This window comes from Crotalus tigris, unplaced genomic scaffold, assembly GCF_016545835.1.
Source record: "Crotalus tigris isolate CLP2741 ecotype Arizona unplaced genomic scaffold, ASM1654583v1 scf7180000024297.1652928, whole genome shotgun sequence".
Classification (NCBI taxonomy): domain Eukaryota; kingdom Metazoa; phylum Chordata; class Lepidosauria; order Squamata; family Viperidae; genus Crotalus; species Crotalus tigris.
In genome coordinates this window covers 784419-856507 of record NW_024100470.1, presented here as the reverse complement: position 1 = coordinate 856507, position 72089 = coordinate 784419, and the positions used below count along the sequence as shown (strand labels likewise).

The following is a 72089-nucleotide window of genomic DNA, read 5'->3' as shown; positions in this document are numbered from 1 at the left end:
GATATGATAAACATGTTTCATTCTGATATTTTTCAAACTACTGCTGCAAAGAATGGTACTGATTACTGATTACTAACTAAGGATAGTTATTGTCCCTTCTTCGTCAAATCTTAAGGGAATTCCAGCAGACACTGTAAAAACTATGACCATGGATTAAAACATTAATATCTGCTTCGAAAATCAGAAGTGCATGTAGGGAGAAAAAGAAGGACTTGTATTCCATCTGTGACTCTTTCTTTTCTTAGCTTTAGACAAAATTCATTATCTTAATCTTAGATAATATTAAGGAATTGTCAGCTTTTCAATTGAATGGTAACATAGGGTCTACTGTTTGATGTCTACAATGATTACATATTATAGTGAATTAGTTATACTCAAAACATTGGTTTTACTTTTTTTTCCAACTGTGATGTGCATTTCTCCTCGCTACACCTGCAATCTTAGTAGTCCTCTTCCAATTGTCCATAAATATTATCAATCTGGAGATTTAATCATTGCTGCTATTATTTATCAGATTATCTTTATTTTAAATGAGTTCAGTTTTCAAAGCCTTCCTTCTTTTGATGCCCTTGATCAGTACCAGTAAGTATGCTACTACTTCTCCTCATCCTCACACCACACCTCCTCTTTCCCCTCATTGCTACTAAAAAGCTGTATTTTCTTTCACTTTTATGCTTAAATATATTGTTTGCTCGTCAATTAGTTTGATCAGATCCATTGACCATATTTAGTCATTTGTAATTCTAAACTGCATAAATGCTTAATCTTTTCTAATACTGATTTTGAAACTGAGATGAATACTATTATCTTTAACCATAATGTATATGACTTTCATTCTCCTCAAGAAATGTCTTTCCTTCAACAAAGTCCCTTGTTGAAAGTAACAAGTTGGACTAATCTGAGGCGTCCTTGGTGCTCTCTGAGCTTGATTGTTTTCTTTCAGAGGATTCATTAGGCTAACTAGGTAACATCATTAGTGCTGATAATGCTAATTAGTTAGGGCAATGAAACATCTGAAAAAAGCTAGCAAACTCAGAGAGCACCAAGGATCCCTCATTTCAACCCAGATTTACAAATGTTCTCCTTCTTTCTAATAATCTTAATATTGCAGAAGCTCTCTGGTTAATCTTGAGGAGGTTTTTTAATTATTATTTCATCCATATATCAAAAAGGAAATCTTTAGTGTATAATTTAGGTTATTACACATCTACATTGTAAAAAGGAGCTGCCTTCCTTCTATTAGAAAATTCAGATAAGATATAGATAATATTGAAATCAGATAGAAACATAGAAAACTAATAGCAGATTTTTTTTTCTGATGATGAACATGTTTTTATCCCCTCCAAGTATAACCTAAGTTACTGGTGATTGATACGCAGTCTCCTTTGAAAGTTGGTTATGAGGTACTACCATTCTTTCTGTAAAGTTAATATTTTGTAACAATAGCTTTGAACTTCTCTTTTGTCAATATCAGATTAGGCCCCCAATGTTTTATGTTTTAATTAATATTGAGAATACTGCCTTCTATAACCTTATTCACATTTGAAATATACTTAAAGAATTCAGTCATGTACTTCATTTCCCTCTGTCTTCTAGGCTGAATATATTCAGTTCCTCTAATATTTCCTGATGTTTTTTGTCTCTCAAAGTTTGCACCATTTTTTTTACCCTTTTCTGGAGTTGCTCAATCTTATCAATATATATTTTTTTAAGTTAGGTCACCAAAACTGTACACAGTATTTCAAATAATTTATATTTTTATGAATACATATGTATAAATTAAAATAGCTGTCCAATTCTGAAACAGAAATTTATTGACATGCCTTATAACTTTCCCTGAAGGTTCGTCACTCATAATTACCAGCACACTTTGGCTCTGGCATTTGCTGTAAAGGAGATCAATGAAAATGGGCTGTTACCTAATGTTAGCCTTGGTTTTCACATTGCTACTGACAGCCATGAGGAAATTACAACTTATCATTTGGCAATGGAATTTCTATCTACCAAAGATAAATTTATACCCAACTACAAATGCAATGACCTGACCAATACAATAGCAGTCATTGGAGGAGCCCGTATTAACATTTGCATAAACATGGCAATCATTCTGTGCAACTACAAATTTCCCCAGGTGAGAGATACAAATTTGGATCAATATGAGATGTTCACCAGCTATTTATTCTATTCAAAAATTTGCTCATTGAAAAGAAATATTTGAGCAAAACTATGAGTAAGTCATAAGGCTGCCCCTTTTTATCTGATGAGCAAAACTACAGATGTCACGTAAAACTAATTTTAAGCATCCTATTTTTGTATCCTGTTCAAACCCAGAGATTGGATTAAATCAATAGATATGATTTGTTTGTTTTTTATTTTTATTTTCTTTATTTTGGAAGATACCCTTTATTCCTTTGTTCTTCTCACTTTCTCCATTTAGATCACTTATGGATCAGCTCCACTGATGAATACTGAAAGAGCAATATTTGTCAAATCGATGTTCCCAGATGAGTATCACCAATTTAAAGGAATACTGCACTTATTGTTGCATTTTGGATGGACCTGGGTTGGATTAGTTTCTCTGTATGATGAAGATATAGACAGGTTCATTCAAAAGAGATTTTCCATGTTTTCAGAGAGAGGAATCTGCTTTGACTTTATAGAACGTCTTCCTCAAATTGTGTATGGTAGTGAAGGTGCTGAGTGGATAGAAAATGCAGGTAAAATATTCAAAGTAATAATGGAGAGTACAGTCATTTCAGTCATCTTAAGTGCTGAAATTACAGGAGTAGTGCCTTTGAGAGTAATGATCTATTTTTTCAGTTATGATGATATTCCAAAGGAGAGAAAAGCCAAAGTTTGGATCATAACAGCCCAGATGGATTTCACTTCCATTCGGATGCAGAGACAGTTGCCTGTTGATTTTCTCCATGGTGCTCTTTCATTTGCAATTCACTCTAAGGAGCTGACTGGGTTCCAACAATTTATGCAGACAAGAAACCCAAACTTAGAAAAAGATGATGGGTTTATTAGGGATTTCTGGAAAGATGCATTTGAATGCTCATTCTCCAGTGATATTACAGATGGGAATGCTGAAAGGATCTGCACTGGAGAAGAGAAGCTGGAGACTCTTCCTAATTCTGTCTTTGAGACCACCATGATTGTACATAGTTATAGCATGTACAATGCAGTCTACGCTGTGGCACATGCTCTGAAGGCCTTGCGATCTTCCAAACATAAAAGGGGTCAAAAAATGGATGAGAGGAGATGGAGGCTCTTCCTCCAATCACCCTGGCAGGTAATGTTGGCTAATAGAAAATTTGGGGAAATCATTAGGTACCAGCATAGGAGACCAGTTTTATGTTTTGCTTTGTTGTTAACTGTTAGAATGCTTTAAAGATAGATTTGAAAGCTATATGGAAATACTTGATATTTTCATATCAAAGAAAATAAAATTAATATATGAAAATATAAGGCTTAGATCTAGACACAGTTAGATACACGTGACATAAAACTTTTATTAGACATTTTATGTCTAAAATGGTATGTTATTCAATCCATTATATTTGACAATTTTAAATGTAAAAACTCAAAAATTTCCTTGAATAGCATAATTATTCCTAATCAGATGGATTTTGGAGTTATTAAAATTCAAAGATTCCCCAAAGTGCTTTTTCAAAATGCAATTGGACTTTCTTTGTTTCTCCTTGAAAGTGTATTGCTTCAGTTCAGAACTGAGTGTCATGGTTCTAATAGATGAGACCATTTAAAAGAACTTCAAGGCAAGCATTTCTTCCTTAAAGAATAATTTTATTTGGCTACAACATAACAGCACATATAAGGGTGAACCCAAGACTAAATTCCCACCCCATTGGTTACAAAGTTGCAAGTTTCATTTCCCATCTCAAATTGTTATCATAAATCACATTCACCAATTGTCTGAAAACCAGACAGAAATGGCAGAACACTGAATTCACAATTTCTGAAACGGTTAATCAAAGCAAAGTGATCCCTCAGATCTCTCCCTTTGTTGATTTTGTGTTAGGATTCTCATCTGACAGTTTTTTACCAGAGAGTAGAAAATGCATTTGATATAAATATCTTTCTTTACCAGTTTGAAATTGGTGTAGAATGCAGCAGATCTGAACTTTACTTTTCATTAAGCCAAGACCAAAATTGAAAGAAAAAAATAGAGATTTTCCCATCTGCTTCAAAGATTGGCAATAACTTTCTGTGTTTTTGTTTTTCTTTAGCTGCACCATTTTTTGCAACAAGTCTCCTTTAACAACAGTGCTGGACAACAGATTTCCTTTGGCCCCAATGGAGAACTAGAAACTGGATTTGATATTTTCAATTGGGTCACATTTCCAAATAAGTCCTTTCTGAAAGTCCAACTTGGAGAGATCGACCCCACAGCTCCCCCAGACAAGCTGCTCACCATATCTAAAAAAGAAGCCATTTGGCCTCTAATATTTAACCAGGTTTGTCTCATTTTTCCCAGTTCTTGAAATTATTAGCCACTGATCTATTGAAGTAAATATTTAATAGACTACCTCTATTATTATTTATTTATTAAATCAATATAATGCTCATCTTTAGATGGCTTGTAATCATAAAAAAAGATGAAACCTTAGAACAATAAATATTTTTATTGAAAAGTTTAACAAAAATTACAAAATTTTCTCTCAAATTTTGAGTTGAGTAAATTTTACATTTCTAACCCAAATTGTCTCCCATGTATCCAATAGAATCGGCTCATGAATATTTTGTGCCCATTTTACCATACAATCTTTAACTAATTCCGTTTCAGAATCCAATTCTATTAAGACATTATAAATTGTCTTTGTATGAACTATAGTTTGCTCTTTAATCTGTTTTATCAAATTCACATCCTCTAAAGTAATGCCAACCTTTTGATCTAAACTCGACCTAACTAACAATTGATTATATTGAAACCAAGAGTGTACAATATTTTCTTGCTTCAACTCAGCTAAAGATTTTAATTGCCAATCCTTCCCTACCAAATCAAGTAATTCCTTATAAGAAATCCTATCCAAATTCACTCCTCTAGTTACCCCCTCTATCACATGTTCGGGAATCTCCCAAATTGGAATTTTATAATTTAACCTATAATAATACTTCTTCCAGACACGTAATAAAGCATTTCTTAAAATGTGAGATTTAAAGGCCTGATCTACTTTTTTATTATAAATTAGATATGCGTGTCATCCATATAATAAATCCCATCCTTCAAGAGAAAGAATATTTTTGTTTGTTAAGTTGAGCCAATCACTAATCAATGTTAAAGCCGCCGCATCATAATACAATTTTAGATTAGGTGCCTTGATTCCTCCTCTTTCCTGTACATGATGTATAATCTTCAGGCCCTTTGGATTGCCCAAAGGAGTGAGTGGGTATTTTTTTTTTCAAAATGCAATTGGACTTCCTTTCTTTCTTTCTTTGTTTCTCCTTGAAGAAATTTTGGTCTCAGTTGTGCCTATAAGTCAAGGATTACTTCTATTTATTTATGAAACCTGTATACTGCCCATCTTTAGATGGCTTATAATCATAAAAACAAGATGAAGCATTAAAACAATAAATATTGAGAATAAAATTGATTTCAGATTGAAAGGATGAGAAGCAAATGAGCAAGATTCACATGGGGAGGAGGTGGGATCTTATCTTAGTGCAGAATGATACATCCGCTTTGAAGCTCAGTTCTCAGAATGAGGTCTTCAGGCCCTTTGGGTTGCCCAAAGGAGTGAGTGGGTATTTTTTTTTTATTTTGACACGAATACAAGCTACTAAAGTCAAAGAGGTCAGAGAGCACCAAAGACCCCTCATTTTAACCCAGAGCTATGAATATTCTCCTTTACTGGGATCAGAGAAATGGCTTAAGATTATATATCCAAAATATTTCTTTTCTTCCAATGCTAAGCTACTTTAGTACACAGGATGTACTTCTAAAATATTTTAGAGATATACTTACTTTAAGATAAATAGAATGATTTCTTTAGAAAAGGGAATATACAAATTTCATGATTTTGAGACTTCAGAATAAATCATTTAATGACCTCCTCTGGTTGGTGAAGAAGTTGGAACTTCAAGAGATAATATATTAAATTAAATACATTCATTACAGAAAATACAAGATCTACAGTTATAGCTGACTGGAAACCTCTGATATGTTTTTTTTATGAAAGAAGAAAAATGCAATTATAGTCTGTAGTTTCAATGATTGGAAAAAAATGGATAATCCTTGAGTGAGAGATAATTTTGTAATAATTCTTGTATTGCTGAAAAAATAAATTGGAAGCTTCTTTCCATTTTTATCAAATTTTTGCACTTTTATTTTTTTCTTCATTCCTTTTTCCTTTATTCTTTATATTCTGCATTAGTTTGTTAGTTTCTATATTACATTTCAAACTTTGAACAAAATGCCCCCCCCCAAAAAAAGATAAAATAGGAAAATTTTGCTGGAGACTTTATTGTTAATCTTGCTATCTAGCTACTTATGATAATCCAGGTAGAATAATATCATTGCATGCAATCAAGAATTTAAATGGCTTTCTTCAACTCATTAAAATAGTCTGGAGAAACTCTTTTTTTGAAATATATTTCAAATATTTATTTATTTATCTTCATTTTATTTTACTTATTACATTTGTTTGCCACACATGTCACCACAATCTTTGGGTGGTTTAGATCATTAAAATGAAATCATACATATATCTATAAATATACAAAATCATATCAAATATATAGAATATATATGAAAATATATTCAAATATATGATTCAAAAGCATTTTTTCCCTGGGGATTATATCTATTTATCACCTATCCATCTATCTATCTATCTATCTATCTATCTATCTATCTATCTATCTATCTATCTATCTATCTAATCATCTAACGATTCAAGCATAATGCAGCAGCATTCCAAATGAGATTGCACACTACCTATAAAAGTCATTAAAAGGGAGGAGGATGCATATTTTTTTCCTAAAAATAAATTATAAATTAAACAGTGAGAGATGGAGTATGACAGAAAAATTATTTCTTATCTGTTTCTACATTTGTAAGGCAGAATTTTACATGTTATGCATATTATTTTTATGGGAATTTAATAACACATTTGCATTTGCTCTATAATTTTGCTGTGTTAAAGTATTTATCCTTTTTATACAACTCTTTTTATTTTACTAGCAAAAGTCCATAATAAGAGTATTTGATTTGATTTGACATAAACCCAAAAATGGGACCTTAAGCAGACCATACTCTGAGGGATCCAGAATTAAAGATTTTCCCACATCACCTTCTGGAACCTTGCCCCAAACTGATTTTAGAATACAGGGAAAGATCCATTGATGAATGTAACATGCATGAAATGAGAAGCAGTTGAAGATACAATGGGGAGTTCACATCAGGAAGAAAACTGGAAAATTCAGTACCAATTTTTGAATTAGATATGAAGAGTTTGAATGTATATAATTGATGAAAAGAACAACCCCCCGAAAAATAAATGATCTGTGTGGGTATTCTGATTTTATTTCTGAATAGACATTACCTCTTTCCATCTGTAACAAGAAATGTCCTCTTGGCCAGAGCAAGATAAAAGTGGAAGGAAAATTATCCTGCTGCTATGACTGTAAGCCATGCCCAGAAGGAAAGATAGCTGACCAACTGGGTAAGCAAGGGAATATATTAAATGTATCCATGATATAATAAATATAAACAGGGGCTGAATTTTAAATAAATATTATTTTAATTGAAAATTTTGAGCTTCACATAATATTGAAAGATTATAAACAGGTTTTTTTTCATAAATCTTTCTTCTTATGTTCGGAAGTCAAGGGGATTTTGCATGGGTGACTTTTTCCATGGTTTTTAAGTTTTTTCACTGCTATTCTACCCAAGTTATTGATTTATTGATTTTTTATATTTTATTTTGTTTCATCATGAGAGGTAAAATACAAAACAGAAAAAAAGCAGGACAAAATGTAAAGAGACATTGAGCACTAAGAACAAAAATGAAAAAAATGGTGACCTAAAAAAAGAGAAAAAGGTGGTCCAAATATCAAGTAAATTTAATATTTAACATATACATTCCACTCTGGCTTGGTCACTGAAAAGAAATACAGAAAAGTGATTGATTGATGGATTGATTGAATGATTCTAAAATTTATAAGATTGCCTATCTCATATAATAAGCCTAAGGGCCTTCCCACAATCTTTAAAAAGAGAAATAATAATTTAAGAATTCAACCTTGTTACCAGCTGTCAGACAAATCAATCTCCTGAGTCAATCTCCATCCTACTCCAGCACTTTTGGGGAAGAACAAGATTTTCCCAGCCTGCTACAACAATAAAATTTAGGGATACCTCATAATTCAGGTGGAAGTGTATAAGAAAAGGATGAATACTACAGACCAGATACAATTCTGAACTCCCAGATGAAAACATTTAACAACAACAAAAAAATCTAGAACATGCCTACCTATGAGACTTATTGGGAAAAATAGATAACATTGAAGAGTTCTGGTCTCATCTATTACTTTGCCCAATGACGTTTAGGGATTTAATGTTAACCAGCAACTTCAAATGTGTATGGCAAGCCACTAGGATCCAGTACAGCTCATGCAGGAGTAGTAGGACTAAGTGAGTTAAGTACATGGGCCGCTGCATTGCAGACCTGTTATGGATTTGAAATGGTCTTCAAAGGCAGCACCATATAAAGGGATTCCATAATCAAATGAGGAGAACAGTAAATCTACAGAGTGCTGTAAAATCAGGGCATACTGACAATGAAATTAAGATGTTTCAGAACAATAATGTTTCTATGAATGGTCTCTTTTTCAGACTTAGAAGACTGTTTCCCATGTCCAGAGGATCAATATCCAAACAAGGATAAGGATGGTTGCCTTCCAAAAAGTATAACTTTCTTAACATACCAAGAACCTTTGGGGACTTCTTTGTCAGTGATTGCAGTCTCCTTTTCTATAATCTCAGCTGTGGTGCTGTGGATCTTCATTAAATATCAGGATACACCTATCGTTAAAGCCAATAACAGGAACCTCACTTATAGTCTTCTCATTGCTCTCTTCCTCTCTTTCCTTTGTACTTTACTCTTCATTGGACAACCTGACCAAGCCAAATGTCTCTTGCGACAAACTGCCTTTGGCATCATCTTCTCTGTAGCTCTTTCTTGTATATTGGGAAAAACAATTATAGTGGTCCTTGCTTTCATGGCCACCAAGCCCAGCTCCAAAGTTAGGAAATGGGTGGGGAAAAAGATTGCCATTACTATTATCTTAACTTGCTTCCTGGCTCAATTTAACCTCTGCATAGTGTGGCTGGCAATTTCTCCTCCCTTCCCAGATTCTGACATGCACTCCGTGGCTGAAGAAATTGTCCTGCAATGTAATGAAGGTTCAACCACCATGTTTTATACAGTCCTTTCATTTTTGGGGTTCTTGACTACTGCCAGCTTCACGGTGGCTTTTCTAGCTAGGAATCTACCTGACAGCTTTAATGAAGCCAAGTTTATCACTTTCAGCATGTTGGTCTTTTGCAGTGTTTGGGTGTCATTTGTTCCAACTTATCTGAGCACCAAGGGGAAATATATGGTGGCTGTAGAGATCTTCTCCATTTTGGCTTCAGCAGTTGGATTACTGGGTTGCATCTTTTCCCCCAAATGCTATATCATTATTCTGAGACCTGATCTGAACCAAAAGAAGCAAGTAATGAAAAAATGAAACTGATTTTAATCACAAAATCCTTTGAATAAAGCAAAATTGCTTAATTTTAGCATATAGATTTTCCCCAGTTTGAGATTCTGCATTATTCCTTTATTTTCACTTCAATATGATGTACAAATCAATTCACTGAGAACTTTATTTAACAACCTAGAGAACCTATCTGCATTTTTTCTTTAAAATATTAAATAATTATTCTGAGCCCTAATTAGAATAGTAAGGGATAGATAACCAAGAAGATATTTTAAAAAATTAATGATATAATGTGCCTTAATGTAAACATGATTTATATTCTGAAGCTTATGAGCTTCAAAATATCCCTGCCAAAAAAAAAAAAAAGAAAATACCTACTTTGTATCACTCATTACACTAAAAGTATCCCTGGTACACGTGGAGCCAAACATTTGTTAACTTTCTGGGTGTTTCAAGATGCTGTTTATCTAAGGGATAACATGAATGCCTAATTTGCCACTTCAAGGTCTCCAGTATTCCCCTTAATCATTTTTAAGGTACAGAAAAATTCAAATTAACATCCTTTTCCACAATTCTGAAAGTCTGAGAGCCACTTTGCTGTAGCAGGGGAGGTTCTAGGCCAGAAACAAGGGGACTCAGTATCCTTGTTCTCCACTACTTATAAAAGCCTAGGAGATATGTGGTTCTGGAATTTGTGGAGAGGTGGTTGAAGTTGATGATGTTGGAGATCTTCTCAGCCTCCCTGAGAAAGTAGTCTTATTCATGAAGACTACTGTCCCATCATTGGTGATTTCATCAATTTTGATGTCACTATTATTCCTGAACCTTGGATGACATCTAATTCTGCCCTACTGAGATTAGTGCATAAAGGGAGAATAGATAATGCTTGGTGGTTGATATGGTTTAGCTTGGTGGTTAAGGCAATAATTGTAGACATCCAGTTCCTTGTTGCATTCATCTGTATCCATCTGTATCCATGTTTGTGTTCATCATAGTCAGCCATTCAGTCATGTCTGACCTTTAGCCACTTTATGGATCAGCACTCCTCAATAAATAAATGAACAAGAATAAATTTTTGGCTTATTATTCAACTGTGTTCTCTTTATCTATTTTTAGGATATGTGTGGAGAAGAGATCATACTTTATTTATTAATTTATGCAGAAGTATTGAAAACTAAAATGGGCTCACAAACATTTAAGTGTCAATGTATATTTCAGGGTGCCAAGAATTATAGTACGCTAATGAGTGAGGTAAAGCAAGGGAAGTAATACACATGGCCTCCTTAATCTGCTATTGGAATAATTATAGCTGACATGCCATGTGTGGTACCACAAAAGTTTTCCTGAATGCTGCAAGATCTTGAGAAGTGGAGGTAGCAGAAGGAACATTCCAAAAATGTCCATCTTTTGGTTGAGAAAGCATAAGTCCATCAGAACAACCTCAACCCCCATTCCAAACCCTCATTTCTAATTGACTCTATTTTCTACATTCCTGGATAAGGTCCTTCTAGAGCTTAAATAAATATTATAGTATTCAAGATAGAGGTGGTGCAGCAGTTAGAGTGCAGTACTGCAGGCCACTTTATCTGACTGTGTTCAGCAGGTCAGCGGTTCAAATCTCACCGGCTCAAGGTTGACTCAGCCTTCCATCCTTCCGGGGTAGGTAAAATGAGGACCCAGATTGTTGGGGGCAATGTAAATATATATATACATTGCTTACTGGTGTACACCGCTTAGAGAGTGCTTGCACTTAAAGCGGTATATAAGTCTCACAAATAAATAAATAAATAAATAAATATTTATGTATTTATGTATGTAATTTACTCTTCTTCATTTCCCATCTCCCTCAGAAAGTTGCACTGGGCAGTATATTTTAATCAATTAAATTAAGCATTTAAAATAGAATAATGTAAGATTTTCTTTGAAAAAAGCAAAGTATTAAGATTGAACAAAGTATTAAATATTAAGCAAAATTACTGCAAAAGGTGAATTTCCATTCTTCCCCCCCCCAGTGGTGTTTTATTTTATTTTCCATTTATGAACTCTTACCCCCATTTTTTACTTCACGTCTTACTTCCAAGGGTTCATAACAGTGCAGCAATATCTATTGAGATATGATAAACATGTTCCGTTCTAATATTTTTCAAAGTGCTGCTACAAAGAATGGCACTGATTACTAATTAAGGATAGTTATTGTCCCTTCTTCCTGAAATCTTAAGAGAATTCCAGCAGACACTGTAAAAACTATGTCCATCGATTAAAACGTTGCATTTTATCAATATCTGCTTCAAAAAACAGAAGTGCATGTAGGGAGGAATAGAAGGACTTGTATTTGATTTGTCACTCTTTATTTTCTTAACTTTAGATAAAATTCATTATCTTAATACAGATAATATTAAGGAATGATCAGCTTTTCAGTTGAATGGTAACATAGGAGCTCCTGACTGATGTCTACTATGACCACATATTATACTGAATTGGTTCTCCTGATTGCTCATTGCTGCAGGATCTTCAGAACCGGAGATAGCAGAAGGAAGATTCTGTTAGTTGGGGAAGCATAAGTCCACCAGAACAGGCTTAACCTCCATTCCAAAGGCCCATTTCCAATTTATTTTCTACATTCCCTAATAATGTCCTTCTAGGACTTTACATTCTTCCATGCATTTCCATTCTTTCTTTTTCCCTCTAGTAGTGTTTTATTTTCTTTTGTGCATATGAATTCTTACTCCCCTATTTTCTACGTCATGTCTCAATTCCAAAGGTTCAGAACAGTGCAGCTATGTCTATTGAGATATGATAAATATGTTACCTTCTGATATTTTTAAAGTGTATGGTATCACAAATGTTCTCCTGATTGCTGCAGGATCTTGAAAAGTAGAGATAGCAGAAGGAACATTTTGAAAATGCCCATCTGTTAGTTGAGGAAGCATAAGTTGAGTTGACCAGAACAGGCTCAACCCCCATTCCACATCCCCATTTCCAATTGACTCTATTTTCTTCATTCCCAGATGATGACCTAGAGCTTGAATAAATTATATAATAATAAATTATATAATAATAATAATAATAATAATAATAATAATAATAATAATAATAATAATAGTAGTAGTAGTAGCAGTAGTAGTAATAATAATGTTGTAAGGGACCTAGGAGGTCATCTAGTCCAACCCCTGCTCAGATAGGAAACCCTATACCATTTCAGACAAATGGCTGTCCAGCCTATTCTTAAAAACTTCCAGTGTTGGAGCATTCACCACTTCTGGAGGCAGGTGGTTCCATTGGTTAATTGTTCTAACCGTCAGGAAGTTTCTCCTTAGTTCTAGGTTGCTTCTCTTCTTGATTAGTTTCCATCCGTTGCTTCCTGTCCTGCCTTCAGGCACTTTGGGAAATAGCTTCACTCCCTCTTCTTTGTTCAAGGTAGATTCTGCTATTTATTTATTTAATTATTTCTTTTTTAAAAAAAAAAAAAACATTATTAGTTTGCTTGTTTGTTTGTTTGTTTCCTTGCTTGCATTACAATCTTCTTTACTTCCCATTTCCCTCAAAGAGGTTTATTGGGTAGTATACAATTTAATCAATTAAATTAAGCATTAAAAACAGAATAATTTAAGATTTTCTTTTTAAAAAGCAAGGTATTAAGCATTGAACAAAATATCAACTATTAAGCAAAATTGGTGAGCAAAATAACCACAACAGGTGTATTTCCATTCTTTTTTTCCCCTGTAATTGTGCTTTATTTTATTTTCTGTTTATGAACTCTTACTCCTCCATTTTGTACTTCATGTCTTATTTCCAAAGATGCATTAGTGTGCAGCATTGTCTATTGAGATATGATAAATATGTTTACTTCTGATATTTATCAAACTACTGCTGCAAAGAATGGTATTGATTATGAACTAAGGATAGTTATTGTCCCTTCTTCTCCAAATCCTAAGGGAATTCCAGAAGACACTGTAAAAACTATGACCATGGATTAAAACATTGCATTCTATTAATATCTGGTTCGAAAAACAGAAGTGTATGTAGGGGAAAAAAGAAGGACTTGTATTTCATTTGTGACTCTTTATTTTCTTAACTTTAGATAAAATTCTTTATCTTAACGTTAGATAATATTAAGGAATGATCAGCTTTTCAGTTGAATGGTAACATAGGAGCTACTGTTTGATGTCTACTATGACCACATATTATAGTGAATTGATTATATACAGAACTTTGGTTTTACTTTTTTTTCCAACTGTGATGTGCATTTCTCCTCCTTGCACCTGCAAATTTAGCAGTCCTCTTCCAATTCTCCATAAATACTGTCAGTCTGGAGATTTAATCATTGCTGCTATTATTTATCAGGTTTTGTTTCTTACAAATGAGATCACTTTTCAAAGCCTTCCTTCTAGTGAAGTCCTTGATCAGTTCATGTAAGTATCCTACTACTTCTCTTCCTTCTCCTTATTCCACATGCCCTCTTTCTCCTCACTGCCACTGAAAAACTGTATTTTCTTTCACTTTTTTTCTTAACTATATTGGTTCCTAGTTGGTTGGTATGACCAGTTTCAGTGACCATATTTAGTCATTTTTAATTCTAGACTGCACAAACATTTAATCTGCCCTAATATTGATGTTGAAATGGAGATAAATATTATTAGTTTTAACCATAAGTCTATGAATTTCATTCTCCTCAGCAAACTTCTTTCCTTCAACAAAGTCCCTTGTTGAAAGAAAAACTAGAAGCTCTCTGTTAATCTTAGCTTTTTTGTCTTTTATTTCATCCAGATTAAAAAGAGGAAACAATATAGGGCATTATAGGTTATTATATGTCTAGGGTGTAAAAAGGAGATGGCTTCCTTCTCTTAGAAAATACAGATAACATATAGATAATACTGAAATTAGATAGAAAAATAGAAATCTAATAGCTGTTTTTTTTCTGATGTATTTATTCCTAGCATCTTTAAACTGAGTTACTCCACTACTGCCTCTGATTTTTTTTTTTTTTTTGTAATACTTTCTGACAATTGTTTTGAACTTCTCTTCTGTCAGTTTGAGGTTATGCCCCCATCTTCTTTTTTTTTACTTAATATTGAAAATACTTCCTTCTGGAACCTCATTCACACTCTTAATATATTTAAAGTTCCAATCATGTCCCCCCATTTCTCCTATCCTCTAGACTGAAACAAATTTAGTTTCTCCAATCTTTCCTGATATATTTTACCCCTCAAACCTTATACCATTTTATTGCTTATTACATAATCTTATCAATATTTTTTAATGAAGTCTCCAGAACTGGACATAGTAGTCCAAATAGAGATTGCTAGCCTTAACTCAATGTTAAGTAGCCAAAACTAGGTCAATGCTTCCTAATTAACATAGACTAGGATTAATATTTGTAGTGACCAAATTGCATGTGTCCAAAACAAACAATAAGCCGTAATACATACATACATACATACATACACACATACATACATATATATTTGTGTGTGTGTGTGTTTGTTTGTGTGTGTCTGTGTGTGTAAATTAAAACAGCTGATTGAATGAGAATTTGTTTACTCGGGAAGAGTTTGTACAAAAATGTAAAGAGCATTTGAAGGACTTTTTTGCTATAAACATGAATAAGGGCACATTGATGTCCATGGTTTGGGATGCCAGTAAGGCATATTTGAGGGGAATTTTGATTCAATTGAATAAGGTTTTTAGGGAAAAAGGGTTACAAAGACGTAGAGAAATAGAAGAAGAGATCAAATCAAAAGAACAAGAGTTGGTTCTTAACCCTACTGATAATAATTTAAAGGTATCCATAAAGATGCTTAAGGAACAATTTAACATGTTGATGGCAGATCAGGTGGCTACCAATCTGTTGTATATGAGACATAATACTTTTTGCAATGCGAATAAGCCTGGGAGGTGGTTGGCCTATCAATTACGAAAGAAACAGAAAGCTAGAATCATAGAGAAAGTGAAGTATAAAGGTACTGAGGTTTTTCAGCAAGACCTGATTAGAAAAAGCTTTTTGGATTTTTACACAAAATTATATTCAAGTGATAATATAAGGGGTTTGGATATAGATAAATATTTACAATCAGTACATTTTCCTAAACTTTCAGAGGAACAACAAAATGGGATGAATAGTTTAATTACTGTGGAGGAAATTGGTTTAGTTATTAAGCAGTTAAAGGTTGGAAAGTCTCCTGGAACAGATGGACTGACTTCTAGGTATTATAAGATCTTATCTGAAGAAATGATAGAGCCATTAAAGGAACTCTTTAATAGTATTTTGTTGGGTATGCAAGTTCCTCCTTCTTGGAAAAGAGCTTTTATATCATTGATTCCGAAGGAAGATCAGGATCTTACAGAGCCTAAGAATTATAGGCCAATTTCATTATTAAATGTTGATTATAAGATCTTTACAAAAATTCTGGCAAATAGACTAATGCAGGTTATGAAAGATTTGATTCATAGTGATCAAGCAGGATTTATAACAGGGAGATATATGAAACATAATGTTAGACAAATTATTAATTTAATTGAGTACTAAGAATAATCAGATTCCTGTGGCTTTTATCTTTTTGGATGCTGAAAAAGCTTTTGATCAATTGGACTGGAAATTTTTATTCTCTTTGGTAGAGAAAATGAATTTTGGGGATAATATTTTATATGCACTTAAAGTTATATATCAGCAGCAATCTGCACAAATTGTTGTAAATGGGGGATTGACTGAGAATTTTAATATTCAAAAAGGGACAAGACAAGGATGTCCATTATCCCCATTGTTATTTGTTTTAACATTGGAAATTTTATTGATTCAGATTCGGGAATCAAAGTTAATCAAGGGTGTAAAGATAAGGAAGAACGAGTATAAATTGTGGGCATTTGCGGATGATTTGGTTTTAATTTTGGAACAACCGAATCAGGCGATTTACGGTTTACTAGAACTTATAACACAGTATGGAAATGTTTCTGGTTTTAAAGTTAATAATTATAAGACTAAGATATTATCTAAGAATATGTCAGTTGAAGACAGGGAAAGTTTGATTAAAGCCACAGGTTTTCAGATGGTAAAAAAGGTTAAATATTTGGGAGTATATCTAACTGCTTCAAATGGAAAATTGTATAAGAACAATTATGAACCACTATGGGCAAAAGTTCAAAAGGACTTAAGAGATTGGAAAAAATTGCAATTGTCATTGTTGGGGAGAATTTCAGCCGTAAAAATGAATGTTCTACCAAAGTTTCTTTTTTTGTTTCAGATGATACCTATTCTTTAAAAAGAGGCAAATTTGGAGGAATGGCAAAAGGGTATCAATAATTTTATATGGGCCGGGAAGAAACCAAGGGTTAAATTTAAAATACTACAGGATGCTCGAGAAAGAGGGGGACTTAAGGCACCTAATTTGAAATTATATTATGATGCAGCCGCCCTAACTTGGTTAAGTGATTGGCTTAACTTAACAAATATGGATATTCTTTTTTTGGAAGGTTGGGATTTAATATATGGTTGGCATGCATATTTAATTTTTAATAAGAAAGTTGATCGGACTTTTAAATCACATATTTTGAGGAATGCCTTACTTCGTGTTTGGAAGAAGTATTATTATAGATTAAATTATAAAATACCTATCTGGGGGATTCCCAAACATGCAATTGAAGGAACTTCTAAGGGGACAAATTTTAATAAAATCTCGTATAAAGAATTGTTAATTCGCTCTGGTTCGAATTGGCATTTGAAATCCCTAGATGTATTCTACAGTCATGGTTTCAATATTTACAAATAGTGGACAGATGGACTGTAGATAAGAAAGAGGGAATAACATTAGAAGATAGACAATTGGTTATTCAGATTAAAAATCAAAGTCCGGCTCATATAAAAAGAATATACAATGTTTTATTAGAGTTAGATTCGGAAACAGAATTGGTTAAAGACTGTATGATTAAATGGGCTCAGAATATACAGGAGCCGATCTCATTGGATTTATGGGAGACAATTTGGATAAGAAATGTCAAATTTACACAAGCTCAAAATTTGAGAGAAAATTTTTATAAAATGTTTTATAGATGGCATTTAGATCCTAAAAAATTATCTTGTATGTATTCCAATATACAGCCCAAATGTTGGAGATATGGCAATAATGATGCAACATATTTTCATATTTGGTGGAATTGTAAAAAAGTAAAGGCTTTTTGGATTATGATTTGGTGGAACATTCAAAAGATTTTTAGAAAAAAGATAAAGTTTACTCCTCAACTATTTTTACTTGGTATTTTTGTTGACTTAAATGAAAAAGAAACTACTTTGATGTTGAATTTATTAACTGCAGCAAGGTTACTAGTAGGTTTATATTGGAAGAAAGATTCCTTGCCTACTTTAGAAGAATGGATATTTAAAGTATCTAGTTTTGCAGAAATGGCAAAAATTTCTGCTTATTTAAAGGATCATACACAAGAAAGATATATTATTGTATGGGGAAGGTGGATAGATTATATTCAGAAAAAGTATGGAATTAAAAAGTTTCATTTATTTTATGAATGAATATTAAATATTATAGAGAATTGTTTTATAGGTTATGAAGTTAAAGGTTAATTATGAAAAAAAAATTTTTTTCTCTTTTTTCTTTTTTTTTTCTTTTTTCTTAATTATTATAAATTTCGTTATTATTAACCCTGTATTCTGCTCTGGGAAGTGAAGGGAGGGGGGTTGGGGGTGGGAGGGAGGGTAAGGGGGTTTTTTTCCTACTTTAAAATTTTATTGTATTTTTATAAATGCTTGTATGTTAAAAAATAAAAAAAAATCAATAAAAAAATAAAAAAAAACAGTTGTATAATTCTGAAACAGAAATATATTGACCCAGTTTATAACTCTCCCTTAAGGTTCATCACTCATAATTACCAGCACACTTTGGCTCTGGCATTTGCTATAAAGGAGATCAATGAAAATGGTCTTTTACCTAATGTTAGCCTTGGTTTCCATATCGCTACTGACTATCTTGTGGAAAGTACAACTTATCATTTAGCAATGGAATTTCTATCTACCAAAGATAAATTTATACCCAATTACAAATGTAATGATGAGACCAACACAATAGCTGTCATTGGAGGACCCCGTATTAGCACCTGTGTCAACATGGCAATCACTCTGTGCAACTACAAATTTCCCCAGGTGAGACAAAAAAATGGATCAATATGAGTTCACCATCTATTTATTACATTCAAATCTTTTGTCATTCAAATGAAATATTTGAGCAAGTCCATGAGCAATTCATAAGGCTATCTCTTTTTGATTGATGAGGAAAATTACATATGTCATGTAAAACTAATTTTTGAGCACTCTATTTTTGCATCCCATTCAAATCCAGAGATTGGGTTAAACAAACACTCATGCCTTTTTATTATTATTATTATTTATTTTGTAAGAGATCTTTTATTCCAATATGCTTTTGACTTTCTCCATGTAGATCACATATGGATCAGCTCCACTGATGAATACTGAAACAGCAATATTTGTCAAATGGATGTTCCCAGATGACAGCCACCAATTTAAAGGAATACTGCACTTATTGTTGCATTTTGGATGGTCCTGGGTTGGGTTAGTCTCTGTAAATGAAGAAGATAGAGACAGGTTCATCCAAAAGAAACTTTCCATGTTTTCAGAGAGAGGAATCTGCTTTGACTTTTTAGAATGTCTTCCCCAAATGATGTATGGTGATGAAGCTGCTGAAATGATAGAACATGCAGAAAACCTATACAAAATAATTATGGAGAGTACAGTCATTGCAATCATATTAAGGGCTGAAATTATAGGCATGTTGCCTTTGAGGCTAATGATCTATCTTTTCAACTATGATAATTTTCCAAAGGAGAGAAAGGCCAAAGTTTGGATCATGACAGCTCAGATGGAATTCACCTCCATTCTAATGCAAAGACAGTTGCCTATTGATTTTCTCCATGGTGCTCTTTCCTTTGCAATTCCCTCAAAGGAGCTGACTGGGTTCCAACAATTTATGCAGACGAGAAACCCAAACTTAGAAAAAGACGATGGGTTTATTAAAGATTTCTGGAAAGATGCATTTGAATGTTCATTCTCCAGTGATCTTGCAGATGGGAATGCTGAAAGGATCTGCACTGGAGAAGAGAAGCTGGAGATTCTTCCTAATTCTGTCTTTGAGACAACAATGAATGGACATAGTTACAGCATGTACAATGCAATCTATGCTGTGGCACATGCTCTGAAATACATGCACTCTTCCAAACTCAAAGGGGGTCGAATAATGGATGAGAGAAGATGGAAGCTCTTCCTCCAATCACCGTGGCAAGTAATGTTGGCTAATACAAAATTGGGGGAAATAATAATGTATCAGAATAGGAAATGCTGTTGTTTTTTGTTTGCTTTGTTATGTTTTGTTTTTAACAATTATAACGCTTTACATATAGTTTTTAAACCATATGGAATAACTTGATATTTTTGAATAAAAGAAACTAAAAAAGTGAAATAAAAATCTAAACATAGAAACAGTTATAAATATACAAACTTTATTTTATGTCTTAAATAGTCTGTACAGGATTTTCTTCAATCCAATATATTTGACAACTTTAAATGTGGAAACATGAAAATTGCTTTGCTACTGGGTAGCATTATAATTCCTCATCAGCTTAACTTTGGAGTTATTAAGATTCAAGGGTCCCAAATATGCATTTTCAAAAGGCAGCTGGACTTTCTTTGTTTTTCCATGAAGATGTTTCATTTCAATTCAGAACTGGAAAAGCTTCTTGGGTGAGGAGCCAAACATCTTCACAGGAAAACCGAGAAAGTCCAGTTGTCTTTGAAAAAACACCTTTGGGACAACCATGACCTCAATGAATGAGAATCTCCAAAGACATTTAGATTCAAAGGGAAATAATAATAATAATAATAATAATAATAATAATAATAATAATAATAATAATAATGATGATGATGATGACAAAAAATAGAAATAGTGTTACTTTCAGTGAATAACAAAGTTGTCAATAAATCAAATGAAGAACATTTCAAGTTTCTTTGTTTATTTATTTATTTTCAAAACTAACACCTGGACTTACCTTTGGATGGAAGTTTTGTTTTAAATTTGTCTATCTCAGAGAATTCTATGTTGCCTACATCTTTTTACAATCCTTGTTCTGGATAATTTGATGGGGCCAGTCTCCCACTAAACACCTGCAAAGTAAAGTCAGCCTATCTGTTTGGCAGACAGCATTTCAAAGAAGGTGTGATTCAGATGCATTCTTTTGTTAATTCACTGTTAACTCTGCAAATCGGCTCTGGTCTACATGATAAAGTTTATCTGTATATTGACAAGCATCTGCTGGCAAGGAATCATTGCTAGGCAAACTCTGCATGCTAACCAACGTTTTAAAGTAAAGATTATAAAGTGCTTTGTGCCTTGTTTGGGTCTGTTTACAAGCTAACGTTTAAAGCAAAGAGATATTGTGATATCAATCTCACTAAGCAGAAGAGGAAAAACCTGCACTCTTATTGTAAGGATTTCTTTCATGTAAAGTCTGAATTGCTAACACCAAAAGGAACTTTGGGCTTCTTATCCCCCCTTCCTTTCTTTGCTGGTGATTGAGAGGCTTGGAAAGGGTGATACCCCTCACCTTGTTATATTCTACTTGGAATGCAGCCAAAGGCAGGCAATTAACTCTTCAGGGCCTTCAAAGGGGAAGCGTCTCTCTCTCTCTCTCTCTCTCTCTCTCTCTCTCTCTCTCTCTCTCTCTCTCAGCCTGCCTAATGCAAATCAAGGATTTAAAACTTAAGTGTCTAGAAATATGTTGAGTCTTTATGCTTGAAGTGTAATGAAGCAAAAATATATCTGTTTCTTCTTCATGAGTTTGCTAGCCAAGGAAGGCTGATTGCCCTTTGCAAAGCCATTTTCCCCTTCTGGCCCCAGATGCCATAACAATAAAATCATTTCTTGCTATAGTGACCCAGCATTGATGAGAAGAGTGTTTGTTTGCTTCTAAGCGATCACAGAGATTACTGCCTATGTAGCTAAACCAAATGGGAAGAAGGTTCAGAGATCCGAATAGTAATGCAGTAGCATCCCCTGGTGGCCAATTTGTTGTTTTTTTTTCCTTCAGCAATCTTCTTGCAAGTTAAATGTGGGTTACAACAACTTGATAATTAATTCAGCACATAGCAGGCTTATACCTACGTTGACACATCTAAGGAAGTGTACAATTTTTTCCTTTGTGTGGTGGCAGGTGAGCTGGAAACATATGTGTGCTGCACTTGCAAACTCTGAAGAGATCTTGGGAGTACTCTCCATGACTCACAGTCTTATTTCTGTTCTGGCAGACACGGCTTATCCCAGTGCGAGGTGTTCAGGGAGAACGTGTGTAGCTGCAGACATTATTTGTCTTGTTTGTCCTCTATGGGCAAAACTAAGTTGTCGTAATTCTGACTGATCTGGAACACTGTTGCTTCCAAAGCAGGTTTGGTTGTCACGAGCGGGTAGTGTTCTAGGTGTGGTTTTAGGTGAGGTGTTGTTCCATTACTGGGAATAGAGGTTTTTGAGATGCTCACCTGGGTTGGGGTTTGCGGATGATCAACACAAACCATCCAAGTTCCGTCTTAATGGCTACTGGGGTTCCTGGTGGACCTTTGATTTTTTCATCGGAGCCAATGGATTCTGGGGTGTCTCTTCCCACCATGAGTAGGATTTCAGCTTCAGGATCTAGAGAAGGGATTAAATCAGCTATGTGTGCTAAGTGAGGTATTTTTTTGCCGCCTCTGGTGTTGAGATTTTGCTGCAAACATCTAATAAGGTCTCCCATTCCAACACTGATGGTAATAGCAAATGTGAACTTCCGTATATCGCCTCTATGCATAGACCAGTGATTTTCCTCCCTGCCGTGCTCATTGGTACTATGCACGTATTTATTGCAAAATGCTTCAGTTCACTCGGGAGGTCAAAGAGGTCGAAAAAGGCGGGCTAAGCTATAGTAACTTTGCCGTGTGGGTCTAGTATGGTGTACATCTTTATGACCCTTTCAGGTTGCCCGTCGGGGTAGACTTTTGCAAGACATACAGGTGAGCATGAAGAAGGGCATGGTGAGTTGCCGCATATATCTGTGTAGTACATCCCATACTGTTTTGGCTGCTCTTCGGAGTCAGTTTGACTCAAGATGCGTCACAGTCTACAGCAGGGAGAGCCACACTTATGTAGTCTTGTTTGCAATGATGTCTTCTTCGGAAAAGTGAGACTAACAATACAAGAAGGCCACACCATACCAAGGTTAGAACTATGTGGTACCACTTTGGCTGTAAAGCTCACCAACTTGACAGCGAAGACGTTGTGCCTTGAACTACAGTCCACCACCTTCTACGCAGACTGTCAAGCTATATCTGCAAGCAAAGCAGACATTTCTATGTCTATGAAGGCAACAGAGTGAAAAGGATTGAAACATCTTTAAGCCCTGAAGAATGGCAACATGTGCCAACAAATAAGAACTTTGTTAACCAAGTGAAGTGGCCCAACCTTGCCACACAGTTAACATAATTGATCTGGCTAGAAAGTCTTGAGTTCTTGGCCTGTCCAAACAGACAGATGCAACAGAGACCAAAATGCTATGCACTTCCAACTTCAGATCAATGTGCCAACCTTCAACCTTAGACATCCAGTAAACGTCAACCAATCAACTTCAAACCCCTATCTAAGCGGAAGCACCTGAGAGTAGGCATAGTTTTAATTGTCTTGATCACTTGTCTTAGCATCCCAAGAATTAGCCTTGTAGGAGCCTGCAAGGACTTACTGACTATTGAAGATATTTGCCATGAGCCAGCGATTGCCAAATGTCTGAAGGCCAAAAATTGTCTTCCCCATGCACCTCACATGGGCGAAGCATGCATAGGTGAAGCGTGGGAGCGTATGATTGGTGCACCCCGCAAAATCATGGACTCTATGTCGTTAAAGACACCCACACCCACACATGAAGTCCTCACTACCCTGATGACAACAGTAGCAGCCCTCTTCAATACTCTTTCAGTTCTTGAGTATCCTGAGTCTTCTGCAGTTGCTGTTGTTCCTGATTATTCAGTTCCAGCTGTTGTTCCTGATTCTGATTCTTCAGCTCCAGCAGTTCCTGAGTTTCCAGTTCCAGCTGTTCCTGAGTTTCCAGATCCAGGTGTTCCTGTGAATCCAGTTCCCTTTGTTCCTGAGAAACTTTGGGTTCCAGTTTTTCTGTTCCAGATTTGGTTCCAGTTTCCTTTACAGGAAGAAGATCTTGTCTTGCTGAGAGACAAGAACACCTACCAGAACTATTAGCCCATGGGACTCGCACACCAGGCCCACCCAGTTGATGAACTAGTTTGCCAAGCTGAGGTCCAGATCGTGCAGCTACATGAGTCAGGTCATGATTCAAAGACTCTTGTACCAGGCTGATCACCAATTTGGTCCCGTTGCCGACGAAGACTGAACCAGAGGATCAAACCTCAAACTATGTATTGTGTTTATGCATTGTTTGATGTAACACTTGCTTATTTTTGTGTAATTGTGCATGTTTTATATTTACTGATTAATTATGCATGTTTGAAACCATGTTTTTTACCTATTTAGTCACAAGTTAGTTAACAAAGAGTAGTGCATGCCTTAATGCTATGTTTTTTGCTATTTCAGTTAGTTAGTAGTGGAAATATAAATTTCCAAGCGGGGGAGTGATCTGACCGTATAGCTCTATGTAACCCTAACTAGAGAGCATATATCAGTATGTTAGAATAGCTGGCATTTATTGAGTTAAGTGGTGTTTCCTTCAGAGATGGATTATGGGAATTGCAGTTTAGCTAGTCAGTCATCCCATGTTAATGGGTCAGTGGGAGGAGTCTCTAAAGGGCATTGGAAGACTTTCTGGACACAAGCCAGATTGGAATGTCTTTGTTTGAAAGAAGCATGGGCCATCAGATGTCACCCGATGAGCCTGTGCCGTTATAAAGATGGTATGGAAGAGAGCATCATTCTTTTACCTATAGGAATGGACAAAGGCTGTATTTTCCAGAAGTAACAACCACAGCATGAATGCAAGTAATCTTTCTGATTAAAATATGTTTTTGTTATGAAATCATTTCTATTGAGTTTATCTATTTGATTTGATTTATAAGGTATTTTAACTCAAGATCAGAATAATCCTGTAATCTCTGAATTTGGGATAGAGTCAGGGCAACTGAATGGAGCTGAGCATTTACTGGCCAAAATGCCATTCCTGACACCATATGGAGTGTGCAGTAGAAATGTTCTCTTTGCACTCTGATTGAGAAACATCTGTCACTGCCGAGGATTGAACTCTCACCATTAGGCCACCAGGCTGCTTTCTATCTTGCCTACAAAATATGGCAGAACACTGAAATCTCCATTTCTGAAATATATTTCTTTACCAGGTTGAAATTGCTGTAGATGGAAGCAGATTTGAACAGCTTACTTTTCTTTAAGCCTAGAACAAATTGAAACAAATTGAGATTTTCCCATTCCCTTCAAAGATTCCCGATAACTTTGTGTGTCTTTTTTTTTTTGTCTTCTTCATTTAGCTTCACCATTTTTTGCAACAAGTCTCCTTTAACAACAGTGCTGGAGAACAGGTTTCCTTTGGCCCCAATGGGGAATTAGAAACTGGATTTGATATTTTCAATTGGGTCACATTTCCAAACAAGTCCTTTCTGAAAGTCCAACTTGGGAAGATCGATTCCATAGCTCCCCCAGACAAGCTCCTCACTATTTCTAAAAAAGAAGCCATTTGGCCTCTCATATTTAACCAGGTGAGTCTCATTTTTCCATCTTTCTGAAATTAGTAGCCACTGATCCATTGAAGTAAATGATTAAATAACCACAACTACAGCAACACTAAGAATAAGCAAACCTTTAGCAATCCATATACTATTGATCTCAGGTAGTCCTTGACTTACAACAGTTCATTTAGTAACAGGTCACAGTTACAACATTTAAAAAAATGATCATTTTTCACACTTACAACTGTTGCAGCATCCCTATGGCCATGTGATTAAAATTCAGATGCCTGGCAACTGACTCGTATTTATGATAGTTGTAGTGTCCCAGAGTCATGTGATCACCTTTTGTGAGTCATGGGGAAACCACATTCACTTAACAACTGCAATGATTCACTTAACAACTGTGGTGAGAAAAGTCGTAAAACAGAACAAAGCTCACTTAACAACTGTCTTACTTAGCAACAGAAATTTTGGGCTCAGTTGTGGCTGTAAGTCAAGGACTACCTGTATTATTATTTATTTATTAAACCTGTATACTGCCCATCTTTAGATGGCTTGTAATCATAAAAACAAGATGAAGCATTAAAACAATAAATATTGACAATAAAATTGATTCCAAATTGACAAGATGAGAAGAAAAGAAGCAAGATTCACATGGGGAGGAGGTGGGATCTTATCTTAGTCCAGTAACCACCCCCAGAATGATACATCTGCTTTGAAGCTCCAGGCCAGTTCTCAGAATGAGGTCTTCAGGTCCTTTGGATTGCCCAAAAGATGAGTGGGTATTTTTTCTTTTGACACGAACACAAGCTACTAAAGTCAAAGAGGTGTGCATGCATCTCTGTTAGAGAATTTTAATTTCTCTATTGGTAAAAAAATAAATCAGAAGCTCTCACAGTTGACTGCATTTAGCTGATTCAAAATAACTTCTTTATATCAAAATATTTACATTACCATACATTCTTCTTTACAGCAACATAGCTCAAATGAACACTTCTTACAGAGACAAACCTTGAGACAAAACTGAGACTGGAAATCCAGCTCCTAACTCAATACTCTTTTGCACAGACTCAGTAGCACTTTCTTCACATTGGCTGACTGAGTTACCACATGACTCTTCCAGCTCATGAATATTCCAACACTCCTCCCTTCATGACAGGAAGAGACATCAGACCTATAGATTTAATACATTTTCCATAGTGAACATTACCCAATGGTTTAGTCATCATGTCTGCCAAATTATCCTCAGAAGAACAATGATGTAAACTAATCAATTTTCCTTTTACAGCTTCCCTGACATTACAATACTTAATGTCTACATGTTTACTTCTGTTCTTCACCCTGTCACCAGTTGCCATTTTTATACAGGCAGCATTGTCTTCAAATATCTTTACAGATTCTTTTACATTAATATTTAAATCTTGCAACAACTGTACATACCATGTTACTTCAGAACACAATTCAGATAAAGCAATAAACTCTGCTTCCGCTGTTGAAATAGCAACAGTTGTTTGTTTTCTGGACTTCCATCCAATCAGAGTCCCTCCAAACAATATTATAATCCCAGAATTTGATTTCCTTGTGTTTATGTCATTTGCATAGTCACTATTGACATAACGCTTTAATTTCAATTCCTCAGTAATCTGTATTTGAAGACCCAAATTTATAGTTCCCTTTAAATATCTGAGAACCCTTTTTACACCCATCCAATGTAACTTTGTAGGTGCAGCAATAAAATGACTCAAAATGCTTACTGCGCAAGCTATGTCTGGTCTGGACCACTGTGATAGATATAACAAACTCCCTATTGCTGAGTGATATATCTCTTGATCACAGGTTTCACCTTTGTCCGCACTTAAACTATTATAAAAATCCACACTCATGGGTGTGGGAGCAGTATTGCAATCTTTCATATTATATTTCTCCAATAACTGCTCAATTTTTCTCCTTTGACTGAGAAAAAATTTTCTTTTTCATTTTTCTGTATCTCTACACCGAGATAATTTTTTATTTCTCCCAAATTCTTTAATTCAAATTTCTTTCCTAATTTATCAGCAAATTATTTGACTTGTGATGCATCCTTTGCAATGAAGCAAAGATCATCCACAAATGATAACAGTAGACAATTCCCTCCTTGTAACTGTCCAGTATATATACAATTATCAGCTTTGCAACTTTTAAATCAAGCAATATCTAAACAGATATTCCAGTTTCTGGCTGACTGCTTCAGCCCATAAATAGCCTTGTTTAATTTATATACCATGTTAGGTTTTGCAATTTCATATCCTGGTGCTTGGATCATATAAATTTCTTCCTCTAACTCAGCATTGAGAAATGCAGTTGTGATATCAAAGTGCCAGATTTTATGCTTATATGCCGCTGCCAACGCCAGTGCTAATCTTATACTCTCACTTTTCACAGTTGGCGCAAATACTTCATCGTAGTGCACATTCTTTAATTGTGAAAAACCTTGTGCCACTAACCTGGCCTTATACTGTATATCATTATTTGGCAATAACTTTTTCTTATATACCCACTTACAACTGCAGCTTTGGTTCCCTGTGGCAAAGTCACTGATTTAAATACTTCATGGTCTGCCATGGATTTCTTCTCTTTATCCATGGCCTCCTTCCATCTTTCTTGTTCAGCTTTTGGTAATGCCAACACTTCTTTATAACTTCTTGGATCATACCACACATTGCAAACCTTTACCTTGCTGGCAGAATACCTGTCAGGTGGAATTCCTTTATTACATCGCTCTGACCTACGTGGTATTAACTGCTCCTGTGTCTCAATTCTTTCTGGTTTCATGTCTTGTTCATCCTTTTCTCCCTGAACATTGACATCTTCAATAATGATTTTTTCATCATTAGATGAGTTATTATCACTAAACAGATCACCGTCATTAAGTGAGACATACCCAGAATTTGCATTAATTCTGTCCCAATTTTGTTCTGCAAAATTAGCAGACCTTGAAATTATAATTCTTTTACTTCCATTGCTAAAGTGATATCCTTTTGACCCTGGCTCATAGCCCACAAACCTGAGCTTTCTTGCCTTTTGCTGTCCCTTTCTTCTGATTGCTTTCGGAATATGTACCCATGCAGTACTTCCAAAAATTCTCAAATGTGCCAGTGATGGCTTTCTCCCATATAGAATGGCATATGATGTGTTATTAATGGAGGAACTCCACCGCCTGTTAACTATATAATTGGCAGTCAATATGGCTTCTCCCCAATATGACCTGCTCATACCAGAATCCTCCAATAATGAATCTTTCATTGTTTGCAAAACACCATTCCTTCTTTCAGCTATACCATTCTCTGCTGCTGTGTAAGTATTTGTATGTCTGTGTCTTATCCCCAACTGCCCCAACCATTGTTGGAATTTAGTTGACATAAATTCAGTACCTCTGTCAGTTTGCAACTGACACACTTGTTGTCTGTACCTTCTCTCTACAAAACTTACCCACTGTTTGAATTGTTATAGCACCTTTGTCTTACTTCTAAGCAAGTAGCAAAATGAATACTTGCTATAATGATCAATAATTACTAGTGCATATTTTGCTCCTCCCAAACTGGCTTGGATAGGTCCCACCAGATCTGCATGGACCAGCTCTAGAACTCTTTTTGTTTGTCTTGTGCTACATTTACTAACTGGGAATGCCTTTGAGTTTGATGCTTTGCATACTGTATAGTCCAAATATGTTTTGCATCCCTTTAAATTTAGCCCTTCTGTAAAATCTTGCATTTGCTGCAAAACTTTAAAGCTTGCATGGCCAAGTCTTCTATGTAGAAGATAAACACATGAATCATGCTCTGCAACATTCTTAAATATATGGGAACATTGAACCTTTTGTCCCTGCAATACATATAAATTATCTTCCTTTATGCCTTCTGCACAAATATTCCCATTCCTTTTGATGAGACACTTCCCATTTACAAAAATGACCTCACACTAAATTAGACACACTTAACAAATTATGTTCCATCTGAGGTACACAAAGCACATTAGTAAACTTTGATTCCAAATATGGAATTTTTACATCACCTTTTCCAATGACTTTTGCTTTCTGGCCATTTGCCAAAACCACAGCTTCTTGTGCTACTGGAACAAACCTGCAAAATAATTCAGAGTCATTAATGTTTGACTTGCCCCACTAGCTATTAGCCACTTGTCTCTGTTGTTGCTATAGCAAATTTTTGCAACACCAAAATGTTCCTTTTGCAAATAAATTCTTTTTGCATGCACAAATGTCCTTTGCTGCAAACAGTTCCTTTGCAAATGTGTCTTTTCTCCATAAATGTAGCATTTTTTTTCTAGCTTAGCTCTCTGCCTGCAAAATCTCTCCTTTGTTGCAACTTGGTCCAGGTCCAATCTGCTTGTTTCTTCTCCTCCGGAGACTGGCAGTCTGGACCCTCTCCTCAGGAATTTCTCCTCCTCGTGGCTGTTCCTAAAATGGTGTTTTTCTTCTTCATTAAGCAAACATGCCTTTAAAGCCTCAAACTTCAAGTCTTGCTCTTCTTTACACTCAAATATTGCAGAAACTGTGTCCCAGGTTTTATCTAAACTGTTCAACACCAATAAAACCTTCTGGGGCTCAGGGAATTTAATCCCACGTTGTTCTAAGTCCAAAAATAAACTTTGCATTTTACTTAAATGCTGTTCCACAGATTCACCTGGTTGCAAACAGGCCCTGTAAAGTTTTCTTGACAATTGCACTATATTGCATGCAGAAACATTCACGTGCACAGCTCTCAACTTTAACCAAATCTCCTTTGAAATCTTTAAATTTGCAACATTTAGAAATTGTTCATCATCTAAATTCAAGATGAGATAAGCCATTGCTTGATCATGACTTTTCTGATCAACTGCTGCAAACACTTGTGGTGGATTTTGTACAATATACCACAGCTCTTTAGCTTTCAGCAAACATTCCATTTTTGCAGCCCATAAAATGTAATTCTTCTGGCCCAAACCAGGCACAGAGTTTTCCTCAAATTCCATTGCAGCCATTCTGCTTATTCTGCCTTGTTCTTATACTTTCTAAACACAGGCAATTTCTTCCAGCTTTAAATTACAATGCAGTCCTTAGTAAGCTCTGGGCCCATAATCTGTTAGAGAATTTTAATTTCTCTATTGGTAAAAAAATAAATCAGAAGCTCTCACAGTTGACTGCATTTAACTGATTCAAAATAACTTCTTTATATCAAAATATTTACATTACCATACATTCTTCTTTACAGCAACATGGCTCAAATGAACACTTCTTACAGAGACAAACCTTGAGACAAAACTGAGACTGGAAATCCAGCTCCTAACTCAATACTCTTTTGCACAGACTCAGTAGCACTTTCTTCACATTGGCTGACTGAGTTACCACATGACTCTTCCTGCTCATGAATATTCCAACAATCTCTGTGTAGATCCTTAGTCCTACTTGAGTTTAGTTGTTCTCTTCCAGATATTTCATTATCCAAACTAGGTAATGTCATCATTGTGATTTCCAGTTCAGAGAGCACCAAGGACCACTCATTTCAACCCGGAGCTATGGATATTCTCTTTACTACAATCAGAGAGATGGCTTAAGATTATATATCCAAAATATTTATTTTGTTCCAATGCTAAGCTACTTTAGTACTCAGGATGGATTTCAAGACTTCAGAATGAATCATTTAATGACCTCCTCTGGTTGGTGAAGAAGTTGGAACTTCAAGAGATGGTTAAATTAAATACATTCATTACAGAAAATACAATATCTACAGTTATGGCTGATTGGAAACCTCTGATATGTTTTTTCATGAAAGACGAAAAATGCAATTATAGTCTGTAGTTTCAATGATTGGAAAAAAAATGGATAATCCTAGAGTGAGAGATAATTTTGTAATAATTCTTGTATTGCTGAAAAAATAAATTGGGAGCTTCTTTCTATTTTTAATCAAATTTTTGCACTTTTATTTTTTCCCTCATTCCTTTTTTCTTTCTTCTTTGTATTCTGCATTAGTTTGTTAGTTTCTATATTACATTTAAAACTTTTAATAAAATGCCCCCCCCCAAAAAGATAAAATAGGAAAATTTTGCTGGAGACTTTATTGTCCATCTTGCTATCCAGCTAGTTATGTATAATCCAGGTAGAATAATATCATCGCATGCAATCAAGAATTTAAATGGCTTTGTTCAACTCATTAAAATAGTCTGGAGAAACTCTGTTTTAGAAATATATTTCAAATATTTATTTATTTTTCTTCATTTTATTTTATTTATTACATTTGTTTGCAACCCATGTCAATCTTTGGGTAGTTTAGAACATTAAAATAAAATCATACATATATCTATAAATATACAAAATCATATCAAATAAATAGAATATATATGAAAATGAATTCAAATATATGATTCAAAAGCCAATATTATTTTCCTAAGGATTATATCTATTTGTTCTATCTGTCTGTCTGTCTGTCTGTCTGTCTGTCTCTCTCTCTCTCTCTCTCTCTCTCTCTCTATCCATCTACCGTCTATCTATCTATCTATCTATCTATCTATCTATCTATCTATCTAATCATCTAACTATTCAAACATAATGCAGCAGCATTCCAAATGAGATTGCACACTACCTTGTAACATTACATTTGCATTTGCCATATAATTTTGCTGTGTTAAAGTATTTATCCTTTTTATAGAACTCTTTTTTATTCTACTACCAAAAGTCCATAATAAGGGTATTTCACTTGATTTTATACAAACCAAAAAATGGCACCTCAAGCAAAGCGTACTCTGAGGGATCCAGAATTATAGATTTCCCCACATCACCTTCTGGAACCGTGCCCCAAACTGATTTTAGAAGACAGGGAAAGATCCATTGATGAATGTAACATACATAAAATAAGAAGCAGTTGAAGATACAATGGGGAGTTCACATCAGGAAGAAAACTGGAAAATTCAGTACCAATTTTTGAAATAGATATGAAGAGTTTTTGTGTATGTAATTGATGAAAAGAACAATCCCCGCAAAATAAATTATCTGTGTGGATATTCTGATTTTATTTCTGAATAGACATTCTGAATAGACATTTCCATCTGTAACAAGGAATGTCCTCTTGGCCATAGCAAGATAAAAGTGGAAGGAAAATTATCCTGCTGCTATGACTGTAAGCCATGCCCAGAAGGAAAGATAGCTGACCAATTGGGTAAGCAAAAGAATATCTGAAATGTATCCATGATATAATAAATATAAACAGGGGCTGAATTTTAATAAATGTTATGGGGATTAAAAATTTTCAGCTTCGCATCATATTGAAAGATTATAAACAGGTTTTTTTCCAGAAATCTTTCTTCTTACTTTTTGGAAGTCAAGGTGATTTTGCATGGGTAACTTTTTCCATGGTTTTTACTTGTTTTCACCTCCTATTCTACCCAAATTATTGATTTATTAATATTTTATTTTGTTTCATCATGAAAGGTAAAAAAGGTAACAAAATGTAAAGAGACATCGAGCACTAACAACAAAAATGAAAAAAAAATGGTGACCTATAACTTGGGTCAGTGACATTCAGGGATTGAAGAGTGATAACCAGCAACCTCAATTGCATATGGTAAGCCACTAGGAGCAAGTACAGCAGAAGTAGGAGAACTCAGTTAGTTAAGTGCAGCCCAGATATGGTTTTGAAAAGGACTTCAAGGGCAGGATCATATAAAATGATTCCATAATCAAACGGAGAGCTCAGTAAAATTGCAGAATGCTGTAAAATCAGGGTATACAGAAAATGAAATTAAGATGCTTCAAAACAATAATGTTTCCATGAATGGTCTCTTTTTCAGACTTAGAGGACTGTTTCCCATGTCCAGAGGATCAATATCCGAACAAGGATAAGGACGGTTGCCTTCCAAAAAGTATAGTTTACTTAACATATCAAGAACCTTTGGGGATTTCTTTGGCAGTGATTGCAGTCTCATTTTCGATAATCTCAGCTGTGGTGCTTTGGATCTTCATTAAATATCAGGACACACCTATCGTTAAAGCTAATAACAAGAATCTCACCTATAGCCTTCTCATTGCCCTCCTCCTCTCTTTCCTTTGCACTTTGCTCTTTATTGGACAACCTGACCAAGTTAAATGTCTCTTGCGACAAACTGCCTTTGGCATCATCTTCTCTGTAGCTCTTTCTTGCATATTAGGGAAAACAATTATAGTGGTCCTTGCTTTCATGGCCACTAAACCCGGCTCCAAAGTTAGGAAATGGGTAGGGAAAAAGATGGCCACTACTATTGTCCTATCTTGCTTTCTGGCTCAATTTAACATCTGTATAGTGTGGATGGCAATTTCTCCTCCCTTCCCAGATTCTGACATGCACTCCATGGCTGAAGAAATTGTCCTGCAATGTAATGAAGGTTCAACCACCATGTTTTATACAGTCCTGTCCTTTTTGGGGTTCTTGACTACTGCCAGTTTCACGGTGGCTTTCCTAGCTAGGAATCTACCTGACAGCTTTAATGAAGCCAAGTTTATCACTTTCAGCATGTTGGTCTTCTGCAGTGTTTGGGTGTCATTTGTTCCAACTTATCTGAGCACCAAGGGGAAATATATGGTGGCTGTAGAGATCTTCTCCATTTTGGCTTCAGCAGTTGGATTACTGAGTTGCATCTTTTCCCCCAAATGCTATATCATTATTCTGAGACCTCATCTGAACCAAAAGAAGCAACTAATGAAAAAATGAAATTGATTTTAATCACAAAATCCTTTGAATAAAGCAAATTTGCTCACTTTTAGCATATAGATTTTCCCCAGTTTTAGATTCTGCATTATTCCTTTATTTTCACTTCAATATGACATACAAACCTATTCACTGAGAAATTTATTTAACAACCAAGAGAATCTATCTGCATTTTTCTTTAAAATGTTAAATAATTATTCTGAGCCCTAATTAGGATAGTAATGAATAGCTAATTGAGAAGATATTAAAAATATTTTAGTGATATAATGAGCCTTAATGTAAAAATGATTTGTATCCTGAAGCCTATGAGCTTCAAAACATTCCTGCCAAAAAGAAAGAAAATGCCTACTTTATATCACCCATTACACTAAAATCATCCCTGATAAATATGAAGCCAAACATTCACGTAAAGTGTTAATACCACTTTACAATGCCTTGGTAAGGCCACACTTGGAATACTGCATCCACTTTGGGTCACCACGATGTAAAAAAGATGTTGAGACTCTAGAAAAGGGGTGTCAAACTGCTGGCCCGAGGGCTGGACATCAGGAAACCACGCCCCCCCATTGTTGACAATGGAGAAAAAGCTCCAATATGTTGTGCAACTTCACGTGATGCCACAAATTTGACATGTCTGCTCTAGAAAGAGTGCAGAGAAGAGTAACAAAGATGATCAGGGGACATGATAGCCGTGTTCCAATATCTTATGGGTTGCCACAAAGAAGAGGGAGACAAGCTATTCTCCAAAGCACTTGAAGGCAGGACAAGAAACAAAGGATGGAAACTAATCAAGGAGAGAAGCAACCTAGAACTAAGGAGAAACTTCTTGACAGTTAGATCAATTAATCAGTGGAACACCCTGCCTCCAGAAACTGTGAATGCTCCAACACTGGAAGTCTTTAAGAAGAGATTGGACTGCCATTTCCCTGAAATGGTATAGGGTTTCCTGCCTGAACAGGGGGTTGGACTAGATTACCTCCAAGGTTCCTTCCAACATTATTATTATTATTATTATTATTATTATTATTATTATTATTATTATTATTATTGTTGTTGTTGTTGTTGTTGTTATTATTATTCAACTTTCTGGGTGTTTCAAGATGCTGTTAATAAAAAAATTTAAGGGATAACATCAGTGCCTAATTTGCCACTTCAAGGTCTCCCAATATTCCCCTTAATCATTTTTAAAGTACACAAAAATTCAGTTTAACATCCCTTTCTACAATTCTGCAAGTCTGAGAGGCACTGTGGTATAGTGGGCAAGGTACTAATTCAGAAATAATGGGACTAAGTGTACTCTTTCTCCTTTAGTCATAAAAGCCTAGGAGATATATGGTTGTGGAACGTGGAGAGAAGTGTTTGAAGTTGATGATGTTGGAGATCTTCTTCTCAGCTTCCAAGAGAATGTAGTCTTATTCATGATGACTACTGTGCCATCATTGTGACTTCTTTAATTTTGATGTCACTATTATTCCTGAGCCTTGGATGACATTTAATTTTTCCCTACTAAAATTAGTGCATAAAGGGAGCATTGATTATTTTGACTTTAGCTGGATGGTGAAGGCAATAATTATTGACATCCAATTCCCTGTTGCATTCATTTGGATGAATCCCTGTATTGTTATTGTCATAGTCTGCCATTCAGTCTGACCCTCTATGTATGAGCACTCCTCAATAAATAAATGAACAACAATAATTTTTGACTCATATGTTCAACTGGGTTTTCTTTATATATTTTTAAATCTGTGTGGAGAACAGATCCCACTTTACTTATTGATTTATATAGAAATATTGAAAATTAAAATGGGTTCACAAACATTTAAGTGTCAATGTGCCAAGAATTCAGAGTGCCAAGAATTATAGTATGCTGATGAGTAAGGTAAAGTCTGCCATTCAGTCTGACCCTCTATGTATGAGCACTCCTCAATAAATAAATGAACAACAATAATTTTTTGACTCATATGTGCAAGTGGGTTTTCTTTTTTTCTTTTTTTTTAATAATTTTTATTCATAATACAATTAAAACAACAATGGACAAACATGACATTCCAGAATGAATTTTCCTATCAATTCCTATCATGGTACAAAAGTTTAATACATCATTCTTAACCTCTATATAAGCCTCATCTTCTATAGAATAAAATTATATATACAATTATATGTACATTTATGTATATCTTTTAATTCTACCATTAACTTGAAGTCTGAGCAGTTCTTAATTCATACCAACGGTAAGATTTGCCCCAGATTTCGAAGTATTCGTGTTCTGTCTTGTCTTTCATAATCATTGTAAGCCTATCCATCTCAGCACATGATAGAATTTTATGCAGGATCTCTTCTTTCGTTGGGGTTCCCTTATTCCTCCAATTTTGAGCAAAAACCAGTCTGGAAGCCGTTAAAATGTGTAGCATTAAATAAAGTATGACTTTGTCATGCTTTTGCGTAGTTAAACCTAATAGAAAGAGTTCTGGTTTTGGTTCTACCGCTTGCTCTAATATTTCTTCCAACCATACTTTAATCCTGTTCCAAAAATCACGAGCTCGCGTGCATTCAACTGGGTTTTCTTTATATATTTTTAAATCTGTTCTGTGTGGAGAACAGATCTCACTTTACTTATTGATTTATGCAGAAATATTGAAAACTAAAATGGGTTCACAAACAATTAAGTGTCAATGTGCCAAGAATTCAATTGCCAAGAATTATAGTATACTGATGAGTAAGGTAAAGTAAGGGAAGTAATACACATGGCCTCCTTAATCTGCTTGAAATAGTCATAGCTGGCGTGCCATGGGTGGTACTACAAATGTTCTCCTGATTTATGCAGGATCTTTAGAGACAGAGATAGCAGAAGGAACTTTCTGAAGATGACCATCTGTTAGTTGAGGAAGCATAAGTTCACCAGAACAGGATCAACACCCATTTCTACATTCCTTGATGATGATGTCCTTTGAGAGCGTGAATAAATATTATAAAATGCAAGGTAGATTCTGCTATTTATTTATTTATTTATTTATTTATTTATTTATTTATTTCATTATTCTTCACTTCCCATCTCCTTCAGAGAGGTGCTCTGGGAAGTATACAATTTAATCAATTAAATTAAGCATTAAAAAAAGAATAATTTAGGATTTTCTTTTTAAAAAAGCAAAGTACGATGCACTGAAGAAAGGATAAAATATTAAGTGACTTTGGTGAGCAAAATGACCACAACAGGTGTATCTCTATTCTTTTTTTCCCCTGTAATTGTGCTTTATTTTCTTTTGTGTAACTGAAGTCTTACTCCCCTATTTTCTACTTCATGTCTTACTTACAAAGGTTCATCAAAGTGCAGCAATGTCTATTGAGACCTGATAAACAAGTTTCATTCTGATATTTTTCAAACTACTGCTGCAAAGAATGGTACTGATTACTGATTACTAACTAAGGATAGTTATTGTCCCTTCTTCTTCAAATCTTAAGGGAATTCCAGCAGACACTGTAAAAATTATGACCATGGATTAAAACATTAATATCTGCTTCGAAAATCAGAAGTGCATGTAGGGAGAAAAAGAAGGACTTGTATTCCATCTGTGACTCTTTATTTTCTTAGCATTAGACAAAATTCATTATCTTAATCTTAGATAATATTAAGGAATGGTCAGCTTTTCAATTGAATGGTAACATAGGGTCTACTGTTTGATGTCTACTATGGTTACAAATTATAGTGAATTAATTATATTCAAAACATTGGTTTTACCTTTTTTTCCAACTGTGATGTGCATTTCTCCTCCCTACATCTGCAAACTTAGTAGTCCTCTCCCAATTGTCCACAAATACTATCAATCTGGAGATTTAATCATTGCTGCTATTATTTATCAGGTTCTGTTTCTTATAAATGAATTCACTTTTCAAAGCCTTCCTTCTTTTGATGTCCTTGATCAATACCAGTAGGTATCCTACTACTTCTCCTCATACTCACACCTCACATCCTCTTCCCGCAAAAAAGCTGTATTTTCTTTCACTTTTATGCTTAAATATATTGTTTGCTCGTCAAGTCATTTGATTAGATCCATTGACCATATTTAGTCATTTTTAATTCTAGACTGCACAAATGCTTAATCTTTTCTAATACTGATCTTGAAACTGAGATGAATATTATTAACCATAATGTATATGACTCATTCTTCTCAAGAAACTTCCTTCCTTCAACAAAGTCCCTTGTTGAAAGTAACAAGTTGGACTAATCTGAGGGGTCCTTGGTGCTCTCTGAGCTTGATTGTTTTCTTTCAGAGGATTCATTAGGCTAACTAGGTAACATCATCAGTGCTGATAATGCTAACTAGTTAGGGCAATGAAACATCTGAAGAAAACTAGCAAACTCAGAGAGCACAAAGGATGCCTCATTTCAACCCAAAGTTAAAAATATTATCCTTATCTGGATTAATCTTAATATTGCAGAAGCTATCTGGTTAATCTTGATGAGGTTTTTTAATTATTATTTCATCCATATATCAAAAAGGAAACCCTTAGTGTATAATTTAGGTTATTACAAATCTGGAAAATAAAAGGGAGCTGGCTTCCTTCAGTTAGAAAATACAGATAAGATATAGATAATACTGAAATCAGATAGAAACATAGAAAACTAATAGCAGATTTTTTTTTTTCTGATGATGAACGTATCTATGCCATCCATGTTTGAACTGAGTTACTGGTGATTGATACACAGTCTCCTTTGAAAGTTGGTTATGAGGTACTACCATTCTTTCTGTAAAGTTAATACTTTCTAACAATAGCTTTGAACTTCTCTTCTGTTGATACAATCTGGGGCTATTATTTGATAGTGACCAAAGGCCAGGTGTCCAGAAAAAACAATCAGCACTAATTTATATTTTTATGAATACATATGTATTAATTAAAATAGCTGTCCAATTCTGAAACAGAAATGTATTGACAAGGCTTATAACTTTCCCTGAAGGTTCATCACTCATAATTACCAGCACACTTTGGCTCTGGCATTTGCTGTAAAGGAGATCAATGAAAATGGGCTGTTACCTAATGTTAGCCTTGGTTTTCATATTGCTACTGACAGCCATGAGGAAATTACAACTTATCATTTAGCAATGGAATTTCTATCTACCAAAGATAAATTTATACCCAACTACAAATGCAATGACCTGACCAATACAATAGCAGTTGTTGGAGGAGCCCGTATTAACAGCTGTATAAACATGGCAATCATTCTGTGCAACTACAAATTTCCCCAGGTGAGAGATACAAATTTGGATCAATATGAGATGTTCACCAGCTATTTATTCTATTCAAAAATTTGCTCATTGAAAAGAAATATTTGAGCAAAACTTTGAGTAAGTCATAAGGCTGTCCCTTTTTACCTGATGAGCAAAACTGCAGATGTCACGTAAAACTAATTTTAAGCATCCTATTTTTGTATCCCACTCAAACTCAAAGATTGGATTAAATCAACAGATATGATTTGCTTTTCATTTTTATTTTCTTTATTTTGGAAGATACCCTTTATATCTTTGTTCTTCTGATTTTCTCCTTTTAGATCACATATGGATCAGCTCCACAGATGAATACTGAAACAGCAATATTTGTCAAATCGATGTTCCCAGATGAGTATCACCAATTTAAAGGAATACTGCACTTATTGTTGCATTTTGGATGGACCTGGGTTGGATTAGTTTCTCTGTATGATAAAGATAGAGACAGGTTCATTCAAAATTGCCTTTCCATGTTTTCAGAGAAAGGAATCTGCTTTGACTTTATAGAATGTCTTCCCCAAATGGTCTTTGGTAATGAAGGTGCTGAGTGGATAGATAATGTAAGTAAAATATTCAAAGTAATAATGAAAAGCACAGTCATTGCAGTCATCTTAAGTGCTGGAATTACAGGCATAAAACCTTTCAGAGTAATGATCTATCTTTCCAATTATGATGATATTCCAAAGGAGAGAAAGGCCAAAGTTTGGATCATGACAGCCCAGATGGAATTCACTTCCATTCGGATGCAAAGACAGTTGCCCATTGATTTTCTCCATGGTGCTCTTTCATTTGCAATTCACTCTAAGGAGCTGACTGGGTTCCAAAAATATATGCAGATGAGAAACCCAAACCAAGAAAAAGATGATGGATTTATTAGGGATTTCTGGAAAGATGTATTTGAATGCTCATTCTCCAGCGATATTACAGATGAGAATGCTGGAGTGCTGTGCACTGGAGAAGAGAAGCTGGAGACTCTTCCTAATTCTGTCTTTGAGACCACTATGAATGTACATAGTTATAGCATCTACAATGCAGTCTATGCTGTGGCACATGCTCTGAAGGCCTTGCGATCTTCCAAACATAAAAGGGGTCAAAAAATGGATGAGAGGAGATGGAGGCTCTTCCTCCAATCACCCTGGCAGGTAATGTTGGCTAGTAGAAAATTTGGGGAAATCATTAGGTACCAGCATAGGAGACCAGTTTTATGTTTTGCTTTGTTGTGTTATTTTAACTGTTAGAATTCTTTAAAGATAGATTTGAAAGCTATATGGAAATACTTGATATTTTCATATCAAAGAAAATAAAATTAATATATGAAAATATAAAGCTTAGATCTAGAAACAATTAGAAATATGTGACATAAAACTTCATTTTATGTCTAAAATGGTATGTACGGGATCTTATTCAATCCATTATATTTGACAATTTTAAATGTAAATACTCAAAAGCTTCCTTGCATAGCATTATTATTCCTAATCAGATGGATTTTGGAGTTACGAAAATTCAAAGATTCCCCAAAGTGCTTTTTCAAAATGCAATTGGACTTCCTTTGTTTCTCTTTGAAGGTGTATTGCTTCACTTCAGAACTGAGTGTCATGTTTCTGATAGATGAGACCATTTAAAAGAACTTCAAGGCAAGCATTTCTTCCTTAAAGAATAATTTTATTTGGCTACAACATAATAGCACATACAAGGGTGAACCTAAGACTAAATCCCCCACCTTGGTTACAAAGTTGCAAGTTTCATTTCCCACCTCAAATTGTTATCATAAATCACATTCACCAATTGTTTGAAAACCAGACATTCTGCCAAAATGTTATCAGCAATAACCTTGGTTCCCATACATGTGAAATGTTTTGGCTAATTTAAAACTACACGCAGATCCTCATTCTTCTAACTAAATATATGACAATGAAGACAAAATGAAAATGGCTTCAGTTCGGTTTGTCTCAGCGTTAACACTGAGGAAGCTTCTTAGATGAGAAACAAAATATCTTCAAGGGAAAAAGAGAGAAAGTCCTGTAATCTTTTGAAAAAGCATTTTAGAACAAAATAGGTGAATGATAATCTCCATAGACATTAAAAATTAAAGGGAATAAAAATAATTATAAAAATGACAAGAAATCTGTAAAAATAGGAATATTCAATTGAACAGCAAAGTTGTGAATATATCACACGAAGAAAAAGGCAAGTTTAATTTGTTTTACTTTATTTCTTTTACAAAAGTAACAGGAATTAAAATCTATCTTCTCCCAGAATTTTCTATCTCAGAGAATTCTATCTTGCCTACACTAAGTGCCTTTTTAAGATCCTGTAATCCCTGAATTTGGGGTAAAGTCAGGGCAACTGAATGGAACTGAGTGTTTACTGGCCAAGAAAGCTTTCCTGACACCACAAGAAGTTTGTAACAAATATTTTCTCTTTGCACCCTGATTGAGAAACATCTGCCGCTTCTTAGGATTGAACTCTTAACTTTCTGGATGGGAGGAAGAGTCTTTACCATTAGGCCACCAGGCTGTTCTCTATCTTGCCAACACTATATGGCAGAACACTGAATTCACAATTTCTGAAATGGTTAATCAAAGCAAAGTGATCCCTCAGATCTCTCCCTTTGTTGATTTTGTGTTGGGATTCTCATCTGACAGTTTTTCACCAGAGAGTAGAAAATGCATTTGATAAAAATGTCTTTATCAGTTTGAAATTGATGTAGACTGCAGCAGATCTGAACAGCTTACTTTTCATTAAGCCTAGACCAAATTGAAAGAAACAAATATAGAATTTCCTATCTCCTTCAAAGATTCAAAATTGTTTTCGGTGTCTTTTTTTCTTCTTCTTCATTTAGCTGCACCATTTTTTGCAACAAGTCTCCTTTAACAACAGTGCTGGAGAACAGGTTTCCTTTGGCCCCAATGGAGAACTGGAAACTGGATATGATATTTTCAGTTGGTTCACATTTCCAAACAAGTCCTTTATGAAAGTCCAACTTGGAGAGATTGACCCCACAGCTCCCCCAGACAAGCTCCTCACCATATCTGAAAAAGAAGCCGTTTGGCCCCTCATATTTAACCAGGTTTGTCTCATTCTTCCCAGTTCCTGAAATTATTAGCCACTGATCCATTCAAGTAAATGTTTAAATAACTACAACTACAGCAATACTAAGAGTAAGCAAATCTTTAGTAATCCATATGCTATTGATCACAGTTAGTCCTTGACTTACAACAGTTCTTTTAGTAACAAGTCGCAGTTACAACATTGAAAAAAAATGAGGAATGGCCATTTTTCACATTTACAACCATTGCAGGATTCCCAAGGCCATGTGATCAAAATTCAGATGCCTGGAAACTGACTCGTTTTAATGACAGTTGCATTATTTATTTATTTATTTATTTATTTATGAGACTTATATACCGCTTTAAGTGCGAGCACTCTCTAAGCGATGTACACCAGTAAGCAATGTATATATATTTACATTGCCCCCAACAATCCGGGTCCTCATTTTACCTACCTCGGAAGGATGGAAGGCTGAGTCAACCTTGATCCGGTGAGATTTGAACCGCTGACCTGCTGAACACAGTCAGCTAAAGTGGCCTGCAGTACTGCACTCTAACTGCTGTGCCACCCCAGAGTCATGTGATCACCTTTTTTGAATCATGGGGAAACCATATTTACTCAACAACTGCAGTGATTCACTTAACAATTGTGGGGAGAAAAGTCGTAAAATGGAACAAAGCTCACTTAACAACTGTCTCACTTAGCAACCGAAATGTTGGGCTCAGTTGTGGTTGTAAGTCAAAGACTACCTATATTATTTTTTATTTATTAAAGCAATATACTGCTCATATTTAGATGGCTTGTAATCATAAACCTTAGGTGAAAGATGAAAACTTAGAGCAATAAATATTGACATTAAAATTTATTTCAGATTGAAAGGATTAGAAAGAAGGGAGCAAGATTTACATGGGGAGGAGGTGGGATCTTATTTTAGTCTGTTAACCACCCCCAGAATGATACATCTTCTTTGGAGCTCCAGGCCAGTTCTCAGAATGAGGTCTTCAGGCCCTTTGATTGCCCAAAGGAGTGAGTGGGTGTTTTTTTTAATGTGACATGAACACAAACTACTAAAGTCAAAGAGGTGTCTGTGGGGGGGGGCATCCTTGGTGTTTCTTGAGTTTGGTTGTTTTTTGCAGACATTTATTACCCAAACTAGGTAACATCGTCCTTGTGATACCATGTTCAGAGAACAGCAGGGACCATTCAGTTCAGCCCAGAGCAAGGAATATTCTCCTTTACTGGGATCAAATAGATGGCTTAAGATTTCTATATCTAAAATATATATCTTTTTAATAACCTCCTCTGGTTGGTGAAGAAGTTGGAACATTCTGAAATGATTAAATTAAATGATATCTACAGTTATAATTGACCAGAGACTGCTGATATGTTTTTATATGAAAGGAAAGAAAAGGCAGTTATGGGTTGTAGTTTCAATGATTGAAAAAATTGGGTAAACCTAGAGTGAGAGATAATTTTGTAATAATTCTTGTATTGCTGTAAAAATAAATTGGGAGCTTTTTCTTTCTATTTTTATCAATTTCTTGCATATTTTTCACTCTTTCATTTTTTCTCTGTTCTTTTTATTCTGCATTAGTTTGTTAATTCCTATATTCCATTTAAAACTTTAATACTTTTAATAAAATGTCCCCCTCCCCAGAAAAAGATGAAATTTTATTGAAGACTTAACTTGTCACCACAAGGCAACTTTGGGTAGCACTTAGCACTAGCACTTAGACCATTTCACATTGCTTTACAGCCCTCTCTTAACACTTTACAGAGACAGAATATTGCTCCCAACAATCTGGGTCCTCATTTTAGCGACCTCAGAAGGATGGAAGGCTGCGTCAATTTTGAGTTGCTGAGACTTGAACTGCCAAACTGCTGGCAGCTAGCAGGCAGCAGAAGTACCCTGCAGTACTTCATTCTAACCACTGCACCACCAGGGCTCTTTAGTTCACAATATTAAAATAAAACCATAAATATATGTATAAATATATAAAATCACATCAAATATATAGAATATATATCAAAATATATTCTAATATATGATGTAAAAACAAAGAATTTTTGCTCAGGATAATATCTATCTATCTATCTATCTATCTATCTATCTATCTATCTATCTATCTATCTATCTATCTATCTATCTATCCAATCATAAGACAGCAGCATTTCAAATAAGATTTCTCACTACCTAGAACATTCATTAAAGAAGATGATATATATGATATACATATATATATACTTCAACACTGGAAGTTTCTAAGAAGACATTTGACAGCCATTTGTCTGAAATGGTATAGGGTTTCCTGCCTGAACAGGGGGTTGGACTAGATAATATCCAAGGTTCTTTTCAACATTATTATTATTATTATTATTATTATTATTATTATTATTATTATTATTATTCTAAAAGTAAATTATAAACTAAACAGTGAGGGAAGGAGTATTATGGAAAAATTATTTATTATCTGTTTCTACATTTGTAAGGCAGAATTTTACATATTATGTTTATTATTTTGTATGGGATGGTAACCGCACTCTTGCATATTAGGTGACCCTATATTTTTGCTGAGTTAAAGTATTTAACATTTTTATATGAATAAATTTGATTTGATTTTATATGACCCTCCAAAAATGGGATCTCAATCAGAGCATACTCTAAGAGATCCAGAATTACAGATTTTCCCACATCAGCTTAGATATATTGCCCCAATAGAAAGTTCTATTGATTAATGTAACATGTATGAAATAAGAAGCAGTTGAAGACACAATAGGGAATTTACATCAGGAAAAAAAAAAACTGGAAAATGCAAACCCACTGTTTGCATTATATACAAAGAGTTAATGTGTATACAATTGATGAGAGAACAATCCGCCCAAAATAAATTCTATGTGTGAATTCTCATTTTATTTCTGAATAGACATTACCACTTTCCATCTGTAATAAGGAGTGTCCTCTTGGCCATAGCAAGATAAAATTGGAAGTAAAATTTTCCTGCTGCTATGACTGTAAACTTTGTCCAGAAGGAAAGATAGCTGACCAGTTGGGTAAGCAAAGGAATATATCAAATTTATTAATGATATAATAAATATAAACCAGGGCTGAATTTTTAATTCATATTATGGTGATTGAAAATCTTGACCATCACATCATATTGAAAGATTATAAACCGTTATTATTTCAGAAAAAAAAACATTTAACATATAGAATCCACGCCAGTTTGGGCACTGAAAAAAAGAAAAAAACAGTAAACTGATTGAATAATTGATTTATTGATTGATTGATTGAATGATTCTGGAATTCATAAGGTTGTCTATCTCATATAATAAGACTAAGAGGCTTCCCACAATCTTCTAAACATAAATAACAGTTTAAAAAACTCACCTTTCCTACCAATTGCCAGACAAATCACCCTCCTGAGTCCAACACTTTTGGGGAACAACAAAATTTGCCAGCCTGCTACAAGAATAAAAATTTAGGGATGCGTCGTAATTCAGGTTGAATAGTATTGGAAAAGGCTGGATGGTACAGACCAGATTCAACTGTGAACTCCCACATCACAACATTTAACACAAAAGATCTGTAGCATGCCCACCTATTGGGCTTATTGAGAAAGACAGATACCATTAAAGAGAGGTGGTCACACTTGTAACTTGGGTCAGTGACATTCGGGGATTGAATGGTGATAACTAGCAACCTCAGTTGCATATGGTAAGCCACTAGGAGCAAGTACAAGCAGGAGTAGTAGAACTGAGTGAGTTAAGTGTAGACCAGTTATGGTTTTGATATGGGCAGCACCATATAAAGGGATTCCATAATCAAACTGAGAGCTACCGTATTTTCCGGCGTATTAGATGACTCAGCGTATAATATGACCACTGACTTCGGAGCCAATATGCATGCTTAGAAAGTCATCTTATACGCCGGAAACTACCATAATTTCCAGTGTATAAGAGGACTTGGCATATTAGATGACCCCCGACTTCGGAGCTGATTTGCATGCTTTAGAAAGTCATCTTATACATTGGAAAATATGGCAAGTAAAATTGCAGAATGCTGTAAAATCAGGGCATACTGAAAATGAAACGAAGATGCTTCAAAATAATAATGTGTTCATGAATGGTCTCTTTTTCAGACTTAGATGACTGTTTCCCATGTCCAGAAGATCAATATCCAAACAGGGATAAGGACGGTTGCCTTCCAAAAAGTATAGTTTACTTAACATATCAAGAACCTTTGGGGATTTCTTTAGCAATAATTGCAGTCTCATTTTCTGTCATCTCAGCTGTGGTGCTCTGGATCTTCATTAAATATCAGGATACACCTATCGTTAAAGCCAATAATAGGAATCTCACCTATAGCCTTCTCACTGCTCTCCTCCTCTCTTTTCTTTGTACTTTGCTCTTCATTGGACAACCTGACCAAGCCAAATGTCTCTTGCGACAAACTGCCTTTGGCATCATCTTCTCTGTAGCTCTTTCTTGCATATTGGCAAAAACAATTATAGTGGTCCTTGCTTTCATGGCCACTAAACCCAGCTCCAAAGTTAGGAAATGGGTTGGAAAAAAGATGTCCACTACTATTATCTTAACTTGCTTCCTGGCTCAATTTAACATCTGTATAGTGTGGCTGGCAATTTCTCCTCCCTTCCCAGATTCTGACATGCACTCCGTGGCTGAAGAAATTGTCCTGCAATGTAATGAAGGTTCAACCACCATGTTTTATACAGTCCTTTCCTTTTTGGGGTTCTTGACTGCTGTTAGCTTCACAGTGGCTTTCCTAGCTAGGAATCTACCTGACAGCTTTAATGAAGCCAAGTTTATCACTTTCAGCATGTTGGTCTTCTGCAGTGTTTGGGTGTCATTTGTTCCAACTTATCTGAGCACCAAGGGGAAATATATGGTGGCTGTAGAAATCTTCTCTATTTTGGCTTCAGCAGCTGGATTACTAGGTTGCATCTTTTCCCCCAAATGCTATATTATTATTCTGAGACCTGATCTGAATCAAAAGAAGCAACTAATGAAAAAATGAAACTGATTTTAACACCAGATCCTTTGAATAAAGCCAGATTGGTTACTTTTAGCATATAGATTTTTTTCCCAGCTTAAGATTCCCTCTATCGTTACATCAATATGATGTAGAAAACAATGTACTGAAAAGTTCATTTAACAAGCTATAGAATTGCTCTGCATCTTTTCTTTGAAATTTTAAATAGTTATTCTGAGCCCTAAACAGAATGGTAAGAGATAGTTAATCAAGAAAATGTTAAAAATATTTTATTTATATAATGTGCATTAATGTAAAACTTTATGGATATAAATCCTGAAGCCATGGGCTTCACAACAACCCTGCCAAAAAGAAAGAAAATGCCTTTGTTATATCATCATAACACGGAAAAGATCCCTGGCACATATGAAGCCAAACATTTGTCAACTTTCTAAGTGTTTCAAGATGTTGTTAATAAAAAAATTCTAAGGGATAATGTGAGTGCCTTACTTTCCACTTCAAGATCTCCCAATATTCCCCTTAATCATTTTTAAGGGACAGGAAAATTCAAATTAAAATCCCTTTCCACAATTCTTAAAGTCTGAGAACCACTTTGCTGTAGCAGGCAATGTGCTAGGCCAGAAACAATGGGACTAAATGTTCTTGTTCTCCTTTAGTCATAAAAGGAGATATGTTGTTTTGGAACCCGGGGCGAGGTATTTGAAGTTGATGATTTTGTAGATCTTCTTCTCAGCCTCCCTGAGAAAGTAGTCTTATTCATGAAGACTACTGTCCCACCAATGGTGACTTCTTTAATTTTGATGTCACTATTATTCCTGAACCTTGGATGACATCTGAATCTTTCCTACTGAGATTAGTACATAAAGGGAGCATTAATTATTTTGGATTTAGCTGGATGGTGAAGGTAATAATTGTGAACATTCCAATTCCTTCTTGCATTCATCTGGGCATATCCTTGCATTGTCATCATCATAGTCAGCCATTCAGTTAAATCTGATCCTTGGCTCAACCTCCATTCCAAAAACCCATTTCCAATTGATTCTGTTTTCTACATACCCTGATAATGTCCTTATAGGGCTTTTCATTCTTCCATGCATTTCCATTCTTTCTTTTTCCCTCTAGTAGTGTTTTATTTATTTATTTATCCCCTTTATGGATTACTGCCTTGTCGTGGCGAAGGGGCTTGCGTAACTCAATGAAGCTATGCCGTGCAGGGCCAAACCAAGAAGGTACAGGTCATAGCAGAGAGTTCTGACAAAATGTGATCCACTGGAAAAGGAAATGGCAAACCACTCCAGTATCTTTGTTATGAAAACCCCATGGACAGTACTAAAAGACAAAAAGATATGACGCCGGAAGATGAGCCCCTCAGGTCGGAAGGTGTCCAATATGCTACTGGGGAAGAGCAGAGGGCTAGTACTAGTAGTGCCAGAAAGAATGAAGCGACTGGGCCAAAGCCGAAAAGATATATCTGGTGGTGAAAGGAAAGTCCGATGCTATAAAGGTCTTTTCTCCATAGGAACATAAGATCCATGAATCAAGGCAAGCTAGATGTAGGCAAAAAAGAGATGACAAGACTGAACATTGACATCTTAGGAAGCAGTGAACTAAAATGTACAGGAATGGGTGAATTTAACTCAGATGACCATCAGGTATACTACTGTGGGCAAGAATCCCTCAGAAGAAATGGAGTAGCCTTCATAGTCAATAAAAGAATAGAAAAAGCAATACTGGGATACAATCCCCAAAATGACAGAATGATCTCAATTCAAATCCAAGGCAAACCATTCAATATCACAATAGTCCAAATCTGTGCCCCAACCACTGGTGCTGAAGGGGATGAAATTGACCGGTTCTATGAAGCCCTACAGCACCTTATAGAATTAACACCAAAAAATGATGTCCTTATCATCATGGGGGATTGGAATGCTAAGGTAGGAAGCCAAAAAATAACCGGAATAGCAGGCAAGTTTGGCCTTGGAGTACAAAATGAAGCAGGACACAGGCTAATAGAATTTTGTCAAGAGAATACGATGGTCATAACAAACACTCTTTTCCAACAACCCAAGAGACGGCTCTACACATGGACATCACCAGACGGTCAACATAGAAATCAGATTGACTATGTGCTCTGCAGCCAAAGATGGAGAAGCTCTATACAGTCAGTAAAAACAAGACCAGGAGCTGACTGTGGCTCAGATCATGAGCTTCTTGTTGCAAAATTTAGGCTTAAATTGAAAAAAGTAGGGAAAAGCACTAGGCCAATCAGGTATGAACTAAATCATATTCCTGATGAATATACAGTAGAGGTGACAAATAGATTTAAGGAATTAGATCTGATAGACAGAGTGCCTGAAGAACTATGGATGGAAGTTTGCAACATTGTACAAGAGGTAGCAACTAAAACTATCGCAAAGAAAAAGAAATGCAAGAAAGCAAAATGGCTGTCTGAGGAAGCTTTGCAAATAGCTGAGGAAAGAAGGGAAGTGAAAGGCAAAGGAGAAAGAGAAAGATACACCCAATTGAATACAGAATTCCAGAGAGTAGCTAGAAGAGATAAGGATGCCTTCTTAAATGAACAGTGCAAAGAAATAGAAGAAAACAACAGAATAGGGAGGACCAGAGATCTCTTCAAGAAAATTGGAGATATGAAGGGAAGATTTCATACAAAGATGGGCATGATAAAGGACCAAAATGGCAGGGACCTAACAGAGGCAGAAAGGATTAAGAAGAGATGGCAAAACTACACAGAAGAACTATACAAGAATGAGCTTAAAGTCCCAGATAACCACAATGAGATGGTCATTGATCTCGAACCAGACATCCTAGAATGTGAAGTGAAATGGGCCTTAGAAAATCTGAGCAACAACAAAGCTAGTGGAGGTGACAGTATTCCAGCTGAGCTATTCAAAATCTTAAAAGACAATGCAGTAAAAGTGCTACACTCAATTTGCCAGCAAATTTGGAAAATTCAACAGTGGCCACAGGATTGGAAAAGGTCAGTTTACATTCCAATTCCAAAGAAAGGCAATGCCAAAGAATGTTCAAACTATTGCACCATTGCACTCATTTCACATGCTAGTAAAGTTATGCTTAAAATCCTACAAGCTAGACTCCAGCAGTATGTGGACCGAGAACTACCAGAAGTACAGGCAGGATTTCGAAGAGGCAGAGGAACTAGAGATCAAACTGCCAACATATGCTTGATCATGGAGAAAGCTAGGGAGTTCCAGAAAAACATCTACTTCTACTTCATTGACTATGCAAAATCCTTTGATTGTGTGGATCACAACAAATTGTGGCAAGTTCTTAAAGAGATGGGAGTACCAGACCATCTCATTTGTCTCTTGAGAAACCTATATGCGCGTCAAGAAGCAACAGTGAGAACTGGACACGGAACCACTGATTGGTTCAAAATTGCCCTGCCTATTTAACTTATATGCAGAGCACATCATGAGAAAGGCAGGGCTAGATGAATCAAAAGTTGGAATTAAGATTGTCGGGAGAAATATCAACAACCTAAGATATGCAGATGATATCACTCTAATGGCAGAAAGAGAAGAGGAACTAAAGAGCCTCTTGATGTGGGTGAAGAAGGAGAGTGCAAAAGTTGGCTTGAAACTCAACATTCAGAAAACCAAAATCATGGCATCCAGCCCTCTCAATTCCTGGCAAATAGATGGAGAAGAAACGGAGGTAGTGACAGATTTTATTTTTCTGGGCTCCAAGATCACCTCAGATGGGGACTGCATTAATTAAAAGATGCTTGCTCCTGGGGAGGAAAGCTATGGCAAAACTAGACAGCATACTAAAAAGCAGAGACATCACCTTGCCAACAAAAGTGCGTACAGTCCAGGCCATGCCAGTTGCAATGTACGGCTGTGAAAGTTGGGCAATAAGAAAGGCTGAGCGCCAAAGAATTGAGGCCTTTGAACTATTGTGCTGGAGAAGACTTCTGCGAGTCCCTTGGACTGCAAGGCATTCAAACCAGTCAGTCCTAGAAGAGATCAACCCCGACTGCTCTTTAGAAGGCCAGATCCTGAAGCTGAAACTCAGATACTTTGGCCACCTAATGAGAAGGAAGGACTCACTGGAGAAGGGCCTAATGCTGGGAAAAATTGAGGGCAATAGAAGAAGGGGACGACAGAGAATGAGGTGGCTGGATGGAGTCACTGAAGCAGTAGGTGTGAACTTAGATCGACTGCAGAAGATGGTAGAGGACAGGAAGACCGGAACGTTGTCCATGGGGTCGCGATGGGTCAGACACAACTTCACAATGAACAGCAACAACAACAAAGTGTTTTATTTTCTTTTGTGCATATGAACTCTTACTCCCCTATTTTTTACTTCATGTCTTAGTTCCAAAGGTTCATAACAATGCAGCTATGTCTATTGAGATATGATAAATATGTTACCTTCTGATATTTTTAAAAATGTGTGGTATCACAAATGTTCTCCTGTCTGCTGCAGGATCTTGAAAAGCAGAGATAGCAGAAGGAACATTTTGAAAATGCCCATCTCTTAGTTGAGGAAGCATAAGTCGACCAGAACAGGCTCAACTCCCATTTCACATCCCCATTTCCAATTAACTCTATTTTCTTCATTCCCAGATGATGACTTTCTAGAGCTTGAATAAGTTATAGTATTCAAGGTAGATTCTGATATTTGTTTATTTATTTGTTTGTTTTTTAATTTATTATTAGTTTGCTAGTTTGTTTGTTTGCTTGCTTGCTTACATTACAACCTTCTTTACTTCCCATTTCCCTCAAAGAGGTTTATTGGGAAGTATACAATTTAATCAATTACATTAAGCATTAAAAACAGAATAATTTCAGATTTTCTTTTTAAAAAGCAAGGTATTAAGCATTAAACAAAGTATCACGTATTAAGCAAAATCTTTGGGCTAACTAATCACAACAGGTGTATTCCCATTCTTTTTTTTCCTTGTAGTGGTGTTTTATTTTATTTTCTGTTTATGAGCTCTTACTCCTCTATTTTCTACTCCAAGTCTTAATTCTAATTAATTCTTAATTCACTGTACAACAATGTCTACTGAGATATGATAAACATGCTTACTTCTGATATTTATTAAACTACTGCTGCAAAGAATGGTACTGATTACTAACTAAGGATAGTTTTTGTCCCTTCTTCTCCAAATCTTAAGGGAATTCCAGCAGACACTGTAAAAACTATGACCATGGATTAAAACATTTGCATTCTATTAATATCTGCTTCAAAAATCAGATGTGCATGTAGGGAGAAAAAGAAGGACTTGTATTCCATCTGTGACTCTTTCTTTTCTTACCTTTAGACAAAATTCATTATCTTAAACATAGATAATATTAAGGAATGGTCAGCTTTTCAACTGAATGGTAGTAAAACATCTACTGTTTGATGTCTACAATGATTACATATTATAGTGAATTAGTTATATTCAAAACATTGGTTTTACTTTTTTTTCCAACTGTGATGTGCATTTCTTCTCCCTACACTTGCAAACTTAGTAGTCCTCTTCCAATTGTCCATAAATATTATCAATCTGGAGATTTAATCATTGCTGCTATTATTTATCAGATTATCTTTCTTATAAATGAGTTCACTTTTCAAAGCCTTCCTTCTTTTGATGTCCTTGATCAGTACCAGTAAGTATGCTACTTCTTCTCATCCTCACACCACACCTCCTCTTCCCCCTCTTTGCTACTAAAAAGCTGTATATTCTTTCACTTTTATGCTTAAATATATTGTTTGCTCATCAATTAGTTTGATCAGATCCATTGACCATATTTAGTCATTTTTCATTCTAAACCGCACAAATCTTTTCTAATACTGATCTTGAAACTGAGATGAATATTATTAGCTTTAACCATAATGTATATGAATTTCATTCTCCTCAAGAAATGTCTTTGCTTCAACAAAGTCCCTTGTTGAAAGTAACAAGTTGGACTAATCTGAGGGGTCCATGGTGCTCTCTGAGCTTGATCGTTTTCTTTCAGAGGATTCATTAGACTAACTAGTGCTGATAATGCCAGCTAGTTAGGGCAATGAAAAATCTGAAGAAAACTAGCAAGCTCAGAGAGCACCAAGGTTCCCTCTTTTCAACCCAGACTTACAAATGTTCTCCTTCTTTCTAATAACCTAAATATTGCAGAAGCTCTCTGGTTAATCTTGAGGAAGTTTTTTTAATTATTATTTCATCCATATGTCAAACAGGAAACCTTTAGTGTAGAATTTAGATTATTATATATCTACATTGTAAAAAGGAGCTGCCTTCCTTCTATTAGAAAATATAGATAAGATATAGATAATACTGAAATTAGATAGAAACATAGAAAACTAACAGCAGATTTTTTTTTCTGATGATGAACATGTGTTTATCTCCTCCATGTATAAACTAAGTTACTGGTGATTAATACACAGTCTCCTTTGAAAGTTGGTTATGAGGTACTACCATTCTTTCTGTAAAGTTAATAATTTCTAGCAATAGTTTTGAACTTCTCTTCTGTCAATTTCAGATTGGGCCCCATTGTTTTATGTTTTAATTAAAATTGAGAATACTGCCTTCTAGAACCTTATTCACACTTGAAATATAGTTAAGGAATTCAGTCATGTCCTTCATTTTCTTCTGTCTTTTGGCTGAATATATTCAGTTCCTCTAATATTTCCTGATGTTTTTTGTCCCTCAAACCTTGCACCATTTTTGTTTTTTGTTTCTCTTGAGTTGCTCAATCTTATAAATATATATATTTTTAAGTTAGGTCATCAAAACTGTACACAGTATTTCAAATCGGGTCTGACTAAATGCTAGGCCTTAATTCAATGTTAATTAGCCACAACTAGGTAGTGCTTCCTGGTTGATACAATCTAGGGCTATTATTTGATAGTGACCAAATGCCAGGTGTCCAGAACAAACAATCAGCACTAATATTTTTTTATGAATACATATGTATAAATTAAAATAGCTGTCCAATTCTGAAACAGAAATTTATTGATATGGCTTATGACTTTCCCTGAAGATTCATCACTCATAATTACCAGCACACTTTGGCTCTGGCATTTGCTGTAAAGGAGATCAATGAAAATGGGCTGTTACCTAATGTTAGCCTTGGTTTTCACATTGCTACTGACAGCCATGAGGAAATTACAACTTATCATTTGGCAATGGAATTTCTATCTACCAAAGATAAATTTATACCCAATTACAAATGTAAAGATGAGACCAACACAGTAGCAGTCATTGGAGGAGCCCGTATTAACATCTGTATAAACATGGCAATCATTCTGTGCAACTACAAATTTCCCCAGGTGAGAGATACAAATTTGGATCAATATGAGATGTTCACCAGCTATTTATTCTATTCAAAAATTTGCTCATTGAAAAGAAATATTTGAGCAAAACTATGAGTAAGTCATAAGGCTGTCCCTTTTTATCTGATGAGCAAAACTGCAGATGTCACATAAAATTAATTTTAAGCATCCTATTTTTGTATCCCATTCAAAGTCAGAGATTGGATTAAATCAACAGATATGATTTGTTTTTTATTTTTATTTTCTTTATTATGGAAGATACCCTTTATACCTTTGTTCTTCTCACTTTCTCCATTTAGATCACTTATGGATCAGCTCCACTGATGAATACTGAAAGAGCAATATTTCTCAAATCGATGTTCCCAGATGAGTATCACCAATTTAAAGGAATACTGCACTTATTGTTGCATTTTGGATGGACCTGGGTTGGATTAGTTTCTCTGTTTGATGAAGATAGAGACAGGTTCATTCAAAAGAGATTTTCCATGTTTTCAGAGAGAGGAATCTGCTTTGACTTTATAGAATGTCTTCCTCAAATTGTGTTTGGTAGTGAAGGTGCTGAGTGGATAGAAAATGTAGGTAAAATATTCAAAGTAGTAATGAAGAGTACAGTCATTGCAGTCATCTTAAGTGCTGAAATTACAGGAATAGTAGCTTTGAGAGTAATGATCTATTTTTTCAGTTATGATGATATTCCAAAGGAGAGAAAGGCCAAAGTTTGGATCATGACAGCTCAGATGGAATTCACCTCCATTCGGATGCAAAGACAGTTGCCCGTTGATTTTCTCCATGGTGCTCTTTCATTTGCAATTCGCTCTAAGGAGCTGACTGGGTTCCAACAATTTATGCAGACAAGAAACCCAAACCTAGAAAAAGATGATGGATTTATTAGGGATTTCTGGAAAGATGCATTTGAATGCTCATTCTCCAGTGATATTACAGATGGGAATGCTGAAAGGATCTGCACTGGAGAAGAGAAGCTGGAGACTCTTCCTAATTCTGTCTTTGAGACCACCATGATTGTACATAGTTATAGCATGTACAATGCAGTCTATGCTGTGGCACATGCTCTGAAGGCCTTGCGATCTTCCAAACATAAAAGGGGTCAAAAAATGGATGAGAGGAGATGGAGGCTCTTCCTCCAATCACCCTGGCAGGTAATGTTGGCTAATAGAAAATTTGGGGAGATCATCATGTACCAGCATAGGAGACCAGTTTTATGTTCTGTTTTGTTGTTTTATTTTAACTGTTAGAATGCTTTAAAGATAGATTTGAAAGCTATATGGAAATACTTGATATTTTCATATCAAAAAAATAAAATTAATATATGAAAATATAAGGCTTAGATCTAGACAGTTAGAAATACGTGACATAAAACTTCATTTTATGTCTAAAATGCTATGTACAGAATCTTATTCAATCCATTAAATTTAACAATTTTAAATGTAAAAACTCAAAAGCTTCCTTGAATAGCATTATTATTCATAATCAGATGGATTTTGGAGTTACGAAAATTCAAAGATTCCCCAAAGTGCTTTTTTTCAAAATGCATTTGGACTTCCTTTGTTTCTCCTTGAAGGTATATTGCTTCACTTCAGAACTGAGTGTCATGGTTCTGATAGATGAGACCATTTAAAAGAACTTCAAGGCAAGCATTTCTTCCTTAAAGAATACTTTTATTTCGCTACAACATAACAGCACATACAAGGGTGAACCCAATTTACAAGGGTAAATTCCCCCCCTTGGTTACAAAGTTGCAAGTTTCATTTCCCACCTCAAATTGTTATCATAAATCACATTCACCAATTGTTTGAAAACCAGACATTCTGCCAAAATGTTATCAGCAATTACCTTGGTTCCCATACATGTGAAATGTTTTGGCTAATTTAAAACTACACACACATCCTCCTTCTTCTAACTAAATATATGACAATGAAGACAAAATGAAAATGGCTTCAGTTCGGTTTCTCACAGCGTTGACACTGAGGAAGCTTCTTGGATGAGAAGCAAAATATCTTCAAGGAAAAAAGAAGGAAAGTCCAGTAATATTTTGAAAAACCATTTTTGGAACAACCACAAAATGGATGAATGATAATCTCCATAGACATTAAAATTCAAAGGGAATAAAAATAATTATAAAAATGACAAGAAATCTGTGAAAATAGGAATATTCAATTGAACAGTTGTCAATGTATCACACGAAGAAAAAGTCAAGTTTAATTTGTTTTACTTTATTTCTTTTACAAAAGTAACAGGACTTAAAATCTATCTTCTAGAATTTTCTATCTCAGAGAATTTTATCTTGCCTACACTAAGTGCCTTTTTAAGATCCTGTAATCCCTGAATTTGTGGTTAAGTCGGGGCAACTGAATGGAGCTGAGTGTTTACTGGCCAAGAAACCCTTCCTGACACCGCAAGAAGTTTTCAACAAATATTTTCTCTTTGCACCCTGATTGAGAAACATCTGTTGCTTCTTAGGATTGAACTCTTAACCTTCTTTACCACTAGGCTACCAGGCGGTTCTCTATCTTGCCTACACTATATGGCAGAACACTGAATTCACAATTTATGAAATGGTTAATCAAAGCAAAGTGATCCCTCAGATCTCTCCCTTTGCTGATTTTGTTTTGGGATACTTATTTGACAGTTTTTCACTAGAGAGAAGAAAATGCATTTGATAAAAATATTTTTCTTTACCAGATTGAAATTGGTGTAGACTACAGCAGATCTGAACAGCTTACTTTTCATTAAGCCTAGACCAAATTGAAAGAAACAAATAGAGATTTTCCCATCTCCTTCAAATATTCGCAATAACTTTCTGTGTTTTTTTTTTCCTCTTCTTCATTTAGCTGCACCATTTTTTGCAACAAGTCTCCTTTAACAACAGTGCTGGACAACAGATTTCCTTTGGCCCCAATGGAGAACTGGAAACTGGATTTGATATTTTCAATTGGGTCACATTTCCAAACAAGTCCTTTCTCAAAGTCCAACTTGGAGAGATTGACCCCACGGCTCCCCCAGACAAGCTCCTCACCATATCTAAAAAAGAAGCCATTTGGCCTCTTATATTTAACCAGGTTTGTCTCATTTTTCCCAGTTCTTGAAATTATTAGCCACTGATCCATTAAAGTAAATATTTAAAAAGCCACAACTACAGAAACACTAAGAGTAAGCAAACTTTAGCAATCCATATGCTATTGATCACAAGTAGTCCTTGACGTACAACAGTTCATTTAGAAACAGGTCACAAATACAACATTGAAAAAATGAGGTATGGCCATTTTTAACATTTACAAGCGTTGCAGCATCCCCATGACAATGTGATCAAAATTCAGATGCCTGACTCGTATTTATGACAGTTGCAGTGTCCCAGAGTCATGTGATCACTGTTTTTAAATTATGGGGAAACCACATTCACGCAACAACTGCAGTGATTTAGTTAACAACTGTGGGGAGAAAAGTCATAAAATGGAACAAAGCTCACTTAACAACTGTCTCACTTAGCAACAGAAATTTGAGCTGTAAGTCAAGGACTACCTGTATTATTATTTATTTATTAGATCAATATACTGCTCATCTTCAGATGGCTTGTAATCATAAAAAAATGAAACTTTAGAACAATAAATATTGTAAGGACCCACCCCACTTTGCATCTTAAGAAGACAGAACTCTTGGAATAATTCTTCCAACAGGAATCCTTTATTAAGAGAAAATGGTTGCAGGCGTGCTAGACAGGACTTGAGTTCAAGCTCCCCCATTCAAGGTTTTAAGGGGTTCCCCAGTAGTCCCACCCAATCAACCCCCTTCCAGTGAAATTTTCAAGTATCACAATTCCACCCCCTTTCTTCTTTCTTCCGTCTGGATGGAGACTTCAGATAACTACATGAAAGGCAAATACCCTTCTTTGGTATGCTAAGCTTTGGTTACAATAAACAACATTCAGCTCTTTGAAGTGTACTGAAGGAAGTGAGGGCCATAAAGCCCCTTTGTTCTCCCCCTTCTCTCCCTCTTATGGCAGAATCCAGAGAAGACAGAATTGGGGTTTTCTATATTTGATGATTAAAGATGAAATATAATTGGATTCTGACATCCGGCCCCTCTTACAAATAAGAGAGATCCACCTGAAAGAAAACAAAACAGGTATAACACTTAGTCAGGCTTGTTAGGATTCTCTGTGTGAAACTTCTTCAATAGCTTCGGGGCTCTGACATGACGTTTATGGACCCACTCGTTTTGTGAGGGAGGGAGGTGTTTCCAGGCAACTAGGTACTGAGTTGCTCCATGATATCTCCTAGAATCAAGGATTTCTTTTATTTCGAAGTGTTGTTCACCCTCCACCATGACTGGAGGTGGTGGGGGGGAATTTTTGGCCGTAGAGGTGACTGATGCTCTCTTTTCAGCAAGCTGTAATAAAAAATTGGGTGTATTTGCCTGAGATTTTTGGGTAATTCTAATTCTACTGTTACTGGATTTATGATTCTTTTAATTGGAAAAGGTCCTATATATTTTGGTCCAAGTTTTTTACAGGGCTGTAGGGACTTTAGGTATTTTGTAGATAAGTACACCATTTCTCCTATAATGAATGGTGTAGGCTCAACCCTTTTTTATCGGCTTGTGCTTTGTATGCCTGCCTAGCTTCATCTAGTGCTTTTCTAACTATTGGCCAGGTGTTTTGTAGTTTTTCCATCCATTCTTTCAGCGAAGGGATCGTTGGTTCGTTTGGGGTTAATTCTGGCATGGGGTTGAAACTTTGCCCGGTGGCTATTTGAAAAGGAGTGTAACCTGTGCTGGAGTGGACTGCATTATTGTAGGCAACTTCTGCAAAAGGGAGTAAGTCCGCCCACTCGGTCTGCTGGAAACTAAGAAAACATCTTAAATATTGCTTAAGTACGGAGTTCATTTTTTCAGCCGATCCATTTCCTTGAGGGTGGTGGCTAGATGTCAGTCCCTGAGTGGTTCCTAAGAGGGATAAAAATTCCTTCCAAAATGCAGACGTAAATTGCACCCCCCTATCAGAGATGATGTGTTGGGGTGCTCCATGCAATCTGTAAATGTGTTGGATGAAAAGTTTTGCTAAGGCTTTTGCAGTGGGAATCTTTTGGCAAGGGATAAAGTGCACCTGTTTGGAAAACAAGTCCGTGACCGTCCAGACCACAGTATTCCCATTGCTTTCTGGCAATTCCACTATAAAATCCATTGCTATTTCTCTCCAGGGGGCTGAGGGACTTGCCACTGTTTGCAATAGTCCTGGCACTTTCCCTTGCAACCTCTTTGCCGTGGCACATTTTGGACAACTGGCTATATAACTTTCAATGTCCTTTTTCATGGATGGCCACCAAAATTGCCGTTTAATTAAATGTAAAGTTTTTACAAATCCAAAATGCCCTGCTGATTTTGTGTCATGGCAAAGGTGCATGAAAGTTACTCTTTGAGTTGTTGGTATATATAACTTTTCCCCTACCCAAGGCAACCCGTCTCTCATTGTGCACACATTTTTGTTTTTCTGGAACCATTCATCTGTTTCCAAACTTTTTCTGAATTCAATTCCAGTTTGGCTGTCCAGTTGTGGTTTTAATTTGGCTTGGGTTCTTGTGGTTACTGGTGCTGCCAGTTGTGACTCTGCCATTATTGGTCTAGAGTCTGTGGTTCGTGCGCTGTTATATTGAGGCATGCGAGATAGAGCATCTGCCAGGAAGTTCTTTCTCCCTGGTAAATGTTTGAGCTTAAACTGGAACTGGTGAAAATGCTGAGACCAGCGGGCTTGTTTGGGATTGAGTTTCCTGGACGTTTTCAGGGCTTCTAAATTTTTGTGATCTGTCCACACCTGGAAGGGGATTTTGTTGCCTTCCAGGAACTGTCGCCACGTGAGTAATGCCCAACATATCCCATAAGCCTCCTTCTCCCATACGGGCCAGCGCTGTTCTGTTTCCGTGAGTTTCTTGGATGTATATGCACAGGGTTGCAATACTGCATCATCATTTTCTTGTAATAGCACAGCCCCCACTGCCACATCACTTGCATCTGCCTGTATTATGAAGGGCTTGTCCATGTCTGGGTGCCTTAGTACTGGTTCGGCAGAAAAAAGTCTCTTTAGTCTCTCAAACGCTGCTTGGCACTCCATTGTCCATGTTAGTGGCTGGCTAGGTTTTACTGAGGATGCTCCCTTCGTTTTTAGTAAGTTAGTGAGGGGCAGGGCTATCTGGGCAAATGAGGGGATGAATTGGCGGTAAAAGTTTGCAAACCCAGGAAACTTTGTAGTTGCTTTCTTGTGCGGGGTGGTGCCCAATCTAATACTGCTTTGACCTTCTCTGGGTCCATTTCAATGCCCTGTGGGGATATGCGATAGCCTAGGTAGTCTATCCTTTCCTGGTGGAATTCGCATTTTGAGAGTTTGGCATATAGGTGAGCGGCTCGCAGCTTCTTTAAAACCGCTCTGACAAGTTTGACGTGTTCTTCTTTTGTTTCGGTAAAGATAAGAATGTCGTCCAAGTAAACAAGGACCCCCTTAAACAGGTGCTCCCTTAGAACGTCATTGATTAATTGCATAAAGACTGCAGGGCCCCCTTGTAATCCAAATGGCAAGACTTTGAATTGATAGCACCCCATGGGGCAGTTAAATGCAGTCTTCCATTCGTCCCCTTCCTTGATTCTCACGCGATAGTAAGCTTCCCTTAGGTCTAGTTTAGAAAAAATTTTCCCTTTCGATAGGTGTGACAGCATGTCTTTCATGAGGGGCAGCGGGTATAGGTTGCTTTCACTGATTGTATTCAGGGCCCTATAATCCACGCATAAACGTAAAGAGCCATCCTTCTTCTCTCTAAAAAGGACCGGGGCAGCCACTTTAGGCTTGGCTGGCTCAATGAAACCTCTCTCCAGGTTTTTTTTTATAAATCTTTCCATTTCCTCCTTCTCCTTTGGGCTCATGGAGTATAATCTGGGCTTCGGGAGTTTTGCCCCAGGCTTGAATTCAATGGTACAGTCTGTGGGTCGGTGGGGGGGAAGCTCATTCGCCCTCTCCTCACTGAAGACTTCAGCAAGGTCCCTATATTCCTCTGGTATTTCTGTTAATCTTTTTTCCTCTCCTATGGATGCTTTTTCTATTCTTGATTCTGGTAGCCTCCCTTGGGGTTTTAAGTCCATAGGGTCCCCCTTCGGGAATTTGATTTCTGTCGTCCTCCAATTTACCCAGGGGTTCCATTTTTTCAACCATTCCATCCCTAGAATCATTGGGCATTCCATACCTGGGGTCACCACAAACGTTAAGTCCTCTTCATGGTTGCCCAGGGAGAGGTGTATTGGCAGAGTGGCTAGGGTAGCTGGCACCCCCCCTGCTATGGATCCATCTAGCTGGCCAAATGAGATTGGTTGTTCCAGTCTCCTGGATGGGATGCCCAGATTCCCCACTAGTGTTGGGCTAATGAGGCAGCGGGTGCAGCCAGAGTCTATTAAGGCTTTCACCTTCACAGCTTCGGGCATGGGGGGGATTAATATAGTCACTGTTTTGAAGATGGGTGTGATGCATCCACTTACCAGGGTTTCGCCCTCCGAGCTGTCATCTGAGGCATCCACCGGTCCTGTGGTGTAGGCTGGAGTTCTTTCCCCTTGGTGAGCAGAGGTGGGGGTTTCTGCAATTTCCATCATTCTCATGGCTGTTTCTTTTGGCTTAGCTGAATACTTTCCGGGTTTGTTGATTGGGGGTCTGTCTGGGTTGTGCTGGGGGGGCCTTTGAGCGGCATTCTACAGCTCGATGCCCTTCTCTTCCGCACTTGAAACACCCCATTTGCTTCTTGGCTGTATTCGATGATTTCACCGGTTGGTGTGTCAGCTCAGGCGGGGGGCGGCTCCATTGTTTTCCTCGGCGGTGCCTCTTCAATATGTCGATCTCTGCTTCCTCTGCCAAGACGTACCATTCCTCAAGTCGATGTGGGTCCCCTCGGGGCAGGCAAGCATCATATAGATCATAGTTTAGTCCGTCTTTGAAATGGCCAAGGAGGATGTCTTCTGGCCAATTCAGTTTGCTGGCAATGGCCCGGAATTCTTGTGTATACTCAGCCACTGGGCGTTTGCCTTGCCTCATCGTTGTTATTCTTTCACGGGCTTTGCGATCAGCCAGGGGGTCTTCAAATCGTCTTCTCAAAGAGGACATGAAATGGTTGAAGTTACTGAGTTCTGGGGCATTGGAGTCATGCAAGTTCACTACCCAATCCGCAGCTGGTCCATCCAGGGCAGATTGCACGATCCGGATGCGGGCTTTGTCGCTGGGAATGTCCTGCCCATATTCCTCCATGTAGCTGAGGACTTGGGTTAGGAAAAACCCCAAGCGTGTTGGCTCCCCTTTGAATTTCACCTCCAACGGTGGACGTCTTGGAATGGATCGGTACCTCCGTTGTGGATGGTAGTGTCTTCCGGCCAGATTGCCATCTGTGGTCCGGTAGGGGGTGGGGGCTCCTGGATCAGTAGATGTCCCTGGGGTTGCAGGTTCCACGTCCCCCTTGGTGTCTCTCCCTTTGTGGCTCCAGGAACTGGGGCGGTCGTAGGGCTCAGTATTCTCCTCTCCTAGGGAGCTGAGAGTTCTCTTCATCAGGTCAATAGCTTTCTCTAGGATCCAGTTTGAGTACGGTGCCCAGCTTCCTCCCTCTTCACTTGCGTGCAGGGATTTCTCCATCTCCTGCTTCCATTCTGGTTGCTTGGTCCCCCATCTCAGGGTCACCTTTCTTAATTCCTTTCTCCACTCACTTTTCTTTCCAACGTCCATCGACCAGCGAGGCTAGTGGTCCTGTGTCTCCACCACTTCTTCTCCTGAGGAATCTGGCCTCTTGGATCCCAACATCTGGCAAGGTTCCAACTGGGTCAGCGACTCTCTTTCCCGGGAGTTTTCCCCCTCTCTTGCTCCATTGTCTGACATGGTAAATTTTTGCAAAATCCCCCGGCAAGGGTCTCCCTTCCAGGTGGATTAATTCTGCAAGTCCTGTCTAATGTAAGGACCCATCCCACTTTGCATCTTAAGAAGACAGAACTCTTGGAATAATTCTTCCAACAGGAATCCTTTATTAAGAGAAAATGGTTGCAGGCATGCTAGACAGGACTTGGGGTTCAAGCTCTCCCATTCAAGGTTTTAAGGGGTTCCCCAGTAGTCCCACCCAATCAACCCCCCTTCCAGTGATAGTTTCAAGTATCACAATTCCACCCCCTTTCTTCTTTCTTCCGTCTGGATGGAGACTTCAGATAACTACATGAAAGGCAAATACCCTTCTTTGGTATGCTAACGCTTTGAGGTTACAATAAACACACATTCAGCTCTTTGAAGTGTACTGAAGGAAGTGAGGGCCATAAAGCCCCTTTGTTCTCCCCCTTCTCTCCCTCTTATGGCAGAATCCAGAGAAGGCAGAATTGGGGTTTTCTATATTTGATGATTAAAGATGAAATATAATTGGATTCTGACAAATATTGACAATAAAATTGATTTCAAATTGACAAGATGAGAAGGAAAGAAGCAAGATTCACATGGGGAGAAGTTGGGATCTTATTTTAGTCCATTAACCACCCCCAGAATGATACATCTGCTTTGAAGCTCCAGGCCAGTTCTCAGAATGAGGTCTTCAGGCCTTTTGGATTGCTCAAAGGAGGGAGTGGGTATTTTTTTTTTTTGACACGAATACAATCTACTAAAGTCAAAGAGGTATGCATGCATCTCTGTGTGGGTCCTTAATCCTTCTTGAGTTTGGTTGTTCTCTTGCAGACATTTCATTACCCAAACTAGGTAATATCATCATTGTGGTTTCAAGTTCAGAGAGCACCAAAGACCCCTCATTTTAACCCAGAGCTATGAATATTCTCCTTTACTGGGATCAGAGAAATATATTAAAATTATATATCCAAAATATTTCCTTTGTCCAGTGCAAAGCTACTTTAGTACACAGGACGTACTTCTAAAATATTTTAGAGATATACTTACTTTATGATAAATATAATGATTTCTTTAGAAAAGGGAATATACAAATTTCATGATTTCGAGACTTTAGAATAAATCATTTAATGACCTCCTCTGGTTGGTGAAGAAGTTGGAACTTCAAGAGATGGTTAAATTAAATATATTCATTACAGAAAATAAAATATCTACAGTTATAGCTGACTGGAAACCTCTGATACCTTTTTTTATGAAAGAAGAAAAATGCAATTATAGTGTGTAGTTTCAATGATTGGAAAAAAATGGATAATCCTAGAGTGAGAGATAATTTTGTAATAATTCTTGTATTGCTGAAAAAATAAATTGGGAGCTTCTTTCCATTTTTATCAAATGTTTGCACTTTTATTTTTTTCTTCATTCCTTTTTCCTTTATATTCTGTATTAGTTTGTTAGTTTCTATATTACATTTAAAGGTTTGAATAAAATGCCCCCCCCAAAAGATAAAATAGGGAAATTTTACTGGAGACTTTATTGTCCATCTTGCTATCTAGCTACTTATGATAATCCAGGTAGAATAATACCATTGCATGCAATCAAAAATTTAAATGGCTTTCTTCAACTCATTAAAATAGTCTGGAGAAACTCTGTTTTAGAAATATATTTCAAATATTTATTTATTTATCTTCATTTTATTTTATTTATTACATTTGTTTGCAACCCATGTCACCACAATCTTTGGGTAATTTAGAACATTAAAATGAAATCATACATATATCTATAAATATACAAAATCATATCAAATATATAGAATATATATGAAAATGAATTCAAATATATGATTCATAAGCAAATATTGTTTATCTATTTTTTTCTATCCGTCTATCTATCTATCTATCTATCTATCTATCTATCTATCTATCAATCAATCTAATCATCTAACTATTCAAACATAATGCAGCAGCATTCCAAATGAGATTGCACACTACCTATAAAAGTAATTAAAAGGAAGGAGGATGCATATTATTTTCCTAAAAATAAATTGTAAACTAAACGGTGAGGGATGGAATATAATAGAAAAATTATTTCTTATCTGTTTCTACATTTGTAAGACAGAATTTTACATGTTATGCATATTATTTTTTATGGGATTGTAACATCACATTTGCATTTGCCCTATAATTTTGCTGTGCTAAAGTATTTATCCTTTTTATAGAACTCTTTTTATTCTACTAGCAAAAGTCCATAATAAGGGTATTTGATTTGATTTTATACAAACCAAAAAATGGGACCTCAAGCAGAGCTTACTCTGAGGGATCCAGAATTAAAGATTTTCCCACATCAGCTTCTGGTACCTTGCCCCAAAATGATTTTAGAATACAGGGAAAGATCCATTGATGAATGTAACATGCATGAAATGAGAAGCAGTTGAAGATACAATGGGGAGTTCACATCAGGAAGAAAAGTGGAAAATTCAGTACCAGTTTTTGAATTAGATATGAAGAGTTTGTGTGTATATAATTGATGAAAAGAACAACCCTCCGAAAAATAAATGATCTGTGTGGATATTCTGATTTTATTTCTGAATAGACAATACCTCTTTCCATCTGTAACAAGGAGTGTCCTCTTGGCCATAGCAAGATAAAAGTGGAAGGAAAATTATCCTGCTGCTATGACTGTAAGCCATGCCCAGAAGGAAAGATAGCTGACCAATTGGGTAAGCAAAGGAATATATTAAATGTATCCATGATATAATAAATATAAATGGGGGCTGAATTTTAAATAAATGTTATTTTAATTGAAAATTTTCAGCTTCACATAATATTGAAATATTATAAACAGTTTTTTTCCAGAAATCTTTCTTCTTACCTTTTGGAAGTCAAGGTGATTTTGCATGAGTAACTTTTTCCATGGTTTTTACTTGTTTTCACCTCCTATTCTACCCAAATTATTGATTTATTGATTTTTTTATATTTTATTTTGTTTCATCATGAAAGGTAAAAAAGCAGAACAAACTGTAAAGAGACATCAAGCACTAACAACAAAAATAAAAAAAAAATGGTGACATAAAAAAAGAGAAAAAGGTGGTCCAAATATCAAGTTAATTTAAATTTTAACATATACAATCCACTCTGACTTGGCCACTTGAAAAAAATACAGAAAAGTGATTGATTGATGGATTGATGCATTGATAGATGGATTGATAGATTGATGGATTGATGCATTGATGCATTGATTCATGGATGTATTGACTGAATTTATAAGGTTGCCTATCTCATATAATAAGCCTAAGAGGTTTCCCACAATCTTTAAAAACAGAAATAATAATTTAAGAATTCAAACTTGTTACCAGCTGTCAGACAAATCAACCTCCTGAGTCAATCTCCATCCTACTCCAGCACTTTTGGGGAAGAACAAGATTTTCCCAGCCTGCTACAATAATAAAATTTAGGGATACCTCATAATTCAGGTGGAAGTGTATAAGAAAAGGATGGATACTACAGACCAGATACAATTCTGAACTCCCAGATGACAACATTTAACAAAAAAAAAAAAAAAAAAAATCTGGATCATGCTCACTTATTGGACTTATTGAGAAAGACAGATACCATTGAAGAGAGGTGGTCACACTTATAACGTGGGCCAGTGACATTCAAGGATTGAACAGTGATAACCAGCAACCTCAATTGTATATAATAAGCCACTAGAACAGTGGTTCTCAACCTTTTAATGCTGTGGGCCCCAACTGGTCGTAAGTCGAGAACTACCCAACCAGTCATAAGTCGAGGACTATCCAACCGGTCGTAAGTCAAGAACTTTCCCTGTCCGGGAGCGCCGTGCATGCATGGTCCTCCCCCCTGTGCCGGTCGAAGCGTAGCTGGCAAACGGCAGAGATGGCGCAGGCCGACCACTGGCTGGGCCAACAACTGGCCCAGCCTACGGGAGGTAAGGCACCCGCTGGCCCCCACAGGCACCAGCAACCCTCCCTGCGCCAGCCAGCCTCCCACGTCCCACCCCTGGCCCTCTTTTACTTACATTTTTAGGGTTGCTCAGCAGGGAGGGGTGGAAACTTGCAGACAACTTGCAGCACCATTTGCAGAATGGGACTTTTGGTGGGCTCAGCAGGGCAGAGACAGCCTGGACAATTCCTATTGGCTTTTGAAAGCCAATAGAATTAGACTCTATTCAAGAGAGTCTATTCTATTGGCTTTCAAAAGCCAATAGAATAAAAGGGAGTAGCACAGCTAAGGAAAAGGGGGAAAAAATGGCGGACAAGGGGGAAAAATGGCAGACTGCGTTGTTTGGCGACCCCCATGAAATGGTCATTCGACCCCAAATGGAGTCCAGACCCACAGGTTGAGAACCACTGCACTAGAAGCAAGTACAGCAGGAGTAGTAGAACTGAGTGAGTTAAGTGTAGACCAGTTATGGTTTTGATATGGGCAGCACCATATAAAGGGATTCCATAATCAAACTGAGAGCTCAGTAAAACTGCAAAATGCTGTAAAATCAGAGTATATAGAAAATGAAATGGAGATGCTTCAAAACAATAATGTTTTCATGAATGGTCTCTTTTTCAGACTTAGATGACTGTTTCCCATGTCCAGAGGATCAATATCCAAACAAGGATAAGGACGGTTGCCTTCCAAAAAGTATAACTTTCTTAACATACCAAGAACCTTTGGGGATTTCTTTAGCAGTGATTGCAGTCTCCTTTTCTATAATCTCAGCTGTGGTGCTGTGGATCTTCATTAAATATCAGGACACACCTATCGTTAAAGCCAATAACAGGAATCTCACCTATAGCCTTCTCATTGCTCTCCTCCACTCTTTCCTTTGTACTTTACTCTTCATTGGACAACCTGACCAAGCCAAATGTCTCTTGCGACAAACTGCCTTTGGCATCATCTTCTCTGTAGCTCTTTCTTGCATATTGGGAAAAACAATTATAGTGGTCCTTGCTTTCATGGCTACCAAACCCAGCTCCAAAGTTAGGAAATGGGTTGGAAAAAAGATGGCCACTACCATTATCTTAACTTGCTTCCTGGCTCAGTTTAACATCTGTATAGTGTGGCTGGCAATTTCTCCTCCCTTCCCAGATTCTGACATGCACTCCATGGCTGAAGAAATTGTCCTACAATGTAATGAAGGTTCAACCACCATGTTTTATACAGTCTTGTCCTTTTTGGGGTTCTTGACTGCTGCCAGCTTAACGGTGGCTTTCTTAGCTAGGAATCTACCTGACAGCTTTAATGAAACAAAGTTTATCACTTTCAGCATGTTGGTCTTCTGCAGTGTTTGGGTGTCATTTGTTCCAACTTATTTGAGCACCAAGGGAAAATATATGGTGGCTGTAGAGATCTTCTCCATTTTGGCTTCAGCGGCTGGATTACTGGGTTGCATCTTTTCCCCCAAATGCTATATCATTATTCTGAGACCTGATCTGAACCAAAAGAAGCAACTAATGAAAAAATGAAATTGATTTTAATCACAAAATCCTTTGAATAAAGCCAAATTGCTCACTTTTAGCATACAGATTTTCCCCAGTTTTAGATTCTGCATTATTCCTTTATTTTCACTTCAATATGACATACAAACCTATTCACTGAAAAATTTATTTAACAACCTAGAGAACCTATCTGCATTTTTCTTTAAAATGTTAAATAATTATTCTGAGCCTTAATTAGGATAATAATGGATACCTAATCAAGAAGGTATTAAAAATATTTTAGTGATATAATGTGCCTTAATGTAAAAATGATTTGTATCCTGAAGCCTATGAGCTTTAAAACATCCCTGCCAAAAAGAAAGAAAATGCCTACTTTATATCACGCATTACACTAAAAGCATCCCTGACAAATATGAAACCAAACATTGTCGTGAAGTGTTAATACCACTTCACAATGCCTTGGTAAGGCTACGCTTGGAATACTGCATCCACTTTTGGTCACCATGATGTAAAAAAGATGTTGAGACTCTAGAACACGGGTGTCAAACTGATGGCCCGAGGGCTGGACATCAGGAAACCATGCCCACCCCATTGTTGGCAATGGAGAAAAAGCTCCAATATGTTGTGCAGTGTTAATACCAGTTTACAATGCCTTGTTAAGGCCACGCTTGGAATACTGCATCCACTTTTGGTCACCAAGATTTAAAAAAGATGTCAAGACTCTAGAAAGAGGGCAGAGAAGAACAACAAATATTATCAGGGGACAGTTGCTAGATTGGGTATGTCTAGTTTAATGAAGAGAAGGATGAGGGGACATGATAGCCATGTTCCAATATCTTAGGGGTTGCCATAAAGAAGAGGGAGACAAGCTGTTCTCCAAAGCACCCGAAGGCAGAACAAGAAACAATGGATGGAAACTAATCAAGGAGAGAAGCAACCTAGAACTAAGGAGAAACTTCTTGACAGTTAGATCAATTAATCAGTGGAACACCCTGCCTCCAGAAACTGTGAATGCTCCAACACTGGAAGTCTTTAAGAAGAGATTGGACAGCCATTATCCTGAAATGGTATAGGGTTTCCTGCCTGAACAGGGGGTTGGACTAGATGTCCTCCAAGTTCCTTCCAACATCATCATCATCATCATCATCATCATCATTATTCAACTTTCTGGGTGTTTCAAGATGCTGTTAATAAAAAAATCTAAGGGATAACATCAGTGCCCAATTTGCCACTTCAAGGTCTCCCAATATTCCCCTTAATCATTTTTCAAGTACAGACAAATTCAGATTAACATCCCTTTCCACAATTCTGCAAGTCTAAGAGGCACTTTGGTATAGCAGGCAAGGTGCTAATTCAGAAATAATGGGACTAAGTGTACTTTTTCTCCTTTAGTCATAAAAGCCTAGGAGATATGTGGTTCTGAAACCTTGAGAGAAGTATTTGAAGTTGATGATGTTGGAGATCTTCTTCTCAGCTTCCCTGAGAAAGTAGTCTTATTCATGATGACTACTGTGCCATCATTGTGACTTCTTTAATTTTGATGTCACATCTAATTCTTCCCTACTGAAATTAGTGCATAAAGGGAGCATTAATTATTTTGGCTTTAGCTGGATGGTGAAGGCAATAATTGTTGACATCCAATTCCTTGTTGCATTCATCAGGATGAATCCCTGTATTGTTATTGTCATAGTCTGCCATTCAGTCTGACCCTCTATTTATGAGCACTCCTCAATAAATAAATGAACAACAATAAATTTTTGACTCATATGTTCAACTGGGTTTTCTTTATCTATTTTTAAATCTGTTCTATGTGGAGAACAGATCTCACTTTACTTATTGATTTATGCAGAAATATTGAAAACAAAAATGGATTGACAAACATTGAAGTGTCAATGTGCCAAAAATTCTTTGTTTTCCCTGTAGTTGTGCTTTATTTTCTTTTGTGTAACTGAAGTCTTACTCCCCTATTTTCTACTTCATGTCTTACTTACAAAGGTTCATCAAAGTGCAGCAATGTCTATTGAGATATGATAAACATGTTCCATTCTGATATTTTTCAAACTACTGCTGCAAAGAATGGTACTGATTACTGATTACTGAGGATAGTTATTCTCCCTTCGTCTTCAAATCTTAAGAGAATTCCAGCAGACACTGTAAAAACTATGACAAGGGATTAAAACATTGCATTCTATTAATATCTGCTTCGAAAATCAGAAGTGCATGTAGGGGGAAAAAGAAGGACTTGTATTCCATCTGTGACTCTTTATTTTCTTAGGTTTAGATAAAATTCATTATCTTAACCTTAGATAATATTAAGGAATGGTCAGCTTTTCAATTGAATGGTAACATAGGGTCTACTGTTTGATGTCTACAATGATTATATATTATAGTGAATTAATTATATTCAAAACATTGGTTTTACTTTTTTTTTCCAACTGTGATGTGCATTTCTCCTCCCTACATCTGCAAACTTAGTAGTCCTCTCCCAATTGTCCACAAATACTATCAATCTGGAGATTTAATCATTGCTGCTATTATTTATCAGGTTCTCTTTCTTATAAATGAGTTCAATTTTCAAAGCCTTCCTTCTTTTGATGTCCTTGATCAGTACCAGTATGTATGCTACTATTTCTCCTCAGTCTCACACCACATAACCTCCCCCCCCTCATTGCTACTAAAAAGCTGTATTTTCGTTCCCTTTTATGCTTAAATATATTGTTTGCTCATCAATTCATTTGATCAGATCCATTGACATATTTAGTCATTTGTAATTCTAGACCGCACAAATGCTTAATCTTTTCTAATACTGATCTTGAAACTGAGATGAATATTATTAGCTTTAACCATAATGTATATGACTTTCATTCTCCTCAAGAAACTTCCTTCCTTCAACAAAGTCCCTTGTTGAAAGGAAAAAGTTGGACTAATCTG

The 72089-nt window shown here is 36.2% G+C and overlaps 3 protein-coding genes and 1 pseudogene across 3 annotated transcripts; all 4 read left to right on the top strand.

Moving 5' to 3' along the window:
- The first annotated feature begins 409 nt into the window (after nt 1-409).
- On the top strand, nt 410-9753 carry LOC120299457 (vomeronasal type-2 receptor 26-like). Its single transcript, XM_039324313.1, has 6 exons — nt 410-582; nt 1843-2131; nt 2438-3295; nt 4251-4478; nt 7559-7685; nt 8858-9753. The coding sequence occupies exons 1-6, from the start codon at nt 410-412 to the stop codon at nt 9751-9753; spliced, it is 2571 nt and encodes an 856-aa protein (XP_039180247.1).
- Nucleotides 9754-19223: 9470 nt separating this feature from the next.
- Nucleotides 19224-34179, top strand: LOC120299488 (annotated as a pseudogene).
- Nucleotides 34180-38900: 4721 nt separating this feature from the next.
- LOC120299456 (vomeronasal type-2 receptor 26-like) lies at nt 38901-47523 on the top strand. The gene is made up of 6 exons (XM_039324311.1): nt 38901-38905; nt 39131-39419; nt 39722-40579; nt 42280-42507; nt 45413-45539; nt 46628-47523. The coding sequence occupies exons 1-6, from the start codon at nt 38901-38903 to the stop codon at nt 47521-47523; spliced, it is 2403 nt and encodes an 800-aa protein (XP_039180245.1).
- A 1179-nt stretch (nt 47524-48702) lies between these two features.
- On the top strand, nt 48703-69185 carry LOC120299455 (vomeronasal type-2 receptor 26-like). Its single transcript, XM_039324310.1, has 6 exons — nt 48703-48728; nt 54513-54801; nt 55104-55961; nt 57654-57881; nt 66299-66425; nt 68290-69185. Exons 1-6 carry the CDS (start codon nt 48703-48705, stop codon nt 69183-69185), a joined length of 2424 nt encoding a protein of 807 aa, XP_039180244.1.
- Nucleotides 69186-72089: the final 2904 nt, after the last annotated feature.

What these genes read in the sequence shown, in the direction of transcription:
- LOC120299457 (XM_039324313.1), top strand. Translation starts at nt 410, where the DNA reads ATGTGCATTTCTCCTCGCTACACCTGCAATCTTAGTAGTCCTCTTCCA. An exon ending in GCAACTACAAATTTCCCCAG is followed by an intron (nt 2,132 to 2,437) that starts GTGAGAGATACA and finishes TTCTCCATTTAG; the next exon opens with ATCACTTATGGATCAGCTCC. An exon ending in GGCCTCTAATATTTAACCAG is followed by an intron (nt 4,479 to 7,558) that starts GTTTGTCTCATT and finishes ATTTCTGAATAG; the next exon opens with ACATTACCTCTTTCCATCTG.
- LOC120299455 (XM_039324310.1), top strand. Translation starts at nt 48,703, where the DNA reads ATGCCGTGCAGGGCCAAACCAAGAAG. An exon ending in GCAACTACAAATTTCCCCAG is followed by an intron (nt 54,802 to 55,103) that starts GTGAGAGATACA and finishes TTCTCCATTTAG; the next exon opens with ATCACTTATGGATCAGCTCC. An exon ending in AAAGATAGCTGACCAATTGG is followed by an intron (nt 66,426 to 68,289) that starts GTAAGCAAAGGA and finishes TCTCTTTTTCAG; the next exon opens with ACTTAGATGACTGTTTCCCA.
- LOC120299456 (XM_039324311.1), top strand. An exon ending in GCAACTACAAATTTCCCCAG is followed by an intron (nt 39,420 to 39,721) that starts GTGAGAGATACA and finishes TTCTCCTTTTAG; the next exon opens with ATCACATATGGATCAGCTCC. An exon ending in AAAGATAGCTGACCAGTTGG is followed by an intron (nt 45,540 to 46,627) that starts GTAAGCAAAGGA and finishes TCTCTTTTTCAG; the next exon opens with ACTTAGATGACTGTTTCCCA.